At 38.8% G+C, this 72,089-nt stretch overlaps 2 protein-coding genes across 2 annotated transcripts; one reads left to right on the forward strand and one right to left on the reverse strand.

Annotated features, from left to right (window-relative positions):
- The first annotated feature begins 223 nt into the window (after positions 1-223).
- Positions 224-39,402, forward strand: FAM151B (family with sequence similarity 151 member B). Its single transcript, XM_063087105.1, has 6 exons — positions 224-375; positions 7,639-7,764; positions 14,976-15,141; positions 20,980-21,197; positions 23,304-23,439; positions 37,540-39,402. Exons 1-6 carry the CDS (start codon positions 351-353, stop codon positions 37,697-37,699), a joined length of 831 nt encoding a protein of 276 aa, XP_062943175.1. The 5' UTR covers positions 224-350; the 3' UTR covers positions 37,700-39,402.
- An 8,969-nt stretch (positions 39,403-48,371) lies between these two features.
- On the reverse strand, positions 48,372-49,916 carry ANKRD34B (ankyrin repeat domain 34B). The gene has a single exon (XM_063082961.1). It carries the CDS (start codon positions 49,914-49,916, stop codon positions 48,372-48,374), a length of 1,545 nt encoding a protein of 514 aa, XP_062939031.1.
- Positions 49,917-72,089: the final 22,173 nt, after the last annotated feature.

Below are 72,089 nucleotides of genomic sequence, written 5' to 3' on the forward strand. Positions count from 1 at the left end.
TGGTATCCCACACCAGCAACTGCTCTCGGAGCTTCGTCCTCCGCCACCGTCTTCCCTACCGTGGCGTTGTGCGGCCGGAACTTCCGCACTCTGTTTTCCGTGTACTTTCAAAGGAGCCGGTCGCGACCTGGGCCTTGCGGACCGCGCATCGGCGGAACTCGAGCCGCAGCCTCTGCGCGTGCGCACCGCTCCTTCCGGCGCCTCTTGGCGGGTGTCCGTGCCGGCGGCTGCACAAGCTGTCGCCTGCCCGCAACCTGTTTTTTGTGGAGTCGGGTTTCCACGCTACCCGCGACCGGTCAGCGGGGGAGCCAACCGCTGGGCGCCTGCGCGGACGGCGGGCGTTCGTCGCCATGACAGCACCCGCCGGGGACCTCGGTAAGCGCCGGTGCCCGCGACTTGCGGCGCGGGCTTCCTCCTTTTTCGGGTCCGCGCAAAAGGAGGAAGCCCGCGGAGGGACTGGGAGCCGAGCGGCACGCGGCGGCTGGGGTGGACCCCGGTCCGCACTCCCGGCGCGCGGCCACTGTCGACTGGGCGAAAACCTTGGTTCCCGGGGTGGGTGTGAGGGGAAAAGCGTTGGGAGCGGCCGAGAATGACAGGCCTTTTCAGGTCTTGGTTGGGGTGAAAGGAATGTGATACTTTCCTAATCCATAATTTCCACGGACCAAATGGGGAGTAGCCTGGTCAGTTCGGTTCCTCATTGGGAATCAGGCGAGGGTTGGGAATGCAGTTGTCCCAGCTTCTCGGGGCACGACCTGTGAAGGCCAGTAATGAGCGTGTCTCTGTTGTTTGACCCTGGAATCAGAGGGGTTTTAAACCGCAGAGGTTCAGTTCTACTCAGAACGTTACAGTATCCTTTACATAAACGTAAGGAGTCGCAGTAGACAGCCTCTGTGACACATTAATTTTTCAGTTTAGATTTTTTCCTGATTATCAACATAAGAAGTGCTCATTATAGAACATTTATAAAGTATTGAAGTAGGGGAAAGAAATCCCCATAATATCAATACTCAGAGGCACCACTAGTAACTTTCTCATGTTTTCTGACAATCCTGAATTTTAAGAAAATATAGTTAAGATCGTAGTAAATATAAATTTTTATCCTGCTTTTTAATATCCCTACATCACAAGAGCTTCTTATAAACATAATTTTGAATGAATGAATTTCTTATACTGTAATTTGCTTCACCAGTCTCCCAATGTTGGACATTTATCATTTTTTTTTTATTAGAACTCATGCTGCAATGAACACCTTTGTATTGCTCTTCCTTGATTCTCATTATTTTCCTTCCTTCCTTCCTTCCCTCTTTCCCTCCTTCCCTCCCTCCCGTTTTTCCTCCCTGTCTCCTTCCCTCCTTCCTTCCCTCCTTCCTTCCCTTCCTTCCCTCTTCCCTCCTTCCCTCCTTCCCTCACTGGACAGTATTCTTGTAATAGGAATTACTAGATTAAAGGACGTGAACATTTTTTAAAGTATGTGCTAAACCTCCATAGAACATTTTATTCAGACTAGGATTTTTCTTTTTTAAACCTCAGCCTCTTTACATCTCAGCATAAATCGTGTTAATGCCTAGTTTTTCTAAAAATCCAAATCTGGGATGAAGTTCACACTCAAAAGACTTTCACCATTATCATTATCAGACTGTATAAATACAGGTTCTCTTCTGAATTGATGCAGAGTTTACAAAATCTTGGAGTTAAATGTGAGCTCAGGTGAAAAACGTACCAGATCCTGACACATACTAACAGTTACAGGAGTTAGGAAGTGGACATCTTTGGGGGGCCATTATTCTTCCTACTACAGCATCTATATATACTGTTCTCCACCTTGCTGTTTTTTAATTTAACAACATGTCTTTCAGATCAGTACATATAGAGTTGCCTTGTTCTATTTAATAGCTGTAAAATGTTCCATTATATGTATATACCGTAATTTACTGAATCCATTGTGGGTGGACATTTGGGTTTTCACTCTTTTGCTGTTACAAACAGTACTGCAGTAAATATCCTTGTATGAATTGTGTTATTTTGCACATGTAAGCCTATCTGTCTATGGGGTAAATTTATAGAAATGGAATTCCTGGGTAAAAAAGTACATGGTGTTTTTTTTTTTTTTAACTTTTAAAAAAATCTTTATTAATATATAATTTGCATACTATACAATTCCCTCATTTAAAGAATGTAATTCAATAGCTTTTAGTATATTCACAGACTTGTTCAACCATCACCATAATCAGTTTTAGGACATTGTCATCACCATAAAAAGAACCCCTCCCCCACCCCAACACAGACCACCAATCACTAATCTATGTTCTGTCTCTATGGATTTGCCTATTCTGGACATTTCATGTAAATGGAATCGTACAATATATGACCTTGTTTCTGGCTTGTATCACTTAGCATAGTGTTTTCAAAATTCATCCATATTGTAACATGTATCAGTTCTTCATTCCTTTTATGGCCAAATAATATTCCGTTGTATGCGTATAACACATTTTGTTTATTCATTCTTTAATGGATGGACATTTGGGTTGTTTTCATCTTGGAGCTGTTATGAGTAATGCCACTGTGAACAATGTATGCAAGCGTTTGTGTGGGTATATAGTAGATTATTTTTAATGGTAAATCACTTCCGGTATTTACTTTTAGAAACTGGAAGGATCCTTAATAATTGCCTAGTCCAGGGGTCAGGAAACTTTCTTTTTAAATTAAATTTTCAACTGACAAACAATAATTGTATATATTTATGAGGGACAATGTGATATTATGATACAGGTATACATTGTGGAATAATTAAATCGGTCTAATATATCCATCACCACTTAATTCTTTGTGGTGAGTGATGGATTTTGAACGTGACCGGTGCCATTGTGCACATATAAGCACGAAATAGCCACCCCCCTTGTCTTCTACTCCAGCACCAAACCCCTCCCCACTTCCCTTTAGGAGAAGCCTCCTGACTTAAACAGAAACCCTTTTGTTTCTGCAAGCGTGTAGTTCTCCACCCTGGCCACATGGTTTCTACATTAGCATAATGGCCGTCCTTGATGGTATCAGCCAACCCTTGGTGCCCTATAGAAGCTCTACCACCCCCACACCTGGTGCTGTCCTCCATTTTGAGGGCAGCCCTGGGCTGCCCCCCACTTTGGGTGCAGCCTAGCAGGTTCTTTCCTTTAATAAAGTTTGATCGGTACCTGTCTTCTCGACTCACTTTCTTTCAAAGAGAACATTTTAAATCTACTCTTTCAGCAATTTTAAATACATAATACATTATTATTAACTGTAGTTACCATGCAGTGCAGTAATCACTGATACTTTGTATCCTTTGACTAACATCTCGGCTTTCTCCATTCATCTCCCCACCCCACCCCCAGCCTCTGGTAAAACCATTCTCCTCTTTTATGTGCTCAACTTTTCTAGATTCCACATATAAGTGAGATTATGTGGTATTTGTCTTTTGTGCCTGGCTTATTTCACTCAGCATAATGTCCTCCAAGTTTGTCCATGTTGTTGCAAATGACACAATTTCCTTCTTTTTAAAGACTGAATTGTATTTCATTGTGTACACATACCACATTTTAAAAAATCCATTCATCTGTAGATGGCACTTAGGTTGTTTCCATATCTTGGTGGTCAGGAAACTTTCTCTGTCAGGAACCAGATATTAAATTTTGGGCTTTGCAAGTAATAAATTTCTGTTTCAGCTGCTCAACTCTGCCATGATGGTGCAAAAACAGCCACAGATAGCACAGGAAGGGAGGTTGGGATGACTAGGTAGAGCTCAGAGGTTTACAGCAGCAAAACCTGCTATTCTGTATGACGTTGTAATGGCAAATACACGTCAGCGTACATTTGTCAAAACCCTTAGCATGTATAATGCAGAGTGAATTCTAATATAAACTATGGACTTAGTTAATAATAATGTACCAGTATTGGCTCATCACTTGTAACAGGCATACCACAGTAATGGAAGATGTTAAAAACGGGAGAAATTGGTGGGGAGGGTGGGGAAGATGCGGGAACTCTGTCCTTTTTGCTCATTTTTTTCTGTAAACCAAAACTGCTCCAAAAAAGTCTTAAATCTTTAAAAAGATTACAACTAATTTTGCCTCTCTTTCAGCCCTACTTTCTGAGTTACAGCCGATTTAACATAGTAGTGCTAATACCCTAGATCATGGGTAATTGGAGCCTTCTTAAATTCTAGAGATATGTACAATTGTGGCTAAGTATAAGGTAGCAATTTCACCCAGTAAAAGGGCAAGGAGAACTTTTTACTTCAAATGTTTTAAAATTCAAGAGTCATGGTATTTTATTATTAATTTGTAAGTTATGGGGCCGACCTGTGGCTCACTCGGGAGAGTGCGGTGCTAATAACACCAAGGCCACAGGTTTGGATCCCATATAGGGATGGCTGGTTTGCTCACTGGGTGAGCGTGGTGCTGACAACACTAAGTCAAGGGTTAAGATCCCCTTACCGGTCATCTTTTAAAAAAAAAAAAATAAATAATAATAATTTGTAAGTTACCCTTATAAAAATTCTGACTGCAGTGTGTTTAGTCGAAAGGTGTCACGGATATATCCATTATACACCATTAACTAATGTTTAGCTTTTTTCTGGTAACATGCATGATTACCATTTCTCTAAGTCATTTGGTATATGTCAAAAATTATTTTTTAACAGCCATATCAGTCACATATTCTATCGTGAGTATCATTTAATTATTTTCCTATTGTTGGACGTTTATTATAGCCAATAATTAACGTGTCTTCAAAAATGGCTAACTTAAATATTTTTAAAATGATGACCATGCATCGCCATCTAAGCCAGAAAGATCTGTAACTCTATTGCATATGCTAAAGAGCGTCATGTGTTTTGGGCAGGAGACTCCTTGGGGATAGTGGATGCTCCAGCTAACTCTTCTTTATGCTCTAGCCCAATATACAGAGTGCTTGTGATACTGGAGGAGAGGGTCTGGGGAGGTCAGATAGCTGAACTCAACCTATCCCATCCTCTACCATGTTCTCGACTGCCACAGGAAAGAATTCAAGAGCAGAGTGACAGTAGAGAGTGAAAGCAGTTTTAATGTAAAGAACAAGAAATACAGAGTTCACAGGGAAAGTATGGCCTAGCTCCAGAGACTGAGCAGTGTTTGCACCAAGTTTAATACAAAAGTAAGAAATACACAGTTTACAGAGGGCGGGCTGGCACAAAAAAGTTGAATATACACACCTCACAGGCGAAGCGTGGGCTGGTTCTGGAGAGAATGAGCAACAGCCTTCTTCCTGGATTCTACTCTTGTAATTTGTATATCTATGCATATTCATACTATCTAATGAATATTCAACTAAGGAGATGGTTCCCAGTTATGTAACAGGTTGTGTAATAGGTTTGCCCATGCTCAGTTGGTCTCCTTTAGAACATGCTCATTGGTCAAATTCCATCACATGTACCAAATATACTTAGAATATTCTAGGTGCTCTCTAGTGCCTCCAGTGGGAGGTCATTCAACGGATAACCTCCATTTTGCTGAGTATGCATGACCACCAAGATTGCATAAGTCTGCCTCCTGACATCTCCATCTCCACGTGTTAGTACCAAAAATAGGTGCTACAAGCAACAGCAGCTCCGGACAAAGAGGAGGGGCCTGAGTCCTAGGAGAGTGGTTTGAGATCTAGGGGAGTGGCCTGAAACCCAACCCAGGGGAAACTGAGCACCTCCCACCTCAGTTGCTAAGTACCATGCATGTTAGTTAGAAGTTATCTTTGTATACGTCTCCATTCTCTGATCAACTTTTACTTTTTCTCAATGTTTAATTAGCAGTTTCTGATAGCCATTTTTTTAGATTTTTAACTGACGTTAGGCAGAGTTAATTATTAACAAATAATTAACAAAGGACAGAATCTGATGCGTAGGGAATTTGCAACCACTTGGTTAGCACTTTAATAAATGCTTCAATGAATGCACAAGAATTAAGGAGGTTAGATTGTGGCTAACTTTACAAATTATTTTCAGCTTTTTCTCATTGTTATATTAGGATATGGCATAGTATGGAGTAGACCTGGATTTTTGCTACCACTTATGTTAGTCTTGGTTAACTTACATGTGTGTGCGTGTGTGTGCGTGTGCTTGTGCGTGCGTGCGTGCGTGCATGCGTGTGTGCGTGCGTGCGTGCGTGCGTGTGTGTGTGTGTGTGTGTGTGTGTGTGTGTGTGTGTGTGTGTGTGTGTGTGTGGCCGGTCAGTATGGGGATCCAAATCCTTGACCTTGGTATTATAACACTGTGCTCTAACCAACTGAGCTAACCATCTAACCCAACTCATATATTTTAATGCTTAATTAAGAGAAAATTTGGTATGCCAAAAAGTTGTTGATAGGTATGAGAATTATATGTATTTTTACATGCTGGATAAATCTATGAATGTTAACTCAAGAGTTTACTTAGTTACTTGTATAAATGTGCTGAGAATCATAATCTGAAGGTGAATATGCAATAAAATGTGTACTTTAAATTCTAAATTGCTTATATAAATATAAGATGGAACTTCATGTGGAGAAAACAATTAAGTTTTGCAAAACTTAGAATTTTAAATATAACTTTGGCTTTACATAATTTTACTTAAATTTATGGGGTCAGGATTATAGAGAACATCATGTGAAATTTCCTGCTTTTAAATATCTGTTTCTTACCAGTTTTATTTTCTTCCTACATACTTTCTTATGCTTCTGATGTTCAGATTGTCCTATATGTCTACTAATTATTATGTTACATAATATATATGTTTATATATATTATATGCCTGCCACATCATAATACTTCTATTTTTAAAATCTTCTATTTTTCCCAGTCTAATTTCTTTGATATTATCCCTCAGTGTATCCTCTGCCCTTTTCTATTAAAAAAAAATTGTATTTCATAACCCAGCAATCCCTCTTCTGGGTACATACTCAAAGGAAATGAAATCACCACTTCATGAAGATATCTGCAGTCCCATCTTCATTGCAGCATTATTCACAATAGCTGAGATATGGAAACAACCTAAGTGTCCATTGATGGACAAATGGGTAAAGAAACTGTGGTACATATATACAATGGAATGTTATTCAGCCCTAAAGAAGAATGAGATCTTGCCATTTGCCACAACATGGATGGGCCTGGAGGACATTATGCTAAGTGAGGTAAGCCAGACACAGAAAGAAAAATATTGCATGATCTTACTTAAATCATATGTGGAATAAAAAAAAATCAGATATACAGAGATAGAGAACAAAAAAGTGATTACCAGGGTTTGGGGTGGGGAGAGGAAATGAGGAGGTGTAGGTCAGAGGATACAAAGTAACAGATATGTAAGATGAACAAGTCTAGAGATCTAATTTATACCATGAAGGCTATAGATAATAAAATTGTACTGTATATGAGATTTATGCTAAATAAGTAGATTATAGCTGCTCTTGCTACAAAAACAAGAAAAAAATGGGTAGCTGTGAGATGATGGATATGTTAATTTGCATCACCAGAGTAAACATTTTACTATTTACAAGTATATGTGTCTCTTAGCATTATGTTGTATACCTTAAATATACACAATTAAAAAAAAGTTTACCCCATAAACAATATTCTTTTTCATGTAAATACTGTTATTTTAGGATATTGGAGTGAAAATATACTGGAATATTTTCTGAGAAATAACCAGATAACAACAGAAGATGGCGCTGAGATCATCTGGTATCATGCAGCTAACCACAAGGCACAAGTGAATGAGGCTCTGAAAAGTAAGTCAGTATAATTACTTGTATTTACTTTGGATAATAGAGTAATTCAACTCCTCTTTTAATATCTAGGCATATTTGCAGGTACCAGAGATTTGGATGACCCAAGTATGAATTGTAGGCTGACAGAAACATTTTTATATAGGTTTTCATATTGTTTACAAAATGAACAAATTCCATAATGGGAGAATTTTCTTATTTCTAGAAGTGATTTGTTTTTTATGCCTTGTTTGAGACCCTCATATATTATTACGCTGTTTTATGTATTCTGGTGATTTGAGTAAAATTTCTAAGATCAGGGTCATGTGTCTTACATGTTTTTGTGTCTTTCATAGTATATTAAGGAAAACCTCAATAATTATTTGTTGAATGGATGGATGAAGCCATTGTACTCTAATTTATAATTAATTGATTTGGGCCTAAGCTAGAAAGCAAGCCTTTGATTTACTGATTCAATCTGTAATCATATATGTGTATATCTCTCTTCATTATAAAGGTGAACACTGTAGCAGTGTTTCTCAGCCTTTTGCAATGAGATACCCATGTTAGCTGAAGCAGGAGAGGACAATGAAAGCATACCACCAGCAAGCTGAGGCATAGCTTGAAGTGACCTGTTCCAACAAGGAAACTTCCTTGAAATCCCAAGTTTTATTGAAAAATGTACACATTTTTTTGCATCTTACTCCATTATGTATCTGGGCTTCTTTTACTGTAAAAAACACTGTTTTAAATTGCTTTTCTTTGCTCCTCATAAGGAGGAACTTTGTCTTGTTTAATATTGAATCCCTATTGCCTAAAACAGTGCCTGTATAATAACTGCATAGTGATTATTTAATAAATGAATTTTAGCAAAAGCAATGCTTCAGGAAAAAGTTGATTGGTGATTGCCAGAAGCTAGAAGGAGTGAATGCTAATGGGAGCAATATTTCTTTTTGGAGTGATGAAATTTTATAGTGTGTGAATTATATCTCAATTTTTTTAAATGGAAAAAAAGGAAAGGAAGAAATAAAACTATGATTCATAGACAATATGGTTGTGTATATAGAAAGTCAAAAAATTCTACAGATAGAAAAAACAACAACAAAAAATTCTACAGATAAACAATTGTAATCAATAGGTGAAATTTCAGGATACAAAACAGAAAATCAATTGTATTTCTATCTAACAACAATTGAACATTTGGAAGTAAAACTTTAAAATTTTTATTATTTGTAGTAGTATATTCAAAGCCCTTTTGATATCACAGCCCGGGAGTGGTGAAAGTTGGTTTTGCTCTGCTGAACAGGAGTTGGTGAGGCAAAGTCTAGTTCTGGTCACAAGCTGCGGCTCCTGTTGATGGGGTGACATACATCCTGACATCAGACTTCCTCCTCTGGTTCTCCTTGTTATATGAGACTACTGTGACCAGGCAGTCTGCCAAGCAAAGCATGCCCTGAGCTTCAAGAGCTTCTACCTGAGGGCCAGGGATGGGAGAAAAGGGAGAGGGGCTGGGCAGCTCCAGTATATGTGTCTCCAGAGTGGGCTTCCCTCTCTTCTGAGTATTAGTTTGTCTGACTGTTTATTGGTGTCTGCATGTCTACACTTAGAGATCTCACATGCATCTCAAATTTAAATAATCTAAAATGAAATTTTTGATTATGTTTACTAATCTGCACTTCCTATAATCTTTCCTGTCTCAGGAAATGGCATCACAGACTACCTAGATGCTTTGGCCAGAAATCTGGGAGTCATCCATTCCCTCTTTTCTTTATTTCTTATATCTGATCTATCGTCCAATCATTATGATTCTTTTCCAAAATACATTTTAAATTATTCCACATCTCTCCATCTTTCTTGTTATTATCCTAGAAGCCACCATGATTTCTTGCCCTTACTGCTGTAGCTTCTCTTCTTTTTTTATAGGAAACGTTAGGAATATACTGTACATGGTGTCTGAGACTCTTGGACTTGCCATTTACTGATTTTTTTTTTCTATTTATGAAAAATAAATGAAATGAACAGACTGTGACTATCACCATTAAGCAAGGGATTGTAAGCTCTTTTGCTCCTTCATAACTGCACTGATGGAGGAGAAGGTAGAATGCCTGCGTATCTTTTGCTAAACACTTTATTGAGAAATCATGCTTGCTTTTTTTTTTTTTTTTTTTTTTTTAAGTAACAGACAGAAGCTTGACCCATTGCATCTCAAATATAGCAGTGGAAAATTGGGTTGGATGATGTCATGGACCCACGACTCCTCCATCCTTATCCTGGGAAAGTAGTAAAGATCAGATCATCCATCTTTCTACTAATCCAGTTGCCCTGTTGTCCTTGCATCGTTTTGGCCATAGGCTGAAAGAAAAACTTCTGTGTATCTGTCCATGCCCCATTGCCAGTTTACACAAACATTAGGTCTTTGTACTATTCACATGGTTGAAGAATGCTACCTTTGGCAGAGGGCTAGAATGTGGATAGTACCTGAATATTGCTTAGAATTGTATTTGATAGAGAAAAAAAGAAGTATAAAACTCTTTGATTTGTATTGGTCTTTTGGTATTCTGTACTTTGCCTCACTGATCAAAACAACCCTAAATACGATCTAGCTTAGGAAAGAGAGACAGCAAATTTCTGTTGGCTGCTTACCCCATCCCCATTCTCCTGTTCTTCTTTCCTAAAAGAACTTCTGTTTTATTAAGGCATCTCCATTTCTGGTTCATACAACGATATGGAAGTTGATTCCATTTCCAGCTCCAGGGGAAGATTAGAGTAAGTCAATCAGCACTTGGAGTTTTCCTGTTGATTCATATTGTTCCCGTGGTAGGCAAGTGATCTAACCAGGCTCAGTCTCAGTCAGACTCAAAGGAAGTACTTATATCCATAATTATTTAAGGAGTTTTATATCCTAAAACTGAAATATGTGAATATGAAAATAGGTAGTCCCAATGGTTATTGGTAGCAAATCATGAGATGAAATTAACCTTAAGGTAAAGACAACACCAAAGATAGTAAAGACAAAAGACTTAAAGATCCTGATAACATCATTGAGCTGCTGGCATCACATCTGGAGCCTACCAACTTCAGCTTCTAGTTATATGAGATGATAAATTTATTACCTTGAATCTGAGTTTCTGTTAATTTGAAGCCAGAAGCATCAAGTAGATATGAATCAGCCCTGATTTGACAGATTATTTTCCCTGCTTCTGCACTTGCCTGTCCAGTTCATCTTCCACTCAGCACCCAAAGTGGTATTTTTTAACATAAATCAGGCCATTTTTGCTCAAAACCCTTTAATACTTTTCCATTTAAAATCCTTAATGCAACTGTTAGATGAAAACTCATTTGGTTCTGCTACTCTGATTTCCAAGAGGAGGTATGTTTTCCTAAATGCTTTGGCTTCTTACCTCACTGTTTATCCTTCTCACAGAGTTGAAGAGATTTTTTTGGTTTATAGTTCTTGACTGGGTGGATCCGATCTATCATATGCAGTGGACAAAAGAGTACATTCCTTTTTCCTCTTGCATCCGGACAGTGGGAAGTAGCCATCTGGGTATTTGTACTTTCTAGAATTTTGCTTGGAAGTGGCCGTTCCAAAATTTGGACTAGGGGGTGATGGTGGCAGTTGGAGGTTAGCAGGCTTGCCTAGCTTTGATTTCTGACTTAGTTTCATACATAAAACAAGTAACACTTTGATACCCATCTGCTAAGTTGGCTATTTTATTTCTCAGAATCTATGTGGAGAATGGGTTGCTATTTATTGGAGCCCTCAAATCACCTCAATAACCTGAAGGTCCTGCATAAACTGGCCTATTTCTCAAAGTTTACCTGTCACAGTGTTCTTACATTCCATCTACACTGGCTGTAGAGTTCCTCACGGTACTAACCTTTTACACATTTTCTGTATTAGTCCATCTCTGTCGCTTATAAAAAAAATACCTGGACCTGGGTAATTTGTAAAGAAATAATATTTATTGCTTACAGTTTTGGAGGCTGGGAAGTCCAAAATCTAGAGAACATATCTGGTGGGGGCCTTCTTTGGTAGCGACTTCAGTGACCCAGGGATTCACATTGTGAGATGGTGGATGGCTTGAGCAAAGAGAGACAGAGAGCTTCTCACTTGCTTTTTTTAAAGCCGTCAGAACCATGCCCATGACCATTCATCAATGGATTAATCCATTCTCAAGGACGCAGTCCTCGCAATCTAATCAACTCTTTAAGGTCCCACCTTTCAACTACCATAATAGGATTTCCCACTCTCTTAACATTGTTAGTGGGATTAACTTTCTAATATATAAAACTTGGGGACACAATTCAATCCTTATCATTCTGCCCATGGCCTCCAAAGTTCATGTCCTTCTCATAAGCAAATACATTTATTTCCTTATAAAGGCTTTTCCTGACCCCAGAATAAAAATAAAGGGTAGCTTTTCCTTCATATGTGGCCTTTTGTGACTGACTTCTTTCACTTAGTGTGTTTTTGAGGTTCAGCTATGTTGTAGCATGTACCAGTACTTTATTCCTATTTTATGACTGAATCATTTCATCATATGCCTATACTGCATTTTGTTTATCCATATATCAACTGATAAATATTTGAGTTGTTTCCATTTTTTTGCTAGAATGAATACTGATGCTCTGAAAATTCATGTATAAGGTTTTTGTTTTTACATATGTTTTTAGTTCTCTTGCTTATATGTGTAGGAGTAGAATTGCTGAGTCGTATAGTAATTCTTGTTTAACTTTTTAAGGAACACTCAAACTTTCCAAAGAGTCTGCACCTTTTTACATTCCTACTTGCAGTGTGACTAAGGATTCCTAATTCTCTACCTCTTTGCCAACTCTTGGTATTGCACATTTTAAAAAATTGTAGTCATCCCAGTGTTTGTGAATTGATGGCTCATTGTGGTTTAGATTTGTATCCCCTAAAGGCTAATGCTGTTGAGCATATCTTTGTGTGCTTATTGAAAAATGGCTTATATTTGCAGCTGAGTAGCTCTCCTAGACTGCTTTCTGCCTGTGGGAATCTGAGAGCCCACAGACCTCTTTTCATTTTGGACTGTCTTTGTCCCCTTGGGTCCTAGTGGATACAATTCTATTAAGAATGTTGTGGGATTTTTATATATCAAGTTATAAACCACCCCTTTAATCAAAAGCCACACCTTCAAATCTCTTTGAGGTAGCCCTTTCTCTACTTTTGTCTGCAAGTTATGGTGCTATGGACAATACACTTAAGATTCTAGAATTCCTTTCATCTAGCTGTATGGGAACATGAGGAGTCATCTTTATGAGTTATTTTTGGGTTTTTTTTTTTTTTTTTTTTTTGGGTCAAACAATGAATGAATTTGTGGTAGATTTTGTATTGTACATATTTATGGGGTGCAGCTTGTTTTAATACATGCATATATTATATAATGATCTAATCAGAATAGTTAGCATATATATCACCTAAACATTTAGCATTTCTTTGTGGTTATAACATTCAAGATCCTCTTTTCTAGCTCTCTTAAAATATGTAATACAATATTATTAGCTATTGTCACTCTAGAGTACTAGAACTTATTCTTCCTATCTAACTTGTACCTTTGTAACTTTGTACCAGTCTACCAACCTTTCCCTGGCCCCCTCACCCCCAATCCTTCCCTCTTTGGTAACCCTTTATGAGGTTTTAATGAAGGGTCTTGTAGTTGCACCCTTGGTTTGATATTGACACTGAAGTTATGTTTTACTGGCAGCATCCTACATTTAACCTTTAGCTTGAGTCTGTCCCTTACTTTGAGAATCTTTTGCCAGTTGGAGAAGGTAGGAGTGAGAAACAATTTTATTTTCTAACTCAGGAAGTCCTAAGTTAGAAGTATTTCCTCTATATGCTGCTTAAAATCTGAACAGTTAATTATTAAGTTAGCTCTCTCTTCTCATTCTTTATCATACGCAGTTAAAAGAAGCCAGTTGGCACTTTTAGCATTCTCCCTGGAAACTTCCTTAGCCAAATCCATAAATTTATTAGGTGTTGTCTCTGTCTTCCACCAGCTGCTACAGGTGACAGTGTTGCCGAAAACTTTACCACTATATAAAGCAGATTATCTGTGCTCAAATTTCTAATAAGAATTTCCACACTGCTTATTCAACTTCCGTTAACAGTTCCCTCTCTGCCTTTTTTAGCCTCCTTCAGGTCCCAAAGCCAGTGCCATATGTTTTAGGTTTTTGTTATGACAACACCCTGCTTCCAGGTACCTATTTCTGTTTGTCTATTGTTGTGCAATAAGCTACCCAAAACTTAGTGACTTAAAATAACAGTGGTTTATTATTTCTTTTGATTTTGCTGTTTAGCTGGGTGGTTCTTATGTTGTATGTGGTATAGCCTAGACATCCATGTAGCCGCATTCAGCTGGGAACTGAGTGGGGCCTGGAAATTCTAAAATGACCTCACTCACATATCAGAGGCCTTAATGCTCTCTGTCAGGTAGAAAGTCTTCATTTTCCTCCATGTGGCTTCTCTCTCTCTGCACGTTCTCTCTATCTTCAGTAATCTCTCCTGAACTTTTTTTACATGGTAGCTGGATTTTAAGAGAATGAAAGCAGACGCTGCCAGGTATTCTAAGGGCTAGGCCTAGAACAGACAGTTTTATTTCCACTACCTTCTGTTGGTCAAAGCAAGCCACGAGACCAGTTTAGCTCAAAAGGAGGCAAAAGAGATGGGAAGAGAAGTATTATTGGCAGCCATCTTTGGAGTCAGTCTACCACAGCCTGCTAATAAACACATTTACACTAGGTGACTAGTGAAGCTTACTACCTGTTTAAAGGATGCATGCTTTTAAACAGTAGCTAAGCTTCAAAGAATTGAATTTTTAATGTAGCATGAGCAATAAATATCCATAGTTTCTGATGTGAGGAGTGAAAAGATAAAAGTATTATTTTATTCCCAAAAAGCTTCAACAAATACTGATTAAGCCTCCTTTTATATACTCACTTTGCTAGGCACTGGGAAGAAATTCATAGTATGACAGCAGCTTAAGACGTATGTGACTTATGGAAAGTCATTTAGCTTCTTGACACTTGTTTGCTCATTTGTAAAAAATAAGGGCAACATATAAGTACAGTACCTGGCATAAGGTAGTTACTCAGTAAGTGTTAGTTTTCTTTCCGTCCTTCTGTCTTCCTCAAAAGGACACTGGATTTGGCATTTCCTGCAGTTCTGCCCCCTTTTATCAGCGTTAACTTAAGTTCTTTTATTTGGACAGGTACTGCTCACATGTTAGAGGCTGATGTCCTCCTTCCAAGTGATGGTTCAGAATACAGCCAGCCAATCATGGCCCATCCTCCTGAAACAAACAGTGATAACACTCTGCAGGAGTGGCTGGCTGAAGTTATCAAAAGCAACAAAGGCATCAAGCTGGATTTCAAGAGGTATTTGTACAAACATGTTTAATTTCTGGTTGTTATAGAATAAACAGAAAAAAATGAATGGCCGCATATATCCCTGCCTGACTACCTATTTTTGTACTTTTTTCAAACTGAAAATTGAATTGTAGACTCCAATATATTTCAGGAATGGACCTAAGACCCACTGAGTGGAGTGCTAAAATTGTTTCTTAGAGGCCCTTTGAGACTAAATTTAAATTAATTTTTATAAAATAATTTATAAGTGGCCATTGTGATAACAGAATGGCAAATTTAAGATGCTATTTTTGTTAAGTAATTCAGGAAAAAGCTGGGAGAATTTGTTGAGGTAGTTAATGCATATCCATTTTAATTTATGTTATTGTATTTGTAAAGGCAATTATTTAGAATTCTTCGATAAATAAAGTGTTCCTTAAAAATAGTATCTTGGAGGCATTGATAATAGACAGCAAGATTAAATGTCATTTTCATTCCCTATCACCATCACAGGAAATTTTACTTTTATAGTATTTTGGCAGTATAAAAATCACAGATAAAGCAAGGAATATACTGTAACACCACAAATGTTCACCATAGCCCCATGGCAGATGCTGTTGAAATCTAGGATTGGTCATAAACCTACCTCAATCTCTTAATAATATTTTTAAGTTGAATTCTCTCAAGAAATTGGGCTGGCCGGTTAGCTCAGTTGGTTAGAGTGTGGTACTGATAACACCAAGGTCCGGGGTTGGATGCCCGTACCAGCCAGCCACCAAAAATAAATAAATAAATAAAAATTGCCAGTTTTCTCTCAGAAATTAATAAAGATTTGGAAAATCTTTTCGGATTATTAAGATGACTCTGACCTTTTGTTATGGGACAAAATAAACCAGTAAATCTCATTGTAACATTGGCGAATTAATAGAGATACAGAAACTTGATGTATAGGAGTTTGGGTGGACAAAGACTTGTGAATTAAAGAAATATCTTAAGATCATAAAGCTTTCCAAGTGATGAATGGTTAAACTTCACTTTATTGACAAAGAAACTTAGCCCCAGAAAGATTAAGTGATTTACCTAAAGATAAAAGCTAAGATAAGCTTTGATGGCCAAGCTAGGACCAGATCCTAAGTCTCCTGGAGCCAGTCCAGCATTCTCTGTACCATAAAATTAAGCATTTGATCTTGAATGAATGGTAATCTACAGTTTTAGATCTTCTATAGGATAAGATATTTGGAAGTTTGATTTACAAGTAACTTTTTAGGAAAAATATCTGTTCTATAGTAACTAAGTTTATATTCTTTCCTAGGGATTTAAATAAATACTACCACAGAACTATTTTAGGTAGTATTCTGATCAGGACTTCCTCCTTCAAATGATCCTTTTGGCAGTTCTTTATAAGAAACTTACTTCTAATACATGTAAGAATTGATAATATTGACCACTGATATTTTTAACTGAAATTACATGGAATTTATACATTAATTTGGAAGGATATGTCATTTTGCAATATGTACACTATTAAGTCTTCCAGACTAGGAACGTGTATTTTATTCCTTATAGCACACATTCTATTTTGCTATTTGGGAAAATTCATCCTCAGTTTTGTTTTTTTTCCTCCTTTCAAAAATGATACTTCAATAAACACATTTTGAATATACATATTAAAAATAAAAGAAAAAAATCCAATTGGAGATATTAAAACAGATGTGAGTCTGGAGTTCAGGAAAGGAGTCCAAGTTAGAGATATAAATTTGGGAGTCAGATTATAGATGATGTCCACTAGAGAGTGAGTATGGGTATGACAGGGAAGATATCCAAGGACTGAGTCCTTGAGTACTTCAGCATTTAGAGGTCAAGGAGATGAGAAGGAACTTGCAAAGAAGGCTGAGAAGAAGCAGTCAGTGAGGTAGAAGGAAAACCAGAGAAATGTAATATCCTTTGGACTCAAGGTGAAGAAAATGTTTAAAGAACATGGGAATAATCAAGAAAAAAACTGAGGTTGAGGAAGAAGAAAAGTGACCCCTGGATTTAACAACATGGAGGTCACTGATGTCCTTGCAAGAGCTATTTCATGATAGCTGTGGCAAAGAAAGCCTTGAATGAAGTGGGTTCAAGAGAAAATGAGAGGAGAGTCTTCCAATCAAGATGGCAGAGTCGATGGTACCCAGTGTCACCCTCTCCCACAATCAACCAATTTACAACTATTAAAAAGTAACAACTGCCAAGCTGGGGCTGCTAGAGCTCAGGGGAAGAGGAAGAGAGACCTGTGGGGTTCATAAAGGCAGGAGAAGCTACAATGAGAGAAAGAAAGGATTGATTGCTTCCACCATTTTGAGCCCCAGCCACTTCAGGGCTGGCCCTGGTGAGCATATGGAGCAAGAGCTGGCAAAAGCCACAGCTGTGCCCTTCTATGAAGTTGCTTGGAACTGCAAGGGAGAAGAGGACCTTGGTGGCCCCCAGGCCAGCAAGACCACTAACAGTGTTCCCGTGGACCCACATAGGAGCGAGGGGCCACAGACATGGATAAAAGGAGCCACTCAGAGGCCAGCAAGTCATTGCAAGTGACCAGTGCATGGCCCACCCCATGGGAAGTGTTTGGAGGGTGGGGGGAGATGGCCTGCCAGGGGAATGTCAGGGCATAACATGGACAGCTGATCTGCCCCCCAATCAGCACAGTACCAGTCAGTGGAGACTGATCAGGAATATAGAACTGCAGGGGGTGCAGTTTGCTGAAAAGACTCAGGCCCAGACCAGAGTTTCCATACAACCCAGGTGTACTTGACCTCACAAGACCTGGAAGTACTTACAAGGTCAGCAGTTGAAATCTGAGCTGCATGAAAAGCCTTCCCAGGGAATCAGTGGCAAAACAGCGATTTAACTCAACCACAGGCTCAAGTGCTGGTTCCCACAGGAAGTTCCCATTTTAGAAGTAAGCAAAGGACAACAAATTAGTTCCAGTGCAGAGCTTAAGTGGTGAGGATAGCTAACAATCCAACACAGAACTGAAAGAAAACATAAAAATCCCACAGATCAGAGACAAAGTTCTGATATCAACCAGTAAAGGTCTAGCACCACAAAGAACACGTACAAAACCTAGAAGGACCAGAAGTCTCCGAGGATCCTAAGCCAGGGTGGGGGGACAGCCTCAGCCACACACTCCGAACACCCATGTCCAGCCCAGCGACAACCATCAAACCTCTGCTGAAACCGCTCTGGGCTCCCCTTCCGGGATGAGGGGGGTGCCACAGGCCTCGACCAAGCCCTTCCCCTCCTCCCACACTATCTCTCACCCCTTTCTCTTCTCTCCCTTCCCCCCAACTGCTCCATAACAGCATCTTAGAATGTAAAATAATAATTAGTTTTTTTTTAAAAAGAGAGAAAATGAGAGGAGAGGAACTGGAGGCAGTTAATATAAGCAATGCTTTGGGAAAGTTTTGTTGTTAAAGGGAGCAGAGATACAGGAAGTTACCTGGAAGATAAGGGAAGGATTTTTTTAAAAGACTTAAGATATAGCATATGTAGTTGCTAACAGGGATGATTCAGTAAAGGAGGAAAAATACAATAATGCAGGAAAAAGCACAAAGTTCTTTAGTAGGCAAAAAAGAATAATAGATAGTATGCAAATGATAGAGTTGACCCTAGATGGAAACAGAAACAGGTCATTCAGAATAATAGGAAAAAGGCAGAATTATAACAAAAAGAAAAAAGAAATGATGCAGCTTCACTTCCACATTTATTCTTCCAGAAGAATTTTAGCATTAGTTTGTCAAGTTTCATACAATAAGAACTAAAACAGCAATAAGTTTTGAGTTTCTTAGCAAGGATTTTTTTTTTTAAATACAGGTTTTGTTTTTCTTACATTTCTGGTGATGGAAAGTGTCATTAGTCTATATTAGTGATAATTAAAATATTTACATATAAAATGGAGTATGTATTAAATTTTTGCTTTGTTATGTTCTGTGTCATAGCTTCTTATGTTTAACTGTACAGTACTCTGCATGCACTTAATAAATACTGGTGGAATTTCAGTTTTAGAAAGAATAGGCTGTTTGAGACTGGATATTATCAGATGGAGAACAAATGTTAAACAGCCCCATGTCGGCTTACTAAATTGAGAAAGCCTAAGAAACTCCCTCTTGAAATGTGAGCTGGAAATTAGTGTTTAACCCACCTCCACGGACAACACATTTCTTAAAAAATCAGAGTCCTTTCTGGAAAAAGGGAGGAGGTTGGTGACAGACATGCATGGATTAGTTCAAGGTTTTCCCCTGCTCTACCTATGAAGAGCAGAACCTCATGGGGACTTGGCTACTGCTGTGGGACTTGTAGTTAAGCAAGCTTTGGTGTCACAGGTATAAGTTGCTTGCTACCAAAATGGAGTTTTGTAGGAGATGCAGTGCCAGATCTCAGAATTGTGGTTTTAACATGGCATTGATACAGTGCAAAGCAGGAAGCATTTAAAACAGAGAAATGACAGCATCTAAATTAGAGTCTGCAAGGTCCAGTTTTAGGGCTTATTAATCTAGTGAAATCTAGGGCCTCCATTTCAGGGGCAGAAGAGTGACGAGAAAGAAGCATACCACATGGGTGCAGAGTGGAAGAGCCTAGAGGCTAAATGCTAGAGCCTGGTTTCCTCTGGTCTTGGTAAACAAAACCCAATAAATAATGAAATTATTAATTTCTCCCCTTAAAGTAGGAGGCCCAGAAGGAGTGGGGAGAAGGGGTATGGAAGCACAGATAGAAATACTCCAGTCCGTTAAAAAGAGATATGGAAATGTGAGGAGTTTGCTGTTCTCCCCTCTAACATCCATCTCCAAGAGTCTTAGCCTTCCACCGCAGTACTCACTACAAGCTAATTTTTTTTTTTTTTTTTTTTTTTTTTTTTTTTTTTGTTGTTGTTGTTTTTTCGTGACCGGCACTCAGCTAGTGAGTGCACCAGTCATTCTTATATAGGATCCGAACCCGCAGCGGGAGCGTTGCCGCGCTCCCAGCGCAGCACTCTACCAAGTGCGCCACGGGCTCGGCCCCAAGCTAATTTTCTTAAAATGAACATAGGCCTTAAAGAGTCATAAGATAGTCAGAATTATAAGTAGTGTAGTTTTCCTGTAAAGTTTGTGTATGTATTTATAAAAAGTAAAAATTATGTAGGCTGATTAAGACCTTATTGTTTCAAAGTCTATGGTTGTCATCTAGAATAGATGTAGGAAAGTAAAAAGAGTCAGGCTGCTTTTTAATTTAAAATAACTAAAATATACTTGTTTCTGGTTTCCAGGAAAGGTGCTTAACAATAAAAGAAAAGAAGGAACTTATAAAAGCTTTAAGGAGGTATTATAATTTTATACTTTATGGTTATTTTTAGAAATGTGATTGTGTGTCCAAACTCACCCAGGAGTACATGAAGGAAAAGAGGCTTTTTTTTACCCCAAGGGTCTTGAGCCTTATTAGAGATACAGTGCCTGGTTACACTTAGGTATTTCATAAATGTGAATTTGCAGGCTATAAGTATATTTCATTTGTTATCTTATTTATGCATTTTCTGATGAGTATTTGTGTCTTAAATTTTTTCACACTGAGTAATCCTGGAGTTTTCAAACTTCTGTTTTATCCATAAGTAAGGCATTATTTATATATTTGTAGACCCTTTAAGCCACCGTCATGAATAATAAGTATAAATCAACATTTTGTGATATGGCATATGTTAGCTTTCCCTCTGGTGCTGTGTGATTTTTGATTTTATTTAACTCAGGCATTATTGTATGATATTTTTACTATCAATTTGAGGACATTAGAACCACTAGTCTAAAAGAACTCTTTACTTTTACTTTAGGAATATGTCTCATTGACAACAAACTATCTTTTTAGTCTTGCAGCTGTAGAACCATCCATGATGCTCTTGGAAAATGTAAAGAGGCATCTGAATCGTCCTGTATGGATTAATGCTGATATTCTTCCTGGTCCAAACGGAAATAGCAAAGTAGTAGATGCAAAACCATTTATAGACACCGTGACATCCTTCTTTCCAGATGTGACATTTTCCCTGGGTTGGACAACAGAATGGCATCCTGAGAAAGTCAATGAAGGTGATAATTCTAATAATGTATTTCTTATCGGTCAAATTAAGATATCTTCCACTTATAAAAATAACATCTTTAATGCAAAGCCAAAAAAACATCCCACAAAATCTAAGATCTTAATGAAGAGAAAGGCCTGACCCTACAGGTATGTGTATGATCCTTCTTTCTGTTGTTTCATACAGACACTGCGTTCTTTGGTGATGTCTGTCACCTAGCTTCTGTGGTAAATATTTATTTGCAAAGTTCAGAATAACCAGAGCTGCCTCTTTACATACTTTGAACAAATTCTGAGTTGGCCTCTTTGAACTTATAAAACATTCGAGGCTCTTTTTTTTTTCTTTTTGCCATACCTTGGAGCAGACTTGCTATGTCAGATGAAGGATAAAGAAGTGGTAATAAAAGCTTTTCAAGTGATGTGAGGCCAGACGTGGGAGTGTGGTTGCAGAGCACAAGTTCTGCTCCCTAGACATTGGAAGGGGCTGCATATGTAGAGTGCTGGAAGCTTGGTGCCTTCATTGTACTCTCTTTGGCTGGACAGGGGAGTGGAAAGCCATGAAACACTTCTCTAGGCTGGATCCTTTCCATTCATATCTTCCTATGGATGGGCCTGATGTTCAGCTTCTTCTTCCTGGTTGAAACTTACTACACCATTAGGTTCACCTCTCTATTTCTTCACACATCTTTTGGTAGTGATTTCCAGGTAAACAGCCAGTAAGCAATCAAATGCTCTGGGACATCTCTTCACATGGTAAAAATAATAAATAAGAAAGGTATTTAGAGCCTTTGGAGATGTTAACCTGTATCCTATTGTGTTCAGGGCATTCATTTTTTATTCAATTGCATTGTGTGTTCCAATGTAAAGTTTTAACATCCAACATGAAGTTAGAGTAATGAGTAGTGACATTTAGGTTATGATACCTTGTACCAGTAATTGATATAATTGAGAGAAAAAAAATAATAAGCCTTAACTGTTTTAATTTTCTAATTATTTAAATTTTTAATAGTTTTGTTAAAAAATATAACATGTCATTTTAAATGTTTTAAAAAGATAAACTAGAAACTATTTAGTACCTCCCTTACTGATTTTAAACTCCATTTAGTCACTGTTTAGTCTAACTTTGGCCTTAACCCTTGGCTCGAACTGAGTTAAACCGTGTCTGGATCTTTAAGCCATGCTGGTGTTGCATGTTTCCAGACTGCTTTTCCCCATTGCCCTCTCTCATCACCAACATGTGCTTTATCCTCTCTTACTTCTTATGCTGCAAATTAAAAAAAAAGTTTATAGGTTTATAGTCATAGGAGTATAGCTTCTGTTAGCACTGCTTTTTCTTTTTTTAATTTAATTTTATTTTATCAATACACAATGTGATTGATTTTTGTGTCCCTTTACCGAATGCTCCCTCCCTAGCACTCCTTTTTCTAATTAAAAAATATATAATTGTCCAGATTTTAAAGGAAAGCAGAACATTCCATTCTTTTCATCAAGAATTCAGCTGCTAAACTAACATATTCACTTAGGATTTCTGTAAAATGTTCATTTACTGACCAATACTTTTTATATCCTACTTTTGATAGAGTGTAGGGTCTTTTGAAAATATAAATTTTTTTTGAAACTGTTTACAAACAGGCAAGTGTATTTTCTACAATGTTTTAACATGATTTAAAACACATATATAAAATCAATTTTACCACTGTTTCTACTTTAGGTAAAATGTATAAGTAATTTGGATTAACCAAAAAGAAAATTGATTTGAAGTTAATTATTATTTAAACAGCTAGTAAATACCTAGCAGCCACACCTTTTCTTAGAAAAGAAACTTAATTAACACAAATGAAAAATCTAAGTTTATAGTGATTAATGATGGAGGTGAACTTAAGAGAAGAGCCTTAGAATCTTTAAAGTATATAAAATTAGTGTCAAATTTGTTTTTTCTGTACTTAAACCTTTTTAATGTTTTAATTTTTTGTTAAATTTCCTGTAGGTTACTTATTGCATGATTTTTTAATCTGCATTTTCCACTCAAAATATCTTTTTGCATTAAGTGGTATTTTAATTCACTCTGAATCCAAATGGATTCCAGTCAGAAAAGTTAAATTTTTATTTCATTTCAGGGTACAGCTGGACAATGGTGAAAGAGATGGAATATATATGTAATGAACTAAATCAGCCTGTCACATTCCCTGTCAGAGCAGCATTAGTCAGGCAGTCTTGTCCTCAGCTACTGTGGCTGTTAGAGAAATCAAACAGGTATGTATTAGTTTAACAATATTTTGCATGCATGTGAGCATATGTGAGAGACAGATAGAAGGGGCATGGAAATTAATTATGTGAAGACAGCGTTATGTGAGAGAAAGATGGAGACAGAAAGAGAATGAAAACTGTTTATGTAAGTACACAGACTCCCTCACTAGATGAAAGCTCCTTGATGAAACTTACTTAACATCTTGTCTTTCACCCCATTGCTCACAAAAGTTGTTGTACATGGTAGGTGCCCAGTAAATGTTTATCATCTTTTTCATTATGTTATACATTCACAAAAATTTATGACTGGATAAAATAGTTTCTCTTTGAATTCCATCATAACTTCAGAAATCTTTTTCATATAAAAATTTTATTATTTTAATATGTAAGAAAAATTACTTGGACAAATGTAAAGGTACAGATATTAAAACAGACGTGGTACTATATTATTAATAGGCCACTCAATAGAACAGAAGGCAAAGTACAAAAATGAACCCAAATCTCTTGTGAAATTTAGTATAAGAAGAAGCTGGCATTTCAGATCATCAGAGCAAAAGCTCAATAAACTGGTATTTAGACAATGGGCTAACTGTGTAGAGAAAACAATGCTGACACCTTTCTTTAGTCCTTCCTCCAAAATAAATTCCAGATGAATTAAAGACTTGAGTATCAAACAGTAAATGCATAAAGAGAAAACAAGGGATGATTTTTTAATATAGTTTCACAATGGAAAAGAACTTTCTTAGTACTAAAGGCACAAAACCCAGAACTATAAAAGGAAATTTTGATACATTTGAATATATAAAAATGGAAAGATTCTGGTAAAAATATTCTCACTTATATGTCAGACAGATGAATTCTAACGAGTAAAGAACTTTTACAAATCATCCAGAAAAAGGCCCAGTTTGTTAATTCACTGTTAGAGACAGTAGGGGAAGCAGACATTCATACATTATTGGCAGGAGTGTGAATTGGCCATTGATTTCCTTGGAGAGAAATTTGGCATCTACTCATGAATTTCACTACTAAGGGCTTGTCTAGCTGATAGAAGTTCACATAAACACAGAGACATAGGTACAAGGATATTCTTGAAGTATTGTAGTAGTAAAAGACTTGAAATATTCTAAATATCAACCAGAAACTAGCTGAATAAATTATGGTATGTCCATACAATGGAATATTATATAACTTATAGATAATGCAGTAGACCTAGGTTTTTATATAGAATGATCTCCAAGTGAATAAATTAAGGTGCAGAATTCTAGGTGTAGTATTATTCCATTTGCATGGGGAAAATGGATGTATAAAAATATTTATAGATAAGTCGAACTTAAGAGTAGGTTGAGTCAGTGGCTGCTAGCATTATTCTTAAAGAGAAACATTGTGTGGTACAAGACCCATACTCATCATATTCTTAGTTACAAAGAACTGAAACCAATCCTGCCTAACTTAAGCAGAAAAGAGATTTATTGATTATAGGGAGACCCTTATTCTTACAGTATCCTGTGAGGCTAATAGACATTCTCTTGTTGCAAACATATTGTTTATTAACTCTGCCTCTAGTTTTGTCTGTTTTTGTTAGTGTTGAAGAAGTACACTGAAATCAAATAGCATACTATATTCATTTTTCAGAGATTATTATTGAAATTAAAGCATTAAATTAATTAAAATTTTAAATTTTCATCAGTGAGGATATATTCTCTAGAATCTTTGAGAATATATCCTCATATCCCCCTTTGAGAAACATTTACAATGTAGATGGACTCTATTTTCATGGACACGTAGTACTCAAAAAATCATGTGCACAAGTATCTTAAGACTATGGCCACATTTGTGAGAAAATTCAGTGAAGGCTGATTTCATTCAGGTAAATTATTTTTAATAATGTCACAATGATTTCCACATGGTCATGTTCACTCCTGATGAAACTTTCGGCTCACAGAGGCACCTGATAACCCAAGAGATTTCAATCAGAAATGTCTTTTAAACATAATTCAGATAGGTCTTGTAAAAACTGAATTAATATAGAATATTTTGTGGGCATGATGAAAACTATCAACTGCTAACTGGGCTTTCCTGGGCTGTCCAATGTGCCAAAGTTAGTCTAAGAAATTTTCAAATATTTTTTTTTCCATTAAGCAGAAATAACATGGTTCTTAAATGTCTGGAGTTTTGGGGCCGGCCCGTGGCTCACTCGGGAGAGTGCGGTGCTGATAACACCAAGGCCTCGGGTTTGGATCCCATATAGGGATGGCCGGTTGGCTCACTGGCTGAGTGTGGTGCTAACAACACCAAGTCAAGGGTTGAGATCCCCTTACCGGTCATCTTTTTAAAAAAAAATAAATAAATAAATAAAATGTCTGGAGTTTGGTCTTTCTTTGGAAAATATTGGTTTATACAGAAATAATTTATTTTTATCTATGGTTTTTTATATTTAAGTAGGCCATAACAAAAATCTATTTAAATAAACTACTTAGACAGTTCTCTTAATTTTAATAAAGCGAAGTTGACACTGTTTTAAAAGCTAGGCTTTTTTTTTTTCATAATGAAGTATCAAAATATACTTGAGAAATATTTTTAAAATATATTTATTTAATATATATTTTTAAAATATTGAGAAATATTTTTAAGAACAGTGAATATGATTAGGAATATTTTCACCCTTTATTTTGAATCTATATAACAGTAGTAGAAAAGTAACAATTCATTGACCCATATTTTCACAATGAAGACAAGGTTTGACATGGTTGGGGAAAAGGATTTTTGAAATAATAAATTCTAATACCATAATCTCCTCATGAATTACCAATATTCATAATATTGATGTAGAGTAATATGTAAATAGCCATATAAACACACCTTAATCATTTTTTTTAAATTTAGAAAGCATTTCAGGGTTTTGTTTTATTTAGGTTATCAGAAATATTAATTATTATAACACTATACTTTATGAATCACGATTAAGAAAGAGTATTATAGTAGATGGAATGCCAGATAATAAAGTTTATTTTATTTCATTATTTGTTCATGTGTATGAGCTAAATGTTGTTTTAATTATGTCATTTTTATTCATATATTGTCACAATCCTTACTTTAAAAGTACTTATAAATTTAATCACTTCCATGTATGAAAATGCTTTAATCTAGTTTGTGTGTATAAACAAAATTGCCTAGAGCTTGGAGGTCTCTGAGGGGAGCTGAAATCCTGATTTTAGTGATGTGATACAGACAATTCTCCCTTCTCATTCAGTCCATCTCTTAAATACATGCTAAAGGAACTAGATGAGGATGTGTGGTTCTTTTGAACACTGATCACCGCTATTAGGAAAACAATAGAATTCATTTCAATGTCATCTTATTGATGTACAAAAACAAATATGTTGTGTTTTAATACTGTACCTATCTTAAGTTAGCATTATAATACTTTTTATTTAACTTTATAATAGTAGCAAAGGCTTGAGGTTTTTTATTTTTGTACATTTCATAGTTTATAGATGGATTTTTTTTTATAGTAACCGGGATAAAAGCCCAGCACAAAATTGACACATCTACTTACTATGTTTTAAGGATAGTCATTTACTGTGTAATTTTATTGGCCTATAGAATCATATTCATCCTATGTATTGTTTGATTGTATTTTTAATTATTCTATAGAAAAAACTACAAAATGTATATTTTTTTCAATCTTACAGACATAAAGGTGCTTATATGAGGAGTCTTCAAAAAGTTCATGGGAAAATTTGTATTATCTTTTAATTCTATTTTTCCATGAACTTTTTTAAATACCCTTGTACTGTTTGAAATAAGAAGGAAAAGTAAATTTTTTTTTTTAATTAGGATAAGTGCATTGAAATATCTAGGTACATAGGCTGACATTAGTGACCCAGATATCAAAATTCAAATAATACAGTTACACTCTAAAAGACTGAAGGTTAGTATTGTCTTCATGGTGAACCTAGGTATTTTAGTTTTGTTCATAATAATTATCTCTTATGATGTTTATGAGATTGCATGAAGACAGCAACCTTGTTTATCATGTTCATCCATGAATCCTCAGCATTTAAAACAGTACCTAGCACATCATAGAGACTTAGAGTAAATATCTGTTAAATGGAAAAACCAAATGCATACAGGCACCCTTTAATTATAGAGGGCATTAGAAGCCAGTACCTTCTGGAGTAGTAGTTTTATATTTAAATACAAAAATAGTTATAAAAGGTAGCATTAAGCAAAGAGTCTTAGAGGTTGTTTTGATTACTCTGGTGTCAAGTGCTGCATAAATCATCTTATGATATGCTCTAATGTTGTTAGTAATATAAATAACATATTGCAAAGAGGAGTGGCTTCTAGAGAAAGAACACTCCCAAAAAGATACTTAGCCGTATCTCTCCTTTAAAGAAGAACCTCATCTTGGGTCAAGCAATAGTGCATGAATGGATCTCATAATGTGGAGAGAGCCATTGAAATAGGACATCATCAGACAACATTTCTGTGTCAAGGAACTTGGCAAACAGTGAACTGCCAATCCCATTTTGCTTCTTTCTTTAAGCAGTTGTTGAATCCATCCTTCCGTCAAAGCCATGGTGAAGTTCTAGTTCTTAACAGCATACCTGTTCAAACAAGGGCTCTGCTAAGATGTTAGTCTTTATTTTATTTTATTTTTTTGTCTTAAACAAGCAAGCACACCCACAACCTTCATTTGACTCTTATGTATAATGACCTTTCATTCAAGCTAGAGCATGGTAGGTTAGTTCCAAATCTTACTTCTTTTCCTAGACACCATAAAAAGCATATGGAGGACAATAACAACAAAAACCCATATACTACATTATCACCACGGCAGAAGGCAGAGGTAATAAAAACCATTGTGCATTTCTGATTACTTGTAAATGTTTCCAGTAGCAATTGAGACCCACATAAGCTCTTGTTGGAATCACGGCCATCCAGCTAGAGACCATATTTTCCAGACTGTACTCACTAGGTATACTTACGTGACCAAGTTTTGGACAGTGGGACACACACATCACATTTGTTTGCAACTTTTTTTTTTTTTTTTTTTTTCAATATTGTTGGGCTGGAATGTGAACATGGTGTGAGTCAGCTTCTGCTTATGTGGATGAGAACACTCTCAGGGTTAGCAGAAAAACAGGGTTCTCAGTGAGCTTCGGAGCAGAGCCTCTTTCCTGCCTCTGGACTGTTTTGAGGGAGAAATATAAGCTTTTCTCACGATTGAGTCACTGTAATTTGGAATTCCTCTGTTAAAACAGCTTAGTCTACACTCTAAACAATACACTGGCTATTATGAGGGTACTTCAAAAGTTCATGGAAAGACTTGTTGAATTATCTTTTAATTCTTTTTTTCCACAAACTTTTTGAAGAGTCTTCTATATGTTTATGCATGTTATATATGCATATTTTGTGTATGTTAAACAACTAGTAGAAGATATAACGGCAGCATTGAAAGTTCAATGAATTATTGTGATTATTGTATCTTTCTTTTTTATTTGTTTATTTTTTTAGCTCTCACTTATGAGTGAGGACATCTGTATTTGTCTTTCTGTGTCTGGCTTATTTCACTTAACATAATTTTCTCTAAGTTCATGCATGTCACTGAAAGTGACAGCATTTCGTTCTTTTTTTATGGCAGAGTAGTACTCCATTGTTTATATATACCAAATTTTCCTTATCCATCATTGTTCTTACAGTAGGTTTTCATCATTGCTGATTTATAATTTTTCTGCAATTGTGGCTTTTTCTCTTTTGTCTCAAAAGTTGTTGATGAGAATTTTTTTTTTAGGCATATAAGTGGTAGAATTTTTTTATTTTAGCTTTGTTGATAATTTCTAGCTTTATTATATTGTAATCATATATATAGATATTTGTGTAAGTTCATGTATTATATTAGGATATAGCCTGGCTGTTATTACAGAAACTTAAATTAACAATAGCTTAACCAAGTCTATTTCTCTCTCACATACCTAGCAAAGCACAAACAGTCCTGGTGCCTTCATAGCATTAGGGACCAAGTCCTTTCTATTGTGTTGCTTTGCTGTCTTTAGAATATTGATCTCATTTATATGGTCAGATTGATGACTGCCAAGTCTGAGTTTAATCTAGTAGGAAGGAGGGGAAAGCCTGGCCAGTTAGCTCAGTTGTTTAGAGAGCAATGTTATATCACCAAGGTCAAGAGTTCGGATCCCCATACTGGCCAGGTACAGGGAGGGGGAAAAAAAGGAGGGGAAAAAGGGAGGTACAGATGGTCCCCTGATTTATAGTGGTTTCACCTAGATTTTTTGACTTTATAATGTGTGCAGAGGTAGTATGTATTTAGTACACTCCTCAACTTATGATGGGGCTAAGTCTGGATAAACCTGTTGTAAATTGAAAATATTAGTTACAAATGCACTTTCGACTTAAGATATTTTCAATTTATTGGTTTATCAGGTATAACTCCATTGTAAGTCAAAGAGCATCTGTAATTCAGATCATGCTCTTCTCCTTTAATGATCTGACTTGGAAGTTGCATACATGCTTTTCTCTTTTATCCCCCCAGATTTATTGAGGCATAATTGACAGATAAAAATTGTATGTATTTAAGGTGTACAATGTGAAGTTTTGATATATGTATACTTTATGAAATGATTAACACAATCATGCTAATTGACACATTCATTACCTCACATAGTTACCTTTTTTGTTTGGTGAGACTTAAGTCTTACTTAAGATCTACTCTCTTAGCAAATTTCAAATGTACAATGCAGTATTATTATAGTCACCATACTGTACATTAAATCTCCAGAAATTATTGATCCTACATAACTGAAACTTTCATCGACCCTCAACCAACATCTCTGTGTGTCCCCAACCCTCCAGCCTCTGGCAATCACAGTTCTACTATCTGCTTTTTTTAGTCTGACTTTTTTAGATTCCACACATGAGTGAGATCATGTAGTATTTGTCTTTCTGTGATTGGCTTATTTCACTTAGCATAATGTCCTCTGGGTTAATTGCAAATGGCAGGATTACCATTTGTTTTTTTAAAGGCTGAATCATATAAACACACATATGTATATACACATGCAAATTTTCTTTATCCATTCATCTGCCAGTGCACACTTAGATTGTTTCTATAACATGGCTATTGTGAATAATACTACAGTGAGCATGGGAGTGCAGTTATCTCTTTGAGACAATGATTTCATTTCCTTTGGATGTATATCCAGAAGTGGGATGGCTGAATAATATGGTAGTTCTATTTTTAATTTTTTTAGGAACCTCCATACTGTTTTTCCATAATGGCTGTACCAATTTGCATTCCTACCAACGGTGTACAAGGGTTCCCTTTTCTCCGCATTCTCACCAGCGCTTGTTATCTTTTGTGTTTTTGAAAATAGTCATCCTAACAGGTGTGATTGTAGTTCATTGGGGTTTTGATTTGCATTTCTCTCATGATTAGTAATATTGAACATCTTTTTATAGATATGTCTTCTTTGGAGAAATGTCTCTTCGAGTCCTTTGTCCATTTTTTATTCAGGTTATGCATCTTTGCTATTGAGTTTTTGAGTTCCTTACATGTTTTGGGTATGAAGTCCTTATCAGATGTATGGTTTGCAATTATTTTCTCCCATTCTGTAGATTATCTCTTCATTCTGTTGATTGTTTTCTTTGCTGTGTGGAAGCTTTTTAATTTGATACAGTCTAACTTGTTTATTTTTGCTTTTGTTGCCTGTGCTTATAGGGTCATATCCAAAAAATCATTGCCCAGATGTATGTTTTCTTCTAGTAGTTTTACAGTTTCAGGTATTATGTTTGAGTTTTTAATCCATTTTGAGTTCATTTTTGTATATGGCGTAAGAAAAAGGTTCAGTTTTATTCTTCTGCATGTGAATATGAAGTTTTACCAGAACTATTTATTGAAGATACTATCCTTTCCCCATTGTGTGCTTGGAGTCCTTGTTGAAGATCAATTGACCATAATTTTGTGGATTTATTCTGGGCTCCCTAATCTGTTCCATTGGTCTATTTGCTTGTTTTTATGCCAGTATCGTGCTGTGTTTTATAATATATTTTGAAGCCACCAGCTTTGTTCTTGCTCAAGATTGCTTTGGCTATTTGGGACTTTTGTGGTTTCATATGAATTTTAGGATAGTTTTTTCTATTTCTATGAAAAATGCCATTCGAATTTTGATAGGGATTGCATTGAATCTGTAGATTGCTCTGAGGAGTATGGACATTTTAACAATATTAGTTCTTCCAACCCGTGAACATGGGATAGCTTTCCATTTATTTGTGTCATCTTCAATTTCATTCCTCAGTGTTTTATAGTTCCCGGTGTACAGGTCTTTCACCTCCGTAGTTAAACTTATTAAGTATTTTATTCCTTTTGATGCTGTTGTAATTGGGATTCTTAATTTCTTTTTTGGCTAGTTTATTGTTAGTGTATAGAAATGCAACTGATTTTTATATGCTGGTTTTGTATCCTGCAACTTTACTGAATTCATTTATTCTAACGGTTTTTTGGTGGTGTCATTAGGATTTTCTAGGTATAAACTTATGTCATCTGCAAACACAGACAATTTTGCTTCTTCTTTTCCAATTTGGATGCTTTTTATTTCCTAATTGATTTTGCTAGGATTTCCAACACTATGGTGAATAGAAGTGGTAAGAGTGGGCATCCTTGTCTGTTCCTGATCTTAGAAGAAATGCTTTCAGCTTTTCACCATTGAGTATGATGTTATGTATCGTCTTATCATAGATGGCCTTTATTATGTCAAGATATGTTCCTTCTCTACCTAATTTGTTGAGTTTTTACCATGAATGGATGTTGAATTTTGTCAAATGCTTTTTCTGCTATTGGGATGATCATGTGATTTTTATCCTTCATTCTGTTAGTGTGGTATATCACATTTATTGATTTGCATATGTTGAACCATCCTTGTATCCCAGGGATAAAACCCACTTGATCATGGTGTATGATCATTTCAATGTGTTTTTGAAATCAGTCTGCTAGTATTTTGTTGAGGATTTTTTACATTTATGTTCATCAGGGATATTGCCCTTAATTTTCTTTTCTAGTAGTGTCCTTGTCTGGCTTTGGTACCAAGGTAATGCTGGCCTCATAAAATGAGTTTAGAAGTGTTCCTCCTCTTTAATTTTTTTGGAAGAGTTTGAGAAGGATTTGTGTTCATTCTTTCTAAAACGTTTGGTAGAATTCACCAGTGAAGCCATCTAGTCCTGGGCTTTTCTTTCTTGAGATATTGGAGTAAAACTACTAGTTCTGTTGAATATTAACATAGGAGAGGACTTTGAAAAGTTTGGGAAAATGGAATTAAAAAATAAAAATAAGAAATACAAGCTTTATTTCTCAACATAGGCTCTATCAAGTTTAAGATACTTTTGTAAGCAATGATACTAGCCATTAAGTCCATCCCTAAAAAGCTAAGGGTCCTGGGACTGTAATCATGTCAATACAGTCTTTTTTACATTATTAACTGAAGAAAAATGCGTGCCCTTTAAAGATTTTTTTAAGATTAGGAAACAAAAAGAAGTCAGAAGAATCCAAATCAGGACTATAAGGTGGATGCCTAATATTTCCCTTCAAAACTTGCAAAATTGCCCTTGTTTGGTGAGAAGAATGAGTGAGAGCATTATTGTGATGGAGAATGACTCTGGTGAAGCTTTCCTGGGTGTTTTTCTGCTAAAGCTTAGGCTTTCTCCACTCTCATAATAAGCAGATGTTATTGTTCTTTGGCCCTCTAGAAAGTCAACAAGTAAAATGCCTTGAGCATCCCCAAAAGCTGTTGCCATGTCCTTTGTTCTTGACCAGTTCACTTTTGCTCTGACTGGACCACTTCTACCTCTTGGTAGCCATGGCTTTGGTTGTGCTTTGTCTTTGGGATCATAGTGGTAAAGCCACTTTTCATCTCTTGTTATAATTCTGTCGCTTATAACAGAAATACCTGGAACTGGGTAATTTGAAAGAAAACTAAGTTTGTTGCTTACAGTTTTGGAGGCTGGGAAGTCCAAAGTCCAGGGAACACATCTATCTGGTGAAGGCCACATTGGTGGTGACAGTGATACAAGGGTCTCATATGGCAGAATGATGGAGCAGAGAGTGTGACTAACCTCCTCATTTGCTCTCTTCTTAAAGCTACCTGAACCACTCCTATTATTCCAATAATGGAAAAGTCCATTCACAAGAGTACAGTCCTCACAATCCAGTCACCTCTCCAAGGCCCCACCTTTCAATTACCATAATAGGATTTCCCACCCTCTTAACACTGTGACAGTGGAGACCAAGCCACATTAAACTTTAAACTTTGTGGGGGACACAATTCAATCCATAATAAATTCTTTGAAGAAATGTTTTGGGATCTTGATCTCACTTGTTTAAAATTTCCATTGGAAGCTCTGCTCTTATCTGCAGCTGATCTAGGCACATCAGATTTGGCATCCATCAAAGGGAAAGTTTGCTCAACTGTAATTTTTCAGTCAGAATTGTGTAAGATGAACCAATTGAGATGTCTGTGGTATTGGCTTTTGTTTCTGCTATTAACTGTCAGTCCCCTTCAATTAGGGCACATACAAGATTAATTTTTTCCTGGCAAATTGGTGTGGATGGTCTGCTGCTGCAGCTTTCATCTTTGTCATCGTCCCTTCTTAAAATGAATTATTCATTTGTAAACTGTTGATTTCTTTGAGGCATTGTCCCTGTCAACTTTTCATAAAGGATCAGTGATTTTATTATTCTTCCACCCAAGTTTCACCATAAATTTGATATTTGTTCTTGCTTCAATTTTAGCAGAACTTATGCTGCTGTGATAGGAGCTCTCTTCAAACTGTCTTATCCATTTTAGTGCATCAAACTAATTCTTGTTCAGACATGTTATAACCAGTTCATACGAGTTTATTTTGGTGCAAAAGATTTTTGAAATCCATGCATTTTTTTTATAATGCACATTTTTGATGAACTTTTTGAAGACCCCCATCATACAGTCATTCCTTGGTGTCTATGGGGGATTGGCTCCAGGATTTCCCTTAGATACCAAAATCCAGGGATGTTCAAGTCCCTTATATAAGATTGCATAGTATTTGCATGTAATCTACACATATTTTCCTGTGTTCTTTAAATGAGCGCTAGTTTACTTATACTTAATACAATGTAAATGCTATGTAAATAGTTGTTATACTACATCTTTTTTATTTGTAGTATTTTTATGGTTTTATTGTTCTTTTTTATAAGTCTCTTGTGCCTTACTTTTTGTTTACTTTTAAAAGTATTTTAAACTTAATTTTTTAAATAAGTAATACATTAGTTCAAAAACCAAATAGAACAAAGTTACACTGTGAAAAGTCTCTCCCATCTATGCAGTGTTCCTGCTCAATCTTACTAACCACAGTTGTTAGTTTCTTCAATAACCATAGTTACTAGTTTCATTAGCGTATAAGAGTAAATATAAATATAGATTCTTATTTTCTCCTTTTTAAAACAAAAGATAGCTTATTATATAGTTTGTTTCTGTTTGGCGCTTTGCTTTTTCTTTTTTTTTTTTTTTTACTTAGCAATATATCTTAGAGCTCTTTCCAGGATAGGCTTTCTAGTTTTTCTTTTCCAGGTTCATCCTATTTATATGTGTACTGTAAGGTTTTTTTTTTTTTTTTTTTTTTTTTTAAAGATGACCGGTAAGGTGATCTCAACCCTTGGCTTGGTGTTGTCAGCACCATGCTCAGCCAGTGAGCCAACCGGCCATCCCTATATAAGATCCGAACCCATGGCCTTGGTGTTATCAGCACTGCACTCTCCCGAGTGAGCCATGGGCCGGCCCTGTACTGTAAGTTATTTAACTAGCCCCTTGTTGATGGACATTTGGCATGTTTCTAATCTTTTATATTACAAACAATGGTATCATGATAACCTCATAAGTGTGCCATTTTGCATGTGTACAGATACATGTCATCTTTAGTTTTTTGGCCACTTGTTCTTTTATACACTAAGAGTGTTAAAGTTTCCAGCTATTAAAGTATTTTTGTCTGTTTCTTCTTCTACCTTTATAGTTTTTGCTTTTTAAATGTTCATGATATGTTATTTGGTGTATATATTCATATTTATTTTATCTTCGTTAAGAACTATGTGTTTACTAAAAGATATCCCTGGTCTTGTTTAACAGTTTTTGACCTAAATTCACATCGTCTGTCCTTTTCCTTGCTTTGAATAACTTTGCTTTATCTTTTCTTTGAAAAATAAATGTCTGGAGTTTTATTTTCACTTTCTTTTATAGGGGTGATTTATAGTCATTTTTTAAAAGTTTTAAATGTACAGAAAAGTTACAAAACAACTACAACATCTCCTTTACCCAGATTTCCCAGTTGTTAACATTTTCCCCAATTTGTCTGTTATTTCTCTGTATACACTTAATTTTCTATTTATATTTTTTCTGTCGTGAGCCTCGTTATCCTTAAGTACTTTGTGCGTACCTCCCCAAACAAGGACAATTTTCTATATTACTGCTATACAGCCTCCCACTCAGGAAGGCAGTATTGATAAAACACTATCATGCAGTCCACAGACCCCATTCAAATTTTACAAACCATTCCAGCACTGCCTCTTTTTTCCTTCTGATCCAGGAAACTCTCCAAGAACATGCACTGAGTTTAGGTATTGTGTCTCTTCAGCCTTCTTCAGTCTGGAATAGTCCCTCAGTATTTCTCTTTCTCTCTCCTGTACTTGGGGCTCAAGGGGGAGAAGAGGTTATGATGGAGCAGTAACACACTGGTGCCTCCTGAGGTGCTGGCCATGTTCTTCTATTTCTTGGTTATTCTGGAGTTCACTTTATAATAATTTGTTAAAATCTACATTTACGTTTCATGTACCTTTTTCTGTATGTATTTCACAATAAAAAATGGTTTATAAAAGTTAAGTTTGAGGATTGATTTGAATGAATACAATTTAAGATACCCTTAGGCAATTTTATTTTTTCCATTTCAGTTTAAATACAATGAAGGGAATATTAAAAGAGGAAGAATAACACTGAAAATCTCTTCTTTTAACCTAAATGCTTAACTTCATATCTTTTTATAAGGCTTGTCACCATGGTGCCCAGATAAAGTAATAAAGATTACATTTTAGCAAAAAATATAGGTTTTAAAGCTAATTTCATTTTTCCTTTTCTGTCTTCAGCTGTACATTAAAATGCTTTTTAGTTTGTCATATAATACTGCTATGGGACAAAATCCAAAGTACTTTCCTCTGTTATATTTCCAGAATGGTGTCACCATCTGTAAGGGCAGGAATGTGTGAAGGTACCATATACCCATATACCACTGACCATAGACCATATACCTCTGTTAGTAGTTGTTTCTTATCATTAGTAGAAGAAATGCTTTGGAGATTTTTCCCTGGACTCTGAAAAGTTTATAGAGGAAAAATAAATATGAAACTACTTAACAGCTTTGCACTTCCCTAGACTCTAATGCATCAGTAGTCACTGGAAGAAAAATGGAAATATACAGTTTAAATAACATTAAAATTCTGAGCCTATTCTTTTATTCATAATAAGTTTGCATATATTATTACTGCTTTTTCACTTTTCAGAAGTGGATCTGAATTTTATTCATTCTTAGTTCTTACTCATTCTTATTGACATCTCTTGGCATTCTTGTATCTCAGACATACATGCCCAAAAGGGACAGTGGAGTCATCATAAGTGACTCTGAATATGGAGAATGTCATTTGTGTCTTTTCATATTCTCTTCCAGTCATGCTTTTCACTCCGACCAGGATACAGAACAAACCCAGGTTACAGCTGTAATTTTTTCATGGGAGAACAGATTCCTTGACCAACAACACAATGTCTTCAGATCCTTTTTCCAAAATTTGACCTGTGTTTAGTGCCACCAGTCTGGGTTTCTAAAACTCTTTAACCTTCCTGTAATTCAGATAGAGCAATTATTTAATTTAGATAACAGCAGTTACACCATTGCTAATTAATTTTTTCATCTGTGTAATTGGGTTGATACAAATGAGAGTATTTTTAGGCTCACTGGAATTGCTCATCACTTTTTTATCTTTCACTTTTAACTTTATAATTCTGTTTTATTTTAATGCAGGTACAGCCTGACTATTTGGACTGGAAAAGATGACAACTATTCTATTGAAGATTTACTTTATATTAGAAATCAATTTGACAAAAAACAAGTTTTCTATGACATCTCGAAACCACAAAACAATGAATTTAGACAAGCCATTGGAATCAAAGTTAATCTCTAAGAAGATTCTTCTAAATTATTTCCTGTTTTTGTTTCATAGTTTTTCTCTGCATTGATCTGAATTAATTACCCTGTAAATTATGATTGTTGGTTCATTCTCAGGTCATCCAATCAAGAAACACTTATTGTGTGCTTACTCTCTTAGGCATATGTCCTTATAAAACTGCACTTACGAAAAAGATTTGGGAAGAAAAGAGTTTAGTGGGCCTACTCTAATAATAATGTAGGAAAATGACACTCTGAACCTGTTTATAAAAAGTAATCTTGATATTCTGAAGGTAATTGAAGGAATCCACGTGTCATAACAGCTATAAATCACATTTTATTGGCACTTGGATTACGTAGATTCCGAAAAATATGGTATTATCTTTCCTTTTTTTCCTGGAAAACATATTATTTCAGAGATCACAGAAAAGGAAGATGGCTTAAAAGCAGTTTTTAACTTTCACAGGGGTGGGCAGCTTTCTCACACCAAGATCTAATCCATTTCCTGAAGCTGTGGGTTAAGTTAGATGGATATAGAATTTCGATATTATTGGGAAGCATAGTAGTTGCTGAATATAATTTTTGTATTATTTGTTTCTATAGTGTCTTGTCTGTAGTGAGCAAGATACTATTGGAGAGCAGTTTTAATTCTTATATCATTTGTTTTCCAAGTTTCTTACTGCCACCACCTTCATTTGAGTTCTACTCCTAGAATTTCATGAACTACTTCTCTATGACTTCATTTCTCACACTCTACTCAGAGATACCCTGAGTTTTTCTGCTAAACAAAACTTTCTTAAATACCTCTCTACGCCAAATCAGAAACCTCTAAGGGTTTAAATTCAATTTTAGTAAATTTTCTTCTTTAAAGACCTTCATAGTGTGGACCCACCCTAAAAGTCAACTCAGTGTGCTCTAGCACAGTCCTTCATTTCAAAAATTCATATGTCATCTGTTTCCATATCTCACTTTAACAGTTAATTTTAACTATTTAATATTGCTCTAATTTGGGCATGCATGTTAGTTACGTCTCCTCAGCTAGATTGTAAATTTCTTCTTGGTAAGGGATACTTAAATATCCTTTACAGTGTCTGGCATAGTCCTGAGCAAGGCATTCAGAAAAATACATTGCTTCTTTGATTTATTAAAAAGTAGTTTACCAGTGAATGTCCTAAGGTATATAATTTACCTTTTGTGAATCAGTCTTTTTTCCCCCAGAGAATAAAGTCCTATACAGAGAGAAGAACTTGGGTTTTGAATTCAGACAGACTTCCCTTAACAATCCCAACTCTATCCCTTACTAGCCACTTTCACATAGACTTTGGGAAATCTTTAACACCTTTGGCTCTTGGCTTACTCATCTTTAAAATGGGGGGGGGCAGTGTGTGAGAATTCTCTTTTAGCGTTGTTGTAAGGTTTAAGATTTACGTAATAGAGACATCTAGCTCAATACCCATCACATAGTAAATTCTCAACAGATTGAGTTAGTTCCTTTTTTAGACTTATCATGTGAGTATGTCCATTACAGATAGCACTAAGAATATAACATGAAACATTATATTTAAGTATAAATACTTAAAGACAACAATTATAGTATTTCCACTTTAAATTTCAAGTTCCATTGAATACAGTGCTATTTGTCAAGTAATAGCTAAAACTTTATTTTCTGTGGTTGTTTGCCAAAGGCAAAGGGTACAATTTTATTATAAAATTTTAACAACTATAATAAAGAATAATTTTTAAAATTATAGTGAAAAATATTGAATTTATAAATTTTCTACAGTGGCCATGCATTACATGACTTACTAAAGAGACTTGAATTTATAACTGAACTGCATTTTGATGAAGTTTGAAATAAAACTCATTTGTTCAGAATGTTATTCTTACTACTTATCTTACCCTTAACAATATTTTTTTTTAATTTTAATATTGTGGTGGAATTTTATGTCAAAAAATCTTTAAGGTGAATGTCACTTAGATTAAGACTTAAAGGTGTATTTTTAAACTGTTCTCAGTAGGAAAAACACATAAGAGAATTATAAAACGTATTCTGTTGAAGAGTACATTTTTAATGGCTATCCGTATGGAAAAATACAACCTTGATCCCTATCTCATGCCAGACACAAATAATTTGAGACAGGACTTAGGCCTAAATGTGAAAGCCGAAACTATAAAGCATTTAGAAGAGAAAAAAGGGAGAATGTTTTATGACTTTGGAGTAGGCAAAAGTTTCTTATAACTCAGAAAGCACTAACCATAAAAGAAAAAATTGATAAATGGTCTTCATCATAATTTAAAACTTATCATCAAAAGACAGCATTGATGGAGACTCTCCCACAAATCAACCAATTTACAAATATAAAAAAGCAACTACTGCCAAGCTGGGGCCACTAGAGCTCTGGGGAAGAGGAGAGACCTATGGAGTGCAGGAAGGCAGGAGAAGCCACGATGAGATAAAGAAAAAACCGCTTTGACCATTTCGAGCCCTGTCCACTTCCAGGCTAGAGCTGCTGAGAGCATGAGCAGGAGCCAGCAAAAGCTGCAGCCATGCCCTTCAGATGAAGTTGCATGGAGGCAGTAGGGGAGAAGAGGGCCTTGATGGCCCCCAAGCCAGTAAGACCATGAAAAGGGTTCCTGTGGACCCACATAGGAGCAGAGAGCCACAGACAACTGAAAAAAGGCACACAGAAGCCGGTGAGTCATCACAAGGGACCAAATCATGGCCCCTCCCATGGGAAGTGTTTGGAGCTCAGGCGGTGGGGGAGATGGGCCACTGGAGGAACAGTGGGGCACAGCAAGGACAGCTGATCTACACCCCAGTAAGTGAAGGACTACTCAGAGGAGACTGGTCAGGAATATAGAATTGCATGGGGTGCAATCTGATGAAAAGATTCAGGCCCAGACCAGAGTTTCTACACAACCCAGGTGCACAAGATTGCATGAGAGCCAGAAGTACCTATAAAGCCAACCATTAAGCCCTGAGCTGCACAAAAGCCTTCCCTAGGGAAAGAGCAGCAAAGCAGGAATTTAGCTAAACCACACAGCTCAGTTACTGTTCCCCACAGGAAGTTCCCCCATTTTAGAAATAAGCAAAGGACAACAAATTAGTTCCAGTGCAGAATTTAAGTGGTGGAAACAGCAAATAAGCCAACACAGAACTGAAAGAAAAAGTACCCACAACCAGAGACAAAGTTTCACATTAACTAGTAAAAGTCTCATTTCACCAAAGAACACCTATAACACCTAGATGGACTGGAAGTCTCCTGGGCTACCAAGCTAGGAAGTGGGGAGGTCTGGGGGCCTCAGCAATGCCCCCAACACCTGCAACCAGTCCAGTGACAACCACCAACCCTCAGCAAGAAGGACCCCGGGTTCCCAAGCTGGAGTGGTGGGGGGTAAGGGCTTTTGCCACACCCCCCTGACATCTGCACCCAGCCTGGCAATGACCAAGCCACGCTGGAAGCCCCCCAGTCTCCCTTGTGGGAATGTGGAGGGTGCCACAGGCCTCAAGGCCACCCCTCCTCCTTCCTCCTTCTTCCATCACATTTCCTTCCCCTTTCCACTCTCCTCCTCGTTCCCAACTGCCCAACTGCTCCGCAACGACATCCTAGAATGTAAGAAAATATATTAATAAAACTACATTTTCTTTAAAAAAAAAAAAAAAAAGCATTGACACATCTATGTGACAAAGGGCTCATGTTCAGAATATGTGAAGAACTCCTGTAAACTGGTAACAAAAACCAAAAACCAAACCAAAACAAAAAACCTAATTAAAAATAGGCAAACAAATTAAACAGAATTCAAAAAAGAACATATTCAAATGGCCAAAAGAATATGAAAAGGTACTCAACAGTATCGCTCATCCAGGAAAGGCAAATTTAAACCACAGTGAACTACCAGTACATACCTACCAGAAAGATTGATGTAAGGACTAGTGATAACTTTTAAGAAAAAAAAGAAAAATTTTGGCAGTTTCTAATAAAAATGAGTATATCTCTACCATAAGACCCAGTCATTCTATCTATAGGCATATACTCAAGAGAAAAGTGTTCACATGTTCACATAAAAAGACTTGTACAAGAATGTTCATAGCAGCTTTCTTATTAGCCAAAAACAGAAAACAACCAAAATTTCCACTAACAAGAGAATTGATAAGTAATGGTAGATTCATACAATGAACTTAACACACAGCACTAAAAAAAATTTGAATTACTGATGCAACAATAAGGGTAAATATTTAAAACATTGTGCAAAAGAAGCAGACGCAAATGAGTACATACTATATGTATCCATTTATATGAAGTTCAAGAGCAGACAGAACTAATGCATGCTGGTATAAGTCAGAATAGTGGTTATCTATGGGATTGGGTGGGGTATTGTCTGGAATGGGGCATGTGGGAACATTTTTGGATGATGAAAATGTTCTGTATCTTGTTCTGGGGTGGTTATTTTGATGTGTGCATAGGCAAAAAAAATTATTGAGTTGTACATTTTATATGTGTATTTTGCTGTATGTAATTGTACATCAATTTTCAATAATATTTTTAAGGCTTTGATGTACAAATAGAACACTATGCAGACACTGAAAAATCTACCTTTATTAATGTGGAAAGATGTTGTAACACGTTGGAGGTTGTAAAAGAACATGTATAATACATTTATGAAAAAGTTGTATGTCTTTATATGCATCTATATACATAGAAAATTTTTGAAAAGAAGTTCAAATACAGAATAAGTACGTGGTTGAATACCACCTATTTGTCTCCTCCAGGTTCTCAGGTCTAATGTATTGTGTTGAGATCCCTTAGCATTTGAAGGCTATTTCCCAAGACTGGCAGAGCAATTCTAACCCTAGAAGAGAATTTGAGAAGAGATCCAATTGTTCAAAAATGCAGAGCTCTTAAAAGTACAGTATCTTTTGGCTCTGTAAGAATGATGTAATTGCTAATTAGCCAGATTTGTGCTCATTTATTCAGAGGGAAATTATTAAAAGTAATTTGGACCCATTTGTTTTACTTGCTTGTTTGTTGGACCTGGGGTCTTGGGTTTTGTTTTTTCTTTGTTTTTTTTTTTTTTTCCCTGTAATTAAAAAAACTGACTACCTAGTAAATATATAGAAAAATGCTTTATCTCTCACCTAGTTATTTAGGGTGTGAGCCTACCTTGTAGGAGCCTACAATCTACTTATAATCATAAATTCATGAATTAATGCAAGAAAATTAGTTTAGTGTTAGAAAGATGAGGATAGTTGCTAAGCAAATTCTTTCTATAGAAAATGAGAATGTAATGAATAAATGAGCCCAAGAAGGTCTTGGATGAAGCAGGGCAGGATCCAAGGGAGCTTTTGGACCTCAGTAGAAGGAGCTCAGGCTCTTGTGTTCTAGTGTCCAAATCAATGTCACTGTCTTACTCTTCACTGTAACTGCTTCTCTCCTTTATACTCACCAGGCTTTGGTCTGGAGACCACAATTGATCTGGTCACCTGTGTCTTTCATGAGGTAATCTCGTGATGGGACTACAGGACTCACTAGGAACTTGGCGAGGAGGAAAAGGAGCAGGCATCTAATTGATGTGTCACGTGCTGAGGCTGCACAAATAATTCAGAAATGGTTCCTACCTCAAGGAACTTACAGTCTAGTGGGGGAGAGAGACCTGTAATGGATAAGTTGAATATTTGCTATAACTCCTATGATGGAACACTACACAGGTTGTGGTGAGAGCCCCAAAGAGAGCAGTCTCTTCTAATTGGGAAGGAACATGAGCTGTGTCTTGAAAGACAAGTAGGGTTTACCAGAGAGACTCAGAGCTTTCAGACAGAGGCACATGAGCCAAGTGACTGATGTGACTTGTTCACAAGTTTGTGGGGTCACCACACTATAAAGTAGGGACCAAATTCGTTATCTGTACTAAGGAGTTTGCTCCTTTTCTCTTAGGCAGTGGGAGCCACCAGGCCACTTTAATCAGGAAACAGTTGTTTACCAGTTTTGAGTGTTAGAAAAGTGATGACAACGGCATGAGAAGAGGGAAACTGATTAGGAGACTTGGAATTCCCAAAGTGAAAGATTAAGACCTGAATGAAGGTGGTAGCAAAAGAGAATGGAGAGGCTCAACAATAGAGAAAGGGTTAAAAAGGAAAAATTTGTAGGAGTTTTAAAACTAGTTGAAGGAGGAATATGGGGGAGAGGGAAGAGTCTATTTTTAACGTGGATAACAGAGGTTCAGGTAATGCCACTGACCCAGACAGGATAAGAAAGATGCCAGGTGTGGCTATATTTCTCAGTGGCTCATTTATGTTGCTACTTCATACCAACTTGGAAAGAAAAATGAAAACTTCTTCTGCCTGACCCTGAACTCGCTTACTTTAAGATGCCCTTTTTAAATTTAATCCTGCCAGTTCCTTAAAGATCATCCTCCCCTCCACCCCAGTAATCTCTACTACATATTTAAATTATTTTATAATCTTAAACAAAACTACACATACAGTTTCACCACGGAGTAGAGAGAAAGCAGGCAGGACTTGGAAGGGGCTCACCCAGCCTCCTGTCCTCTCAAGGAGGGCTGCCTTTTGCTTCTGCTTCCGCTCACTGGAGAAACCAGTCTGACTGAACAGCCCAGCCTGACTGAGCTGTTTTTGATTGCTGCTGTAGAGTCTTCATTAAGACTGGTCATTGCCCCTTTCTTCTTTATCCTTCCTTGGAGTGAAAGAATGTAATAGGGTTCAAAATATTTAATTGAACTCTGCCCCCAAACTGGGACACCTTCAAGGAGTCTTTCATGACTTCCCTAGGCAGACCTGTGGGTTTTCTCCTGATGCTGCCTCTTCCAACAGCTGTGGACAGGAATGTTCAGGTTCAACTAGGTGCGACAGCAGGGTAGGTCATGACATACTAACATGGTGGATGGGAACCTTATTTTTGATGTAGTTTTTGTTGTTCTATGAAACTTGTTTCTGATCTTTTTCTCCTATTAATGCACGAATCTCTTGAGATCAAGTACCTGACTGGCTTATTCTATTATATTCCCAATACGGATGGAAGTGCCAGTTCATATTATGTGTTTAATATGATATGTTGTTGCTCGTTCTTTGAAATTAGCTTTGCTCTTTTTAAAAAGTTTGTTTTATTACTTCTTTTATAGCCAAAGGACTTGTGGGGAATTTTCTTATGGTACTGATCTGTGTTTTCTCCTAGACTGGTCTTTTATTTTCCTATGTTCACACAAGAATTTACATAATGAATAGCAGCTTTACTCATAAATGCCAAAACTTGGAAGCAACCAAGATGTCCTTATAAACAAACTGTGTTACATCCAGAGAACAGAGCATTATTCAGTGATAAAAAGAAATGAGATATCAAGTACCCTTAAATACACATTGACAAGTGAGAAAAGCTGTACTGTATGATTCCACCTGGATGACATTCTGGAAAATTAATTCTGGAAATTAAATTACTAATAATTATGACTTCCAATTGGACTATGCCTTCTTGTTTTAAAATGTAAAGTATTATTATTATTATTATTATTATTCAGGTATGGTGAGGCCAACAGATCAGGAGGTAACTGACACTGAGAAGATAGTTTGTTATCACATGGGAAAGCACCAGGGTCAGCTGGGAGGGAGAGGGAGCACGGGGAAAAAGTGGGCAGAGCCTTTATCCAGGAAGAAATGGGCAAGGCGGGGTAAACAGGTTTAGGACTGGCTAGTTTGAAAATTTCAGGGGACTCTGGGCATAGGAGCTGTCTCTAGTTGTTTGGTGCCTGGCCCCAGGTGATGAGGGCAGGGAAATAGTGGCCCAGAGTGTGAGAGCCCAATGAAGGAGGTGGTTGGTGTGCGGGCTCTGGACTGGCTGATTTGTATAGGAAAGGCCTGCTCCCAGGAGAGTTGTTTTCTATCTCTAGAAACTTGTTAACCCCAGGAGGGTCTGTCCCTCCAGTGTCAGCAAGGTCCCAGGATGTCAAAGCATCAGGAAATATAAAAATTAAAAACTATGAATACACTTCTCATTACTCTGACAAGTTCGTTTTCTCCTTTAAGCAAGCTATTATGGGAATTAAATTATTAGAAGGCTACAGAGTGAGTTTTTAACCAGAATAAGGCTAGTTATTTTTATCATTTGAAATTTTTAAAGGTCCAGGTACTAGATGCCTGAAGGTGAAGATGCATCTCCACCAAAGAATATGCAGGCAGGTGTTTACCACCTTCCCTGGGTACCATTTGGATGGGGACTGTCAACACTTGTTCAGTAACTGGAGTTGCCCTATGTCCTTCTCAAAATGACTCCTGCCATGAGTCAGTATTAGCTGTACTCTGGAAATCCCAGTCCCAAGTAACTAAGAATGGTACCTGTAAAACTAATAAGTGAAATGTCACCATATCTTTAAGTTAAAGTTAAATCATGCTCTTACATGATGATTCCTGCGGCAAGCATCTGTGACTCACCATTGGAATCCCAATGATATATTCCACTTAATGGAATGAAAATCCCCATGGGATGGCTTTACAACCAGACTCAGACAACCTAGGCACCTAAAATGTTCTTAGGATTGCTAGTAGGTTAAAAATTCTTCCAAATATGGCCAAAAAGTTTTAATTCTATTAAATATTTCTTTTCATGTTGGGATGAGAAGAGTAACAAATGTTATTCTTAGTTTTCAACTTACTCATAAGTAATGAGTGGCACAATTTCTCTTGAAAATATGTTAAACAATGTATCTTAGTATTTGAGAGATAAATAAAAATCAGCAATAATCAAAATAATATTTTAAATCTTTATTGATACCATTTTGCTTATGAACTAAACTATTTACATATTCTTCCAAACTGTATCCTTATAACTTGAAGTCAAGTACTTTTCTAGATATTAAAACTTGCAAAAAGTATTTAGCTACCTGTAAAAATCAGGTGCATTCTAAGTTCTGAATCAAAAATATTTCTAATGTAATTAATATTAATGCTCTTCAAAACAGCAGATGGAAAAACCTCCATTTACTTTTTAAAGTAATAGCCACAAGTAATTAAATAATTGCCAGGTACATTATAACTTGCTTATATCAAATTACCAAGAAAAGCATCATGCCAATTGTTAAGCTCATCTCTACTCATAGAAAGCAAAGAAATAAAGTCGTATAATACAATCATCAAATTAATACACTCAGGTTTGTATGGTTTGATTTATTCTTTCCTGTAAAACTGCTAGATTGAAATAAGAATTCTTTGTATGAACACCATACTTTGAAGTCATGTAGGTAATAGAATCAATTTATATTATTTTATAATAGTAGCATGGTGTTCATTTATTTTGTTAAAAGTTATTCAACAAGTCCTAAAAGACTAGATGACTGGAACGTCACACTGAGGAAATAATTCTTATATATCCTTATTATATAAATGTCTAATAACTACATATCAGAAATAAGAAGATACTGTTTAATATTGACCAAATAGTATATTTTGTGATTAACTTTCTACTGGCTTTTTAAATTTTAGCTAACCTAACCTAATAATTTCTTTTTAAAATGAAGCAAGCATTTAGTTTCTTTTTGTGAGAAATCCCAAACTCTTGTTTTTTCTTTGTGTCTTTTTAGAAGACAAAAATAATTTGGTATAAGTAAAGAGGAATGCTTTTTAACTTCTGTATTTATCTTGTTATTGAAAATCTATGGATAGGCTTCCAAAAATCATTTGGAAGGAATGAATTAAAAGATATGGAAAAAGAATAATTCTATACATTAACATTATAGGTAAGTTAGTTTGAAAAAACAAAACAGAAAGCAAAAAACAGCACACAAACAAGAGAACTTGACATAGATTAGCAGTAGCTTGTAAAACCGATTAACATTGATTAAACTGACACTACGAACATTAGTTGCCCACTCCACTCGTGTTTGACCTTCTTAAATTTTAATTAGATTTTCACCTGACTGCAGTCAACATTTTTTAAGAATTAGTTCATTTTTTTCTTTGTAGTGCAGGTTTATTGATCTTAGAACATTTTGTATGGGCCAGCCTGTGGCTCACTCGGGAGAGTGTGGTGCTGATAACACCAAGGCCCCGGGTTCGGATCCCATATAGGGATGGCCGGTTTGCTCACTGGCTGAGCGTGGTGCTGACAACACCAAGTCAAGGGTTAAGATCCCCTTACCGGTCATCTTTTAAAAAAAAAAAAAAAGAACATTTTGTAGCTATCAGTGTTTTCTTTTATGCTTTTAGCATCATAGAATATTAGAATCTTATTGACTTGAAAACACTGTTTCCTAATAAAATATGAGGGTACTTCAAAAAGTTCATGGAGAATTTGAATTAAAAGATAATACAAATCTTTCCATGAACTTTTTGAAGACATCTTGTATTTAGCCAGTCTGATTTTTTAATTATCTCTAACATATGTGGCCTTCTTTCTTTGCTGACTTTTTGTTTAAATGAAAAACTTCGACCACATAGAGGTTGTTAAATATTGGAGGTTTTAAGGAAAATAGCTTTCATTTTGTTTGAGAGAATTCCCTTAACAGAAACTATATATTATTTGTGTGTTCACAATGCCTAGTACAAAACACATTACATTTCAATTCACCTAGCCATTATGGACTAACCAATTACAAGATTTAAATGGATGAATATTTAAGATTTCTTCTCTAGTTCCTTATGTCTCTGATACAGACATTTGAAGAAAACGTTTTCTAGCAATCTCTTAAAAATTTACTAATTGCTTAATTTGTTCTGTTTGCAATGATTGTCTCCTTAACAACATTTTTTTACTTTTGAATTCTTTAGGGAATATAGGAACTGTTGGAATAAGCATTTTCTGACCACAAGAAAGAAGGCTGTAGATCTTGTTGTTGACATTGACATCTGAGATGGGAGGGTAAGGATTTACATTTAAGGGTGGCAGAAATCCTGGTCTGGTTTGTGTAATACTGTGATCTAGAGGGAAAGCTCCTGAACCACGCCTTTCTAAAACTGCATGATTTCTCCTGCTCAGGGTACTGGGGGGGATATTCTCCAACAATTCTTTGGACCCTGACAACAGGGAAGGGGATGGTGAGAGGATCTTTTTCTTTCCTATAAGTGCTTTGCCATCTTCTAAAGTTGGAGAGGTAAGACCAGCTGAGAGCTGGGAATCAGAGCTGTAGTGATTCATCCCTGAGTTTCTTTTTTGAACTATGCTTCCTAAGGTGGAAGCAAATATTGTCTGGTTAGAATCTGGGTCCTGATCAACAGGGATTTCAATGCATTGCTGATTTCCTTCTAAAAAAAAAGACTGATAATTTATTTCATCATATGACATCTTTCTTGAGTTGGCCTGATCAAAGGCTCTTAGCAAATGTGCAGTATCTTTTACATCAATGCTTTGGTGCCTAGTGATGAATCGCTTGGAAAGTGCCAGCCCATTGGTTTTGTAGGACAGTTCTTCCTCTGGAGTAATATCCTGTAGTTCCTCTTGCAAAGAGGCCACTCTGTTCTGGTGCATTAATGATGGGGGACTCTTGATCCAGGGTGGAGCCTGGGGTAGCTTGGGCCCATTAGGGGCCATAGCAGGCTTCCTCCCAGGAGAGCCTGTGTCTTGAGTATCATCACTGCTTCCATAGGACTCCAGATCTTTAAAGCCAAAAAATGTCAGTTCAGTTTCAGAAGAATGTGGACGTGGTGATGAGGCTGTATTGATGTCTATTTCTGAAGGTGTGGTGCAAGTAGCTGGGGAAGGAAACCCATCTATTTCCGCAGGAGGCATATTTAAGTACTGTTTGGTAGTGTGCCTCCCAGAGGGTGATTTCGCTGTTGTTATGATGATGACCTCTTTCCCTTTATCCTTGCAAGCACTAAGTAGAACTTTCAGGGTCTCTCTATCTTCTGAATTTATAGCATAAACAAGAGCCGAATAACTAGAATGGTCTTGCAAGCTGAGGTCAGCCCCACTCTTTAGAAGCAAAGAAACAACTTCAGGACCAGCTTTTTCTAAGCAAGCATGCATCAAAGCAGTTTTCCCAGATTTGTCCTGTATGTTGGGATCGGCATTGTTCTCTAACAGGTATTTAACCATTTTGGCTTTACTGACACTTTGGTGATCAATATGTTTGGTCTTACAAGCAATCATCAAAGGCGTTTCCCCACGGTCATTACTCTCATTAATGTAGGCACCACCTTCTAGCAAAAGTCTTGTGAGGCGAAGCCGGCTCTGATGGACTGCCTTAATTAAGGAATTTCCATCACTTGAAATTTCTGTACCTTCATCCATCTTCAAAAGTCAGAAATCAATACCTGGTTATCAAAGAAGATGAAGACCAAAAGAAAAAAATTTTAAAAAGAAGACCAAAAGATTAGCCAGAATCAATGTCCCAATTTATATTCATTTTCTTACAATTAATTTCTAAAATATTTATAAAGGAGACATAAATGGGATTATGCTATTAATAAATGCAGAGTAAAATAGTGAATTGCAAAATAAAAGAAATGTTAGAAAAGTAATGACCTTTAGGGAAAATTTATTGTCAAAATCTTCATTGGATATTTATGATATAACACCAACATAATATTTTTCCTAAATCTCCCATTAATTAAGCAATAATCCATTATTTTCTACCTGTAAAAATATTTTTAAAATTAATATTAAAAAATAAATTTAAGGAAAAAAATACAAAATTCTGTGTAATTACAACTGAATCAATTAAATGTAGCATGTTTATGGTAGCTTAATGTAAAAACTTTAGTATTAAATTTCTTAAACATGTTCTTCAATAAAATAATGTAAGTGACATCTAGATTTTCAATTTGAGGGGTGTTTTTATGTTTCTTTTAAACAATAAAAAATTATTTAGACTACAAAATATTAAAATAACTGACAACATCTGAAATTCACACTGAGAAAGGAATGGTGAGAATGTGATTATGAGTTTTTCTTGATCCCATTATTTAAATCATATGCTGACTAAATTATGGGATAGCAACAACTACTGGGTTAAATTTTTATAGCAGTACATTACTCCAAAAAGGGAGTTTTATAGACAAGAAATTTGAAAGGAGCCATGCAGGCTTTGTAAACATTTTAATTTTTATCATTGAAATGAAAAATATATTTATATTTAATTTATTTAAATATTTTAGACTCAAACTCCTTCAAACAGATCATTCTACTAGATGATAAGAATTATGTCTGCATCTAGGGATAACGAAATTTTATCTTTTAACAGTCGTTAGATGGGGGATAAAAATCAAATGGATGTTTATATAATATTTGAATCTATTTATTATTTTTTTACTTTATTTCTTTCATAGTACATGCTTATGGGGTAGATTGTTGTTTCAATACATGCATATATTGTATAATGATCTAATCAGAAGAGTTAGCATATCTGTCACCTAAACACTTATCATTTCTTTGTGGTTATAACATTTAAGATCTTCTTTTCTGGCTATCTTGAAACCTACAACACAATATCATTAGCTATTGTCATCCTAGAGCACCAGAACTTATTCTTCCTATCTAACTGTAACTTCGTAACTTTGTACCAGTCTGCCAGCCTTTCCCTGGCCTCTCCTCTCCCCTCCCTTTCCCTGCCTCTGGTAACCACTATTCTACTATTTCTCTCTCTCTCTCTCTCTCTCTCTTTTTTTTTTTTTTTTTTTTTTTGTCTTTTTCGTGACCGGTACTCAGCCAGTGAGCGCACCGGCCATTCCTATATAGGATCCGAACCCGTGGTGGGAGCGTCGCTGCATTCCCAGCGCCGCACTCTCCCGAGTGTGCCACAGGGTCAGCCCATCTTTTTTTTTTTTTTTTTTTTTTCTTTTTAAGATAACCAGTAAGGGGATCTTAACCCTTGACTTGGTGTTGTCAGCACCACGCTCTCCCAAGCGAACTAACTGGCCATCCCTATATAGGGATCCGAACCCATGGCCTTGGTGTCATCAGCATCACACTCTCCCAAGTGAGCCACAGACCGGCCCTTCTATTTCTCTCTTTTTATTTAATTAGGAAGTTTTTAGAAATTGAAAAATATTATTTATTCTACTCATTTACTTTTATAATTAAAATTATGGGACATGAATTACTATTTGATAATAGAATAGATAATAAATATAATAACTGCTTAACCGAAAGAGAGAAGAGATAAGAGCAGAAAGAAAGTGAAGAAAAAAGAGAAAGACAGGCATGCACACAAAAAATAATTCAATTGTTAAGTGTCTGTAAGCTCCTAATATGTGCTGGGTACTGAACTACAAAGATCCAAGCCCTACCCCTGAGGAGCTCATGTTGTCTTTTGGAAGAGATACTGCATAAGCAGCTGGTTACATTGGGAGTCATGAGAACACAGAAGCTTTATCAACTTGGGGACCAAAGGGGGCTTCACAGAAGCCAGCCATGTGAGCTGGGTCTTGAAGTCTGTGTAAGAACTTGTCAGGCAGACAAAGGAGGAAGGGAACAGTAGAGAACACTTGTGCAAAGATCTAGAGGCATAAAATAGCAGTTATTTATAATAAAACAGGCTCTGTTTCACAGATACAACCAAACTTTAGGAAAATGTTTTAGCAGATGGTTACAGTTAGGGTTAATATGGCAGAACACACATATTTAATTTTGCTCCTTCCTGAAACCCCCTTTTAATACTAAGGAATTTTTAAAAAGACATTAACTCACAAAGATAGAGAGAAAATGAGAGAAGATGACAGCAACAACATTTTGGAAGCCAGAAAGCAGATGCGCCAGTAGTACCTAACTCAGCCAACCTCAGAAAGCTGTGCCTTGAGTCAGCAGTGGTTAAAGCTGAGAACTAACGCCACGCACACTACAGAATCCTTAAAAGAGGCAGCTGCAGGAAGCGTTAGAACTGGGGTGAGAGTGGGGTGAAGAATACAGCTAAAATAAGGAGGACTAGGTGAAAAGCTGTCAGAGAAGCAGATTCCTAGGTCCTTGCTATGCAAAGTGTGATCCTACCTTGAACCAGCAGCAGCAGCAGCAGCAGCAGAACTGTCACCAGAAAGCTTATTAGATACGCAGAATCTCAGGCTCCACCTCAGAGCTACTGAATCAGAGCCTACATTTTTTTTTAATCAAGATAAATAGCTTTTCAAACATCTGAATGCCAAAGGAATTAAAGGGCCAAACCCAAGGTTTTGAAGATAACAAATGACCTTTAAAAAAAAAATTTGGTGGTCCACCAAACCACAGCTCAAACGTTTTGACCCAATCAACAATAGTGTCAGAAAAGCAAAAAGAAGAGCTGACTTTTTAACTAGATCCCCAGGTGATCTGTACGCACATTGCAGTTTGAGATGCACATCGCAGTTAGAGACATGCTGCCTTGGAAGCCACTAGGAGATAGAAGACTGCCCTTCTTCCACCCTAGGAAGTTTAGGGAGGTTTATTCTCTGGAAATGGAGAAACAGAGAGTCTCTAGACTGGGAGACACCAGGTATATTTGAGAACAAGAAAACGGGGGAATAAGTGATTGCTTACTGACCACGGCATGAAGGGTCTTCACGGCCTACCTCCACAGCTCAGCTCCAAGAAGCCTGGCAGCCATACCTGTATTCCTCAGGCAAAAATTGCTACACTCCTCTCTCAAGAATCTGACCTACCTAAGAGAAAATACCTAAGAGTACTGAACACAGGGTACCCCAACGTGGCACCCAGATCATCCTACAGTGAGGCTTATAGGGGACAAGCCTCACCTGTGCACACAAAGCTTCTCATCAGATTTTTAATCCCAACCCTTTAATCAGGAGCAGACAGTAAAAACAAAAACCAAAAAACAAATAAAAATGTCTCTTTCATTAAAGATAGAGGTAACAGATACTAAGAAAATGAAAACTTCAAAAACTCATTATCTTCAAAGGGATATAATGATGTAACCATGAAACAAGAACAAGATTCTATGAAAAAGGAATTTTCAGAGACCATAAAAATGATACAAACCTGTAAAACTCAATAAAAGGGTTGGATGATAACATTAATAAAATCTGTAACATGGTCAAGCAAAAAGAATAAGGGGGTGGGGGAAGGCAATTAGTGGACTAGACTAGGAATTCCAACATCCAAATAGGCTCCAGCAAGAGAAAATAATGGTGGTGGGAGGAAGGGGCAAGCAGGAGAGGAAATCATCAGTGAGAACAAGAAAGATGTCTAGACCTGAGGAAGCTGAGTTACCAAATTGAAAGGGCCCACTTAGAGCACAACACAATGAATGAAAACAACCCTGACCATGGCACATGGTTGTAAACTTCCAGAACACAGAACAGAGAAGATTCCACAAGATTGGGAGTAAAAGTGGGGGTGGAGGGTTGGGGATAAGTCACATACTAAAGGATGAAGAATTAGTATAGATTCAGATATATCAACAACAACAATGAAAGACCATGGAGAAATGTCTTTAAAAATCTGAAAGAAAGGTTTCAAGATGGCGGCGGCTGCGGCGGCTGGCGCGGAGTAGCTGAGGTGGAAAAGGTGGCCACTGGGCCTCAGGCAGCCGGGAAACTTGTGGACCTTTCTCTGGCCATCTCCTAAGGGAGGACTGCTGCTGCTGGCCGGTCGTGGGGGCTCAACGCCACTTTGCCCCCGGCAGGAGAGGCTGCCTCATTTACAGGCAACAGCTTTGAAGTGTGGAGCAGGAAAAGAACTGATTCTTAGCTGCAAAAGCGAGTCTTGAAACAGGGAACACGGCGCCAGGGCTGCTGTGGATGCAGCCAGGATCCCGGAGGCTGGGGCCAAACTGAAGGCGGCCAGCTGCCCTATCCAGGATTCGAGGTTTCAGGCCGGCATTAAAGAAGACTCCTGGGAGCGCCCGAGCGGCGCCGCGACTGAACAGCCCGAGGCGGCAGCGCCGAGAACACGGAAGGCAACAAACCAGAGACAGAGCGAGCGCCCGACCTGGCACAGCACTGTGAGTGATCCCTGGCACAGCTCTGTTCGGGGGGTGGATGCCCACGCGGCTCCCCGCCTGCACCACCAGGCCACTCATTGCCCCGGTGCTGCCTCCATTTTCCCAGGTGCGGGCAGCTCCGCCCTGCTCGGCCATCACTGAGGCCATTTGCTTGGCCTGGCGCGGGGCTTTCCGGACCCTGCGGGCCGGCCTCCTCTCCCACTCCCTCCACGGTTCTCTGGCAGGGCCGGGGGTGTGGGGCGTCCCGACCAGTTTTGGGAGGGCTAGGAAGTACGGGCGGGCCGACTGTCACTCCACCACACCCTGGACTCCGGCCCCAGTAAACTTCCTGTTACTGGGAGGCAGATACCATCTCTGCGACCACCAGTTTGGAAAAAAGCCTAACGAATTTCTGGTTGGGAATAGTGTGGTAGGAGAGTTCCCAGGTCTGCTTGAACCTGCCGGAGAGCAGGCTGCAGGCGGGCACTAGACTCGGTTTATACCGGGGGGATACAAAGGTGAACAAGACCCGAGAAAGATCTACACAGTGCTACAAAGGCACCCAGAGAGACTGCTCGTCTGTGCCTAGCAGAAACCTGGTAGACTTCCTGGGCGAGGCGGTGCTGAGCAGGGTCTTGAAGGCCCAGCTGATAGACGAGGGGTGCAGAAGACACGCCCCAACCCAGCACAGTGTGCACAGAGGGGGGAGACGTGCGGCCAGGGAGGCGGAGACTGGACAGAAACCACACACCCGGTGGGGTCGCCACTGCACAATCTAACAGCCTGGGCCAGAGCACACTGAACGGGGAGAAGTCCTGTACAGAAAGTGAAAGCTCAACAGAGATCACACACCCTGTGGTACGTGATCCACCAGCCCAGCAGAGTACAAGCTGACCAGAAAGGTGGATCCCCGGAGAAGCCCAAGACCCGAGGCAACCACACACACAAGACACTAGAGGCCAACTGAGCAGTCACGGCGGGAGCCATACCAAATTGGCAACCACAGCAACATCCTAGTTAGTCATTAGTCTTAAACCGGTGGACTGTGAAACCCCCTGCCACAATGAATAAACACCAAAAAAAAGACACCAGAAATACAAAAAATCAAGAAACTACACCACCAAAGGTTAATAAATCTCATACTCTAGATCCTATAGAACAAGAAGCCCTTGAAATAACTGATAAGGAATTTCGAGTGATAATTCTAAGGAAACTGAATGAGATACAAGAAAACTCAGCTAGACATCATGATGAAATGAGGAAAAGTATACAGGATCTGAAAGAGGAAATATACAAGGAAATCAATGTCCTGAAAAAAAATGTAGCAGAACTTGCTGAACTGAAGAAGTTATTCAGCGAAATAAAAAACACAACGGAGAGTTTAACCAGCAGGCTTGTCGAAGTTGAAGAGAGAACCTCTGAACTTGAAGATGGGCTGTTTGAAATAACACAAGCAGACAAAAAGAAAGAAAAAAGAATCAAGGACATGGAAGAAAATCTGAGAGAGATATCAGACAACCTCAAGCGCTCAAATATCCGAGTCATGGGTATTCCAGAAGGGGAGGAAAATGGAGATTCCATTGAAAACATATTCAACAAAATAGTGGCAGAAAACTTCCCAGGTATAGGAAAAATCACAGATCTTCAGATCCAGGAAGCTCAACGATCTCCAAACGTATTCAACCCAAAAAGGCCTTCTCCAAGACATGTCATAGTCAAATTGGCAAAACTCAGAGACAAAGAGAGAATCTTAAAAGCTGCAAGAGAGAAGCGTCAAATCACCTATAAGGGAGCCCCAATCAGGTTAACATCAGACTTTTCATCACAAACCCTAAAAGCTAGAAAGGAATGGGATGATATTTTCAAAATACTAAAAGACAAAGATTGCCAGCCAAGAATACTCTACCCTGCAAGGCTATCCTTCCGAAATGAGGGGCAAATAGTATATTTCTCAGACAAACAAAAACTGCGGGAGTTCACTACCACAAGACCACCCTTACAAGAAATCCTCAAGGGAGTACTGGGTTTGGTTCCTGAAAAATAACTACCACTGCCATAAAAACCTAAGAAAAATCTAAACCCGCTAGTACAATAAAAATGGCATTCATGAAGAGAAAACAAGCTAACAAAAACACTATCTACAACCTAAGGAACCAACAAACAAAGAAACCAAACAGTAAATCAGAAAGCAAGGAACAAAAGACACCTAAGACAACCAAACAGCCAATAAAATGCTAGGAATAAATCAACACCTTTCAATAACAACTCTTAATGTTAAAGGCTTAAATTCCCCAATTAAAAGACACAGACTGGCTGACTGGATCAAAAAGCAGGACCCAACTATATGCTGCCTACAAGAGACCCACCTCACCCATAAAGATTCACACAGACTAAGAGTAAAAGGATGGAAAAAGATTTACCATGCAAACAGAAAAGAAAAACGAGCTGGAGTGGCTATTCTTCTATCTGACAAAATAGACTTTAAACTAAAAACCATAAAAAGAGACAATGAGGGACACTACTTAATGATAAAAGGACTGATCCATCAAGAAGACATAACAATCATAAACATGTACGCACCCAATGTTGGAGCAGCCAGATTTATAAAACAAACTCTATTAGACCTAAAGAAGGAAATAGACACTAATACCATAATAGCAGGGGACCTGAACACTCCACTGTCAATATTAGACAGATCATCTAGGCAAAGAATCAGTAGAGAAACACAAGATCTAAACAAGACTCTAGACCAATTGGAATTGGCAGATATCTACAGAACATTCCACCCAACAACCTCAGAATATTCATTCTTCTCATCAGCACATGGATCATTCTCCAAGATAGATCACATATTAGGTCACAAATCAAGTCTCAATAAATTCAAAAAAATTGGAATTATCCCATGTATCTTCTCAGACCACAATGGATTAAAACTAGAAATTAATAACAAACAAAACTCTGGAAACTATACAAACACATGGAAATTAAACAGCATTCTACTTAATGACATATGGGTCCAAGAAGAAATCAAGCAGGAAATCAAAAAGTTTATTGAAACTAATGAAAACAATGATACATCATACCAAAACCTGTGGGATACTGCAAAAGCAGTATTGAGGGGAAAATTTATTGCATTAAATGCTCACTTCAGAAGAATGGAAAGATGGCAAGTGAACAACCTAATACTTCACCTTAAAGAACTAGAAAAACAAGAACAATCCAATCCTAAAGTTAGCAGACGGAAAGAAATCATTAAGATCAGAGCAGAACTGAATGAAATTGAAAACCAAAAAACAATTCAAAAGATCAACGAATCAAAAAGTTGGTTTTTTGAAAAGATAAATAAAATTGACAAACCATTAGCATGGCTAACAAAAAAAAGAAGAGAGAAGACTCAAATAACAAAAATTAGAAATGAAAAAGGCGATATTACAACTGATTCATCTGAAATACAAGGAATCATTCGAGACTACTATAAACAACTATACGCCAACAAATTTGAAAATCTGGAGGAAATGGATAAATTTCTGGACACACACAAGCTCCCAAAACTGAACCAAGAAGACGTAGAAAATTTGAACAGACCAATAACAATAAAGGAGATTGAAGCTGTTATCAGAAGGCTCCCAACAAAGAAAAGCCCAGGACCAGATGGATTCACAGCAGAATTTTACCAAACATTCAAAGAGGAATTGACACCGATTCTTTACAAACTATTCCAAAAGATTGAAACGGACGCAAATCTCCCAAACTCATTCTATGAAGCAAACATCATCCTGATACCAAAACCAGGTAAAGATATAACCAAAAAAGAAAACTACAGGCCGATATCCTTGATGAATATAGATGCAAAAATCCTCACTAAAATACTAGCAAACAGAATACAGCAACACATACGAAAAATTATTCATCACGATCAAGTGGGATTCATCCCAGGGATGCAAGGTTGGTTCAACATACGCAAATCAATAAATGTGATACACCATATTAATAAACTCAAACACAAGGACCATATGATCATCTCTATAGATGCTGAAAAAGCATTTGATAAAGTTCAGCACTCATTCATGACAAAGACCCTCTATAAGTTAGGTATAGAGGGAAAGTATCTCAACATAATTAAAGCCATATATGCCAAACCCACTGCCAATATCATCCTGAATGGGGAAAAGCTGAAAGCTTTTCCTTTAAGAACAGGCACTAGACAAGGATGCCCACTCTCACCACTCCTATTCAACATAGTGTTGGAAGTACTAGCCAGAGCAATCAGAGAAGAGAAGGAAATAAAGGGCATCCAGATTGGAAAAGATGAAGTCAAACTGTCCCTGTTTGCAGATGACATGATCCTATATATCGAACAGCCTAAAACCTCTACAAAAAAACTCTTGGAATTGATAAATGATTTCAGCACAGTAGCAGGATACAAAATCAACACACAAAAATCAGTAGCATTTCTTTTCTCCAATAGTGAACATGCAGAAGGAGAAATCAAGAAAGCCTGCCCATTTACAATAGCCACCAAAAAAATAAAATACTTAGGAATTGAGTTAACCAAGGAGGTGAAAAATCTCTATAATGAGAACTACAAACCACTGCTGAGAGAAATTAGAGAGGATACAAGAAGATGGAAAGATATCCCATGCTCTTGGATTGGAAGAATCAACATAGTGAAAATGTCCATACTACCCAAAGTGATATACAAATTCAATGCAATCCCCATCAAAATTCCAAAGACATTTCTCTCAGAAATGGAAAAAACTATTCAGACATTTATATGGAACAATAAAAGACCACGAATAGCCAAAGCAATGCTCAGCAAAAAAAATAAAGCTGGAGGCATAACACTACCTGACTTTAAGCTATACTACAAAGCTATAATAACCAAAACAGTATGGTACTGGCATAAAAACAGACACACTGACCAATGGAATAGAATAGAGAATCCAGAAATCAACCCTCACACTTACTGCCATCTGATCTTTGACAAAGGCACCAAGCCTATTCACTGGGGAAGGGACTGCCTCTTCAGCAAGTGGTGCTGGGATAACTGGATATCGTTATGCAGGAGAATGAAACTAGATCCATACCTCTCACCATATACTAAAATCAACTCAAAATGGATTAAGGATTTAAATATACACCCTGAGACAATAAAACTTCTTAAAGAAAACATAGGGGAAACACTTCAGGAAATAGGACTGGGCACAGACTTCATGAATACGACCCCAAAAGCACGGGCAACCAAAGGAAAAATAAACAAATGGGATTATATCAAACTAAAAAGCTTCTGCACAGCAAAAGAAACAATTAAAAGAGTTAAAAGACAACCAACAGAGTGGGAGAAAATATTTGCAAAATATACATCTGACAAAGGATTAATATCCAGAATATATAAGGAACTCAAACAACTTTACAAGAAGAAAACAAGCAACCCAATTAAAAAATGGGCAAAAGAGCTAAGTAGGCATTTCTCTAAGGAAGATATCCAAATGGCCAACAGACATATGAAAAAATGCTCAACATCACTCAGCATCCGGGAAATGCAAATCAAAACCACATTGAGATACCATCTCACCCCAGTTAGGATGGCTAAAATCCAAAAGACTATGAACGATAAATGCTGGCGAGGCTGCGGAGAAAAAGGAACTCTCATACATTGTTGGTGGGACTGCAAAATGGTGCAGCCTCTATGGAAAATGGTATGGAGGTTCCTTAAACAATTGCAAATAGATCTACCATACGACCCAGCCATCCCACTGTTGGGAATATACCCAGAGGAATGGAAATCATCAAGTCGAAGGTATACCTGTTCCCCAATGTTCATCGCAGCACTCTTTACAATAGCCAAGAGTTGGAACCAGCCCAAATGCCCATCATCAGATGAGTGGATACGGAAAATGTGGTACATCTACACAATGGAATACTACTCAGCTATAAAAACGAATGAAATACTGCCATTTGCAACAACATGGATGGACCTCGAGAGAATTATATTAAGTGAAACAAGTCAGGCACAGAAAGAGAAATACCACATGTTCTCACTTATTGGTGGGAGCTAACAATTAATATATAAATTCACACACACACATACACACATACACACACAAACGGGGGGGGGGGTAAGAAGATATAACAACCACAATTATTTGAAGTTGATACAACAAACAAACAGAAAGGACATGGTTGGGGGGGAGGGGGGGAGGGAGAAGGGAGGGAGGTTTTGGTGATGGGGAGCATTAATCAGCTACAATGTATATCGACAAAATAAAATTAAAAAAAAAAAAAAAAAAAAAAAAAAAATCTGAAAGAAAAATGATTCTCAGCCTAGGATTTTGTATTTAGCCAAACCATACAGCAAGAATTGGGATACTCACTCTCAAGAATTTACTGGAGGATGTAATCTACAAAGATGAAATGGTAGAACAAGATAGAAGAAAACAGCCTCTCTGGGATCACGCTGCCATTTTACCATCCTGTAAACTGAGGACCACATGCCCAAGCGAGCCCACCCTCCCCTCCTGTCTCTACTCGTTTTGTTCTGATCTCCACTCTCTCCTCTGTGTCCTGCTCTCTGAGGCAGCCAATGGCACTCACTCCAGCTCTGCTCAGTTGTTCTGCTTTGACCACGTGTCCTGGTGGGCTTTGGAGGAGAAAGACGGAACAGCTCAGCCCTTTGGACGTACAGTACCCGGTCTGCAGGGCAGCTCTGCCGGTAGCCCAGTAATGGGGAGCCGTGTTGCCTAGGACTCACTCACGACCTTGCCTAGAGGGGCTCCTGTAAATGCCTCAGGACATGGAGCCAGACTAAGACCAGGAGACCGTTCACTTATCTTCTCCTGAAACCTGTCACATACTGGGTGATACTGCCCTTTGTTTATTCATCTAGTTTTATGCTTGCTACCCAGTTTTTAAAATATGAAGTTATTTTACTTAGGGGTCATACATAAGTGGGAAATTGAAGAAAAAAAAGTAAAGGGAATGATTAACATGACTATTGGGAAAATAGAATAGTTTGGTCAGGGCCCTCACCTCGGGTCCAGTTGGGTGTGGTTCAGCATTCTTTGTAAGCAAATTGTGTGTGTGTGTGTGTGTGGAGTTAGTGCGCATGTGCACCAGTGTATCTTTATGGTTTTGTTGCTATTGTGTTCTTCTGGAGAGAGAGAGAGAGCACGAGAGAGCACAAGAGAGAGAGCGTGCGAGCGAGAGCATGAGAGAGCACGAGAGAGAGAAGAGAGAGAGAGAGAGAGATGAGTTTTAGTGAAGCAGGTGGGCGGGCGTCAGGCATGCTTTCCAACCTATGGCTCCAAGGACCTTTTGGCTGGTTACCTAGCTCACCGACCTGCGTGAGGGGTTTGCGGACCCAGCCTGGCATGTGAAGGGTTTGTGGCCCAGTCTGTGAACAGGCTTGAGGGGTCTGTGGGCTCCAGACCCAGCCTTAGCTTGACAATCGGCCCAGTCAGTGCAGGATTAACAGCAAGTAAAAGAGCCTGAAAACTGGCATGGTCTCCTAGCTTCACAATTGGTGTCATGAACAGGATTAAGAGCTAGACAATGACAGTCAAGAGAAATCGACCTCTTGGTGGGGGTTAGGCTGGGAGAACAAAGCAATTTGGGAGGGACACACAGAGGCCTCTAAGGTTCAGGTAACATTCTGTTTCTCAGCCTGGGTGGTGTGTATATGGGTATCCATTTTATTACTCTTTAAACAGTGCATATTTCACATACTTTTCTGTATAATACCGCTCTCACCTATTTGTTGTAAAACAGAATCTGTATACAGAAAAGAGCATAATATATATGTTAGATACATTTCATTATTAAAATTTACAATGAGCCATATTAGGTCTTACTTTTTACCACGTAATTCAGTTCTTGTGGTATTATCAATGGTATTTGTGCCTTGACTTTCTACTGGAGTTTCAACTAGTAAGCTTCTGAAAGGCAGTATCCAAAAGAATGTACTTGTTCATCTGCACTTTAGTATCATTCGTGGTGAGAAGCATGTACGAGTACTCAGTACATAACACATAGCAAATACAGTGAAAGTGAATGCTGCAATGTTATGTCCCCTGTGCCACATTCTATAAAAGCTATTCCAGAGCCAGACATACCTGCAACTCAGGAATGCAGGAATTTAGGATCAGTTGATAGCTTGGCTCCCAACTCAGAGGTCTATTCTGAATGCAGAGCACCTGAAAAAAACTCACATGAGACGGTGATTACAAAAGAAACCTTCGTTTAGCATTTTTCATATACAAAAGGGCTTAATATAGGAAAGAAATTTGGAGAAATGAGCTGGACATAATATCAAATATAGTTACCACTTAATAAATGCAATTCAAAAAGCGATACAGTATCAATCACAAAAACAAAAACAAAAACAAAAACCTCTGCCCACAAGTAGCATTTGAGAAACAGATATTCAAACGAAAACAAGTTGCCAGATATCAGATTTCAAAATTATACTCTCATATAGTTTCTAGTTTTGGGGCCTTGTTTTTTTTTTTGTTGTTGTTTGTTTGTTTTAAAGTCTTATAAGAATCTTTGTGGGAAAACTTTCAACTTTTCACCCATCCGCAAGTAAAGGCCATTTCCATCACACTAAACCTGAGCACTTTCTGTCATAACTCTTCTCTCACCAAGGTTGGCATCAGGAGGTTCTGGGGGAAGAAGGGAAGCTGGCGATATACTGGCGACAGGGATGCCTGAGGAGGCAGTGGCCCCATCGCGGTCCTGTGGAAAGGGAGGGTGCTGTGAGCTCCTGCGTCTCCCTGTTGCTGGGCACTGGCACCAGCCAGCTGCCTAATCTATCTGCCATGTGGATGTGGAGCAATTTGGAAATTACCTAAACATTAAATTTTTCAGAGAAAAAAAAGGTGTCAGTTATGTTATTCTTCAAATTACACGTTTGGGTTCCTTGTGTCTCATTTTGTAAGCAGTACCTTAATGGAATAAGCCCTTGTCTTTAGGCCTTCATCCTTTCAGTTGGTTCTTTTATTTTGCCTTATCCATTTGTACATCAAAAACACTGACATTTAAGTCTGACTTATTTACTTTTCATAGAGTTAAACCCTACTTTTGGTGAAGACCTCTCCTCTCACCTGGGATGTTCTTTCCTCCTGTCTCCTGTGAAACACTCTGAGTACCTTGTGCTGATATATTAACATTCAGTCAAACCTTTTGGAATATCTAGCTTTTGAACAACTCTCAAGTTTAGTTACACCTTCCATATAGATAGTTCAACTGGAGAAAGTCTGGGGTCCTACAGACCCAGATTTCAATCCTGACTCTCCTATTTACTAGGTGCATGCTCTGGTCAAGTCCCTTGGCCTTGGAGTCTTGGATTCCTCATCTGTTGAGTGACAGTTGTATAAAACTCATTCCATGGGGATGTGGTCATGAAATCAGACCATGTTTAGAAAAAGACTTTCCTGTCATGCCTTCCTACTTGCTGCATTCTTCTTTTTAAGAATTTTAGCTCAGAATTTAGCCTTCTTTTATTTTTACCATGTCTCTAAACCACAGTCTATTTAAATAAAGGTAAAATATTGAAAACGTTTTTCTAGATTCTGTAAATAATGTTTTGTAAAGTGGAATCTAATAACTGAAATATGGAAAAACATATCCTTTAAGTGTATTTTCCTTATAATTTCCAAATACCATAATTTCAATATTATTATATTGATTACTAAACAGTTGGATAAACTGCTTTTTACTTTAAAATTAGAATGCCTTTAACATTACATGCAATTCATCGTGTCATATTTATCATGCTCCTGTAGTGCCTCCCTCTACTTCCAAGACCACACCAAAATTATAGTTATTATTTTTTAAAAGAAGACAAAAAATATATACTCTCAAAAACAAAGAAAATTAGAGGAGAGATATTATCAGATAAGCAATTTCAAGCCAGCTTTGGAACCAGCGGGGATGGTGGAGTGGCGAATGGCCTTAGTACAACAGAGGAGGCTGCAACGTAAACAGCCGGGGCAATGGGTCTCATGGGCAGAGAGCCCACTTACCTGCAGGACCCATGAAGTTCAGGATTTGGAGGTCCCAAGTGCCACAGAGAGTGGCAATGAGGCACAGGGCTGAAAATGAGAGGAGGGATGAAAGTCTATAGACAAAATCAGTGGACCCCTAGGTACTTTACCCAACCCCAAGTAGCAAACAACCATTTTCCTAGGTAAGAAAAACAAGATTTATTCTCCCAACAAACTGATCAGAAAGGCTCCAAAATTAGAGGCAGCTGCTGAAACAGGGATAAAGTAAGAGTCTGCAGAATGAGTGGTGGGATCCTTAGCTTCTGCCCTGCTACGAGGAGACTGGAAGCCAGGAAGAAGTAAGTCATTGCATCTTAGAACTATGAGCCCTGCTATGGTTTGAATGTTTCCCTCAAAGTGTCGGAAACTTAATCCCCAATGCAACATGGTTGAGACGTGGGATCATTAAGAGGTGATTAGGTCCTAAGGGCTCTGCCTTCATGAGTGGATCAATGCCCTTATTGCAGGAGTGGGTTCATTATCTGGGGTGTGGGCTCCTGCTAAAAGGATGAGTTTGGCCCCCTTCCTCTCACATGGGCTGTCTCAACCTTCTGACTTCCACCACGAGATGACACAGCAAGAAGGCCTTTGCTAGATGCGGGCCCCTCAGCCTTGGACTTCCCAGCCTCCAGAACTATTAAGAAATAAATCTCTGTTCCTTATAAATTACCCAGTCTCGGGTATTATGTGATAGCAGCACAAAATGGACTAAAACAAACCCTATTAAAAATATCTGTCCATAAATGAAGCAATTCAAACCATAACTACATTCGCTCTTCCAGACACCCACTCTAAATGGAAATAGAAAGTTACCTGAAAACTTTATTCAAAATTTCTTACTTCACTTTGTCTCTTCCCTCCCTGGGTGAGTTTTTAGTCAGCCTTCTGTCTGTTCTTACCAAGGAAATCAAAGCTATTCAGAGTTACAAAACACCAATAATTTGTTACATGCATCTTTCTCATTTGGAGTCTAGTTTTTAATTCCTTGTTAAGAAACCTACACAGTGTTCCGTTAATCACACTGATTATGAGTTTAAAAATGTCTAGAGTGGATCCTATGCATAGCAACCCTGTGTGTGTCTGTCTGCAGGACACAGCCTGCCCTGCAAAGGGCTACTAGGGTTGGGAGGGCCTGGCACTCACCTGGTCCATTTTGTGCAGATGAGGAGGCTCAGGAGGGAAAGGTGAGGGAACTCACACAAAGTCACGCACCTTACTCATTGGCTTGCCAGGGTTAATTACATATTTCTGTGTACTTTATCTTAATATCTCCTTGCTTCTTGGATAAACACCTAGGTTCTGTGTTGAATACCTGCTTTGTGTGGTACCTAATACGGCAGTGCGACATGGGCCAAGGTGCTTGAAAAGGCATCTTGGAGGTGACAGCCTAGGGCTTTCCCTTTCCTGTGGCCTTTTCTCCCCATACTACCCCTAGTTTTCCTTTACTGGCACAGAAAAGTTATTTTCCTTTGTGCCTTTTACTCTACCTCCAAATAGGACCAGGCCACCTTCCATAAAGTTAGTTGTCTGGCAATGGTGGGGGAGGTAGAGAAGTGGGGTGGAACTTAACAAATAAGTTTGAAGCTCAAAATTCAGCTCCTCACCCTTGTCCCAGTCCCTGCCCTTATGCTACCCACAGGGGGACCAGAGGGTGTTCAGAAGAGGCAGCAGGGTGTGTATCAGGGACCTGGGTGCTGTCTCTCTCCAAGTTACCAGCCTTTGGGAAGACGTTCCTCTGAGCCTCAGTTTCTTCACCCCTAAGATGGGGATAATACCTACTTCACAGTAGATGATTGTGAGGATTTTAAAAGATCCCGATACACTTGCCACTCAGGAATTCAATAAATTTCAGTTTCTAAATATGCATCACCAATACAGGCACTGCATATGTGAATCCTCTGGGCTGATGGGGTCTGACAGTGGGAGGCCAAGTTCCCCATACCAATGGGTTCTCTACCTTTTGTGGGCATAATAATCACATGGAATGCTTGTTAAAAATACAATTCCAGGCTCCACTCCCAGATATTCAATAGGACGTGCTTCCTATGCACACCTGGAGAAAATCCGGGACAAACTCTTCACTCTTCTTTCCAGTCCCCCTTCCTGTTTGCTGTCAACCCCTGCCTCAGGCTCACACAGGGCTGTCTCCATCATCACCTCCAAGTGGTCTGATGCTCAACTTCCCTGCAGGAGTGAGGGGCAGAGATGGTTGCCACAGCCTAGACAGGGGTGAAGAGAGCCCTCAGGTCCCAGAGAAGAGTACAGCTTTGAGTTAGAACTCCCCAGGGACTGGAGGTTTGCTGCCCTGCCCTTCCCAGACAGGTCAGGAAAAATCCAGAGTCCTAATAGGCAGCCAGGATGCAGAGACCAGCTGCACTTGAAATGAGACAATCCTGCCTGCCACAAGCAAAATATGTGTCTCCCCCCACGCAAGGAAAGGGGCAGAGCCAGAACAAAAGATGCATTTGAGACTGTCCTGGGAAATGTAATGACTGGCCAGAAAAAGTGTTCTTCCTTGGCACTGGCTTGGAAGAAATTTTAGAATCTGCCCAAGGGGAGGAGTAGCTGGTAAGGTTTGCTGTGTCTCCCACACGTATCCCCATAGGGCTGGCTGTCTTCTAGTTACTTGGGCTTGTCTCCAGGGCCTCTAGAGCTGGGCCCTGGGGCATCTACGCCCCAGCCTCTCTCAGTAGATGCTCCCTCCCTCCCCCAACACACACACACACACACACACACACACACACAGAGACAGAGAGACAGAGAGAGACAGAGAGAGACAGAGAGACAGAGAGAGAGAGACAGAGAGAAACAGAGAGACAGAGAGAGAGAGAGACAGAGAGAGAGGGAAAAACCTATACCTCCAAGTCTCAGAGAAGCAAGGTGACAGGATTTCCAAGCTGTTGAGGATGCTGGCAGCGTCTCCACGGTCCCCGCAGGCTCTTGGAACCAAGCGCGTTTCTTCAGTTTTCCCAGGAGCGGGAGGGAGTCAGCCCAAGGTGCTGTCGGAGAAGGGCAAAGGAAGGTGACCGGGACAGCGCCGGGGCACCGATGGGGGCGGGGAGTGCGTTTCGTCGCCACGTCTGAGCCAGGGCAGGCAGCAGGCGGGCTGAGGCCATCGCCAGCCACGAAAAGGGGTTCTGCCCAGAGCCACTGCGGAACGGTCCTCGTGCGGCCCACCTGCCCAGAGGACACGGCCCTCCCTTCGGAAATGGCAAGCCCGAGGGGAGCAGCCATTGCTCCCATCTCGGGACAGGAGCACCTCTGTACCCAAGTTCCCCGCCAAGGGGGCCCGGGCCCTGGTGCCAAGGCTATGCGCTCCCGAGAGGCACGGGGACAGGGTTGCCCGCCCCTGTGTGGCTCCCGTTTTTCGAGCCAGAGGCTGCAAACGGCTCCTCAGCCTCCAGCCCGCCCTCGGCACCCAGCCGGCACCTCCCGCTGCTCGGCGGCCCGAGGCACCTGAGGAGACGCGTCCAAGTCAGACCCTGCACCCCTGCGGCCCGCGCGCTCCTGCTGCCGAGCGCGCGCCGCTCCAGCTGCGGCGCAGACCCGCGCCCGCGAGGCCCCTGCCTGGGATCCTCCCCGAACCCCCGCGGCCGGGCGGCCCCCGTCCGTTCCCCCCGAGCGGCAGGGCCAAGAAGGAGGCGGAACCCGCAACCCGGAGGGGTCCAAGCCCGAGTCGCCGCAAAGCTGGAGCCGAGAACGGGCGAGGATTGCGGGAGGCGCGAGAGTCGGCTCTGGTGGAGCGCGCCCGGGGCGGCGGGTCAGCATCTCCGGAGAGACCCTTGCAGCCGGTGGCCCTCGGTTGGCCGGGCTTCGCTCCCCGCTTGTGGCACTGCGGTGTCAGGGTGCGCGAGAGGTGCGGGCTCCCAGGGCCTGAGCGCAGCGGGCCGGGCGCACGGAGGCCGTGCGGCCGCGGGGCCCCGGGCTGCGCCCTGGATGCCGTCCTCCCGGCAGCCGCCACGGCAAAGCAAAGTTTCCCCAAGTGCAGCCGGCAGAGTCGGCGCCGCACACTGACCTGGGACGCGCTGTCGAAGTGGTGGCGGCGCCCGCAGCCTCCTCGAGGCTGCCCCGACCCTCCGTGCCGGTGGCCCCGGGGCGCCGTCCGAGCTGGGTTGTGGTCTTCGGTTCCTCGGCGGCTCGAATCGCAGATGCCGGCAGATGCCACCCTGTCCCCGCCCCTGCTCGGCGGAGAGGCGGGCGGCCGGCGGGGAGCGTTGGGGCGGGGGCCGGGAGGCGCGCACCTCGCCAGACGCCCTGGCCGCGCAGCGCTTCCGCGGGGAGTGATGCGCCGGCTCCCGGCTGCGCGGCAGGTGGGGGCGGCCCGGCCAGTCCCGACCCGCGGGCCGGTGGCCGTTCTCCGAAGCTCCGCCTTCTGCCCCACAAGCCCCACCCCCGTCCCCTCCTCTGGCCACCGCGCTTTGGCCGCGGCGACTTGGCCGACAGCGGGGCGGCAGGGTCTCTCCATTTCGGGGATCTCCTGGCGCCCGTACGTCACAGCCCCGGGGTCTTCCCGTCCGTATCTGCACCCCTGTCCTCCAGCTCATATCTACCCTGCTGGTCCGTGAGTCTGCCACCACGGGTCCCTCTCCCCTCTCCCTGTCCCTATACCCCCTTTAGGTAAAGCCAGAGCCTCACTGCAGGTTGGGGTATTAATACGAGCAACCGTTCTTGTTTTTATTTTTATGAGTTTATACCTTTATTACGCTATTGTTAAAACATTAATAGAACACTAACAAAATTTCACAAAGCACCTTTTATATATTAAACTCCACTGAGAGATAAAGAAAGACGAGATTAAGTAGAAGTGGTGGTTTTAACTCTCCGTTTATCTTGGAAGGTCTGGTGGAGAAAAGACCATGACCATTTTGTTGTTGTTCAGATAATGTCAGTCAAAATTAGTTTGCAGTTTTGAGTTCTGAAAGGGGGAAAGTAGATTTGTCTCTGAGCAGGCTTCCTTTATTTAGGAAAATAACGCCCTGAAATGGGGGCCCTTTAGGAAACGCGTAAAGCAAGTTCACAGGACATGACATGTTCCATCGAAGTTGGGCTCTAGGGCGCTAGAATCCTGGGTCTGGGTTGCCCTTTGCCCAGCCCATTTGTCTGGAGGGTCCCAGGGAGGACCGGGAGAATTTACAGGAAGATACAGGTCTCCTCCCCCCGCTCCCTCTTTTACAAATAGTTTTTATTGATGTGTAATGTACATATTAAAAGGTGCACATTTCACAAGTTCAATGTATTTGCACAAACTGAAGCATCATCCACATGAGGAAACACCACCAGTTCCCCGTAACACCCTCTCCCATCCCCCCTTGGGAGGAGCAGTGGCTTCAAACAGCAGAGATTAGTTTTGCTTGTTTTTGTTCTTCAAAGCCGTTTAATTATACAGCATTTAGTCTGTTGTCTGGTTCTTTCACTCAACGTTATTTTTAAGAGGTAGTTACTGTGTGTGGTTGTAGTTTTTCATTCTTTTTGCTGTGTAGTATTCCACTGTATGAATGTACTTCAATTTATGTATTCATTTTACTATCAAATAGGCATTTGGGTAATTCTCAGGTTTGGAACATTACAGGTAATGCTGCTATGAACATTTCAGTAGATGTCCTGTAGTGGACTTATATATCCATATTTCTGTGAGCATGTCCCTAGGAGTGGAATTGTGAGCCACAAAGTAGACATATATATACCTTGTGTAGGTATTACCAAAGAGCTTTTCAACATAGATGATCTAATTTTCACTCCTCCTTTATAATTTCCTCTTGCTGTTTCTTACCACAAACAAATCATCACTAATTTAGTGGCTTAAAATAACACTAATTTATTCTCTTACAGTTCTGAAGGTCAGAAGTCCAAATTGGATTTTGTGTGGTTAAAAATCAAGGCATCAGCAGGGCTGCATTACTTCTGGAGGCTCTAGGAGAGAATCTGTTTCCTTCCCCTTTCTAGCTTTTAGAGGCTGCCTGCATTCCTACGCTGGTGGCCTCTTCCTTTCTCTTCAAGTCCTCTCTCTTTCTCTCTCTGTCTCTCTGCTTCTGCTGTCACGTGTCTTTCCTTCCTGCTACTTCCTTCTCTCCCTCTGACTTTCCTGCCTCACTCTTATAAGGACCTTTGTGATTACACCAGGTCCACTTGGATAATCTAGGATAACTGGCCATCTGAAGATCCTTCATCTAATCACATCCCCAAAATTCCTTTTGCCATGAGGGTAACATGTTCATAGTTTCCATTGAACCTCTTGGTAGTCCATTATTCAGTCCACCACACCTATCAGCAGGGTATTGGAACCTGTTGGATGGAAGGAGAGAGCCTGGACTGGTAAAAATAAATAAATAAATAAATAAATAAAACAGGCAACAAAGCCCCAAGATACAGTTCACCTGCAGGATTTGCCCTGTTGACCTAGGTGCTGTGCCTTAACTGGTCCAAGGCAGGAGAGATGGCTGATGCTGGAACACTACTCCTGGCCACCACAATCCTGCCACCACCAACATGCCTAGAGCAAGGGGCTTTCATACAGCAAATGAGAATTCGGGTTGATTTGTGCTAGGGGCACCCATGCCCAGTGAAACATTAGCAAAAGCAGACCCTCCTTCATGGGGTTTGGTAACAGCAGGAAGACAGTGGTAAACAGATCACATTTGCACCATGGACAAGGCTCTGTGGCCAGTGGAAATTGCCCCCCACCCCCCATTCCATGCCATATTCCTCTATCCTCCAGTCTCTGGTAACTAATCTTTTTCAGGGTTGTCGGTGGAAATGTGAGGACTGACTTTCCATGGTAGAGGAGGTAAGGAGAGGGTGGGATGGGACGACAAAGACTGTTTCCCACTAATCTGGGCAGATATGTCCATAGTATCAGTATAATTTGAATGTTAAAATGAGATGATTTTAACATTAGAGGTTTGAGAATGAAGATATCTAGATTATGCTCACTTCTGGCTCATTTTAGTCTAGTAGCCACACCCTCAAAGGAGGTAGGACAGGTCTTATTATCCCTGTGTTAGCAATGAGGGCTCTGTGTTATCACCAGGGCTCCTAGAGGCTCTTTGATTCACTTAAGGAGCCTCAGGATTAGAACCAGGAACAGAATGAGCCTGCAGCTCCTCCTGCTGTCCTTTGTGCTGCCCCATCTCCCTGGTATGTAGATTCTCTAAGATCCAAGGGGGTGGGAGCTGAGGAGGCAGAATCAGCCCAGGGTATGCAAACCAAATTGAATTCATACTACTTTGTGAGTGATAAAGTGGAATCATCTGGAATGCAGGGCTCCCTGTCCTCATGGTTTTATGTCACTAAAAATATGTTTTAGGAACAAGAAAAAGTAGATGCATGGGTTTAATAAACTTCATCAGAAATCCCCCATCTACTTTCTGACATCAGAAATAAGCTGAAAACTTTGGTCTGCTCATGGAATCCCTCTAGTTCTCTTCAAAAGCATGGTTAATACTGCAATCCATTGCTATCATTTTAATTCAGAAATCAAGAGAGATGTGTGGTTAGTCTGCCATCTTCATGGCA

This window comes from Cynocephalus volans, chromosome 2, assembly GCF_027409185.1.
Source record: "Cynocephalus volans isolate mCynVol1 chromosome 2, mCynVol1.pri, whole genome shotgun sequence".
NCBI classification, from domain to species: domain Eukaryota; kingdom Metazoa; phylum Chordata; class Mammalia; order Dermoptera; family Cynocephalidae; genus Cynocephalus; species Cynocephalus volans.

Bases quoted from the DNA above. Each gene is read 5' to 3' on its own strand.
- ANKRD34B (XM_063082961.1), bottom strand. From the start codon at position 49,916: ATGGATGAAGGTACAGAAATTTCAAGTGATGGAAATTCCTTAATTAAG.
- FAM151B (XM_063087105.1), top strand. From the start codon at position 351: ATGACAGCACCCGCCGGGGACCTCG. The intron at 376-7,638 runs GTAAGCGCCGGT...CTGTTATTTTAG, and splicing joins AGCACCCGCCGGGGACCTCG to GATATTGGAGTGAAAATATA. The intron at 7,765-14,975 runs GTAAGTCAGTAT...TTATTTGGACAG, and splicing joins AGTGAATGAGGCTCTGAAAA to GTACTGCTCACATGTTAGAG.